The 72,089-nt window shown below is 36.7% G+C and overlaps 1 protein-coding gene and 3 long non-coding RNA genes across 5 annotated transcripts; all 4 read left to right on the top strand.

Moving 5' to 3' along the window:
* Positions 1-11,524: 11,524 nt before the first annotated feature.
* On the top strand, positions 11,525-14,457 carry LOC125493863 (uncharacterized). Its single transcript, XR_007270179.2, has 3 exons — positions 11,525-13,038; positions 13,143-13,243; positions 14,210-14,457. It is a non-coding gene; the product is annotated as an uncharacterized LOC125493863 (long non-coding RNA).
* Positions 14,458-22,955: 8,498 nt separating this feature from the next.
* Positions 22,956-67,134, top strand: LOC104903426 (uncharacterized). 2 transcript variants are annotated; one of them, XM_010691454.3, is made up of 19 exons: positions 22,959-23,474; positions 24,736-24,810; positions 32,700-32,850; positions 38,088-38,156; positions 38,252-38,424; positions 39,449-39,586; positions 43,815-43,940; positions 44,346-44,444; positions 45,320-45,440; positions 45,959-46,022; positions 50,975-51,029; positions 51,105-51,229; positions 52,606-52,679; positions 52,775-52,824; positions 58,214-58,300; positions 65,682-65,732; positions 65,817-65,900; positions 66,420-66,470; positions 66,622-67,134. In XM_010691454.3, exons 1-19 carry the CDS (start codon positions 23,148-23,150, stop codon positions 66,703-66,705), a joined length of 2,004 nt encoding a protein of 667 aa, XP_010689756.1. In that variant the 5' UTR covers positions 22,959-23,147; the 3' UTR covers positions 66,706-67,134. The 2 variants fall into 2 exon arrangements, 1 of the variants encoding a protein (XP_010689756.1); XR_007270177.2 differs by lacking the exons at positions 66,420-66,470; positions 66,622-67,134 and adding an exon at positions 64,582-64,736 and having other exon boundaries at positions 22,956-23,474; positions 65,817-65,899.
* LOC104907306 (uncharacterized) lies at positions 32,857-37,124 on the top strand. The gene is made up of 2 exons (XR_792000.4): positions 32,857-36,374; positions 36,610-37,124. It is a non-coding gene; the product is annotated as an uncharacterized LOC104907306 (long non-coding RNA).
* Positions 39,593-42,742, top strand: LOC130590073 (uncharacterized). Its single transcript, XR_008967665.1, has 2 exons — positions 39,593-42,191; positions 42,326-42,742. It is a non-coding gene; the product is annotated as an uncharacterized LOC130590073 (long non-coding RNA).
* Positions 67,135-72,089: the final 4,955 nt, after the last annotated feature.

The raw sequence follows: 72,089 nt of genomic DNA, 5'->3' as shown, positions 1-72,089 counted from the left end.
TTTCATCTTTCGATTGCTTGGAAGAAAGTTTCACTTCCGGCGATTTTTCCTTACATGCAGAGGATTCTTGACTTGAGACCTCTATTTCATTTTCGCTCTCATCATAGTCCACAAGAGGAGAAGTTTTCTCCTGTGGAATACTTTCGGTGCTTGAGCGCTTTGGTGCCTTGGAGATTAGGGTTTTTTTGAGAGTAGGTTAGAAGTTTCGGATGTGATGGAATTATTGAGAGCGAATAGTAAGTAATGATGGGATGGAGGGAAGTGTATATGATGGAGGCTTTTATGCATGTGAGAGGAGGGTTCATTTAATGTGGTGCTTTCCCTTTTTCTTAGACATTCAATTTTTCAAAAGGGCGTGTATATATTTTTCGAACCAATGCAACGTATGTAATGTGAATAAGGGAATAGAAATTAGAGAAATAAAAAGAAAATAAAATAAAAGAATAATTAAGAAAAATAAAAAGAAAGAAAAAAATGAAGAATATTTGAACTCATGCTTATGATACCTTCTAACTAAGTTGTACAAGTACTGTATAATTCTCAAAGTACTAGTGAGGACGCAAAGGGGAATATTATGAGACTAATGTGAGTTCTCAACCTTAACAAAGTTGTATGAATAAAATTCATGAAATTTGCAGGACACGCTTAGTAATGAATATTACTTAGGGAGAGAAGTATAAAGGCATTTTCAAATTAGCCTGATCATCCCTAGTTCTAAGAGAATCTTTTTAAATTTTTCTCTAGGAAGTGGTTTAGTCAAAATATCAGCTATTTGATTTTCAGTTGGAAAAAATTCAAGTTTGACTAGACCTTTTCCTACATTGTCTTTCAAAAAGTGATGACGAATATGAATATACTTGACCCTAGAGTGATGTACATGATCCTTGGAAATACATATTGCACTTGTATTATCAAAGTAGATAGGAACACACTTAAACTTAATTCCAAAATCTCTTACTTGTTGCTTAATCCAAAGGACCTGGGAACAGCATCCAGCAGCAGCTACATACTCTGCCTCTGCTATAGATAAGGCAACAGTATTTTGCTTCTTTGAGCTCCATGACACCAAGCTTGATCCTAGAATTGTATAATGCCAGATGTGCTCTTGCGGTTAACCAAGTCACTAGCGTAATCCGGATCCGAATAGCTTACTAGGTCAAACACATCATTACGAGGATAGAACAAACATAAGTCATCGCTTCCTTTCAGATACCTCAGAATTCTCTTAACCGCTGTTAAGTGAGATTCTTTGGGATTTGATTGGAACCGAGCACATAAACCAACACTGAATGAAATATCAGGTCTACTTGCAGTTAAATATAGTAATGAACCAATCATACCTCGATATTGCTTCTCGTTTACACACTTACCATTTGAATCTTCATCTAACCTTGTTCCTGTTCCTATGGGAGTGTGGTTGTTTTTGAATGTTCCAGTCCATATTTCTTCAGCAGTTCCTTGACATACTTTTGTTGATGGATCATTGTTCCTCTTTCAGTTTACTTAATTTGCAATCCCAAAAAGAAGTTCAACTCTCCCATCATGCTCATTTCGAATTCACTACTCATAAGATTAGCAAATTCCTTGCAAAGAAGATCATTAGTAGCACCAAAAATGATATCATCAACATAAATCTGGACTACTAATATGTCTGTTCCTTTTGATCGAAGGAACAAGGTTCTATCAACTTTACCTCTTATGAAATTTGACAACCTTTCATACCAAGATCTAGGAGCTTGTTTTAGCCCATAAAGACCTTTATCAAGCTTATAGACTTGACTTGGTAGTTCCGGATTTTCAAATCTAGGAGGTTGTTCCACATAGACGTCTTCATTTAAAAAACCATTTAGAAATGCACATTTGACGTCCATCTGGTACAACTTAAATCACATAAAGGCAGCAAAGGCAATCAAAATTCTAATTGCTTCTATTCTAGCAACAGGAGCAAAAGTTTCATCGACAATACCTTCTTGTTGATTGTACCCTTTAGCTACATGTCTGGCCTTGTTCCTTATGATTGTTCCATGCTCATCCAGCTTGTTCCTGAAGACCCTTTTCAGCGCAATTATCTTTTGGTTCTTAGGCTTGGTCTCAAGATGCCAGGCCTTGTTCTTATGGAACTCATTCAGTTCCTCTTGCATGGCATTAATCCAATCAGACTATGGACGGGCTTCATGATGATCTCGAGATTCTGTCATGGACATAAAGGCTTGGAAGGCACAGAAATTCCTGAGTTGGGATCTTGTCTGAATTCCCTTCTCAATGTCACTTATGATTAATTCCAAAGGCTAGGATTTCTGGTGTTTACAGGGCCTTGGTTCAGAACTCCTTGTTCTTGTTCCTTCAACTTGAGGTTCTTTTGTTGCTTCAATTTCAGGTTGTATTTATTCTACCTGTGTTCCTTCATCTGCCTGTTCCTCCTAAGGAATAGGATCAAGAACAGTCATCTCGTTCTCAAGAATATGCTTCTTATCAGTACTTGCAGGTGTTAGTTCCTCATCAAAGTAGGTTGACTCTTTAGTACGAGTCAATCCAATTTCAAAGTCATTTTCGTAACATGGTTCCAGCAAAGAGTTAGTTTCATCAAAAATGATATGGACGCTTTCCTCAACACACATTGTTCTTTAGTTGTAGACTCTATAAGCTTCACTATTTATAGTATATCCTATAAAAAATGCTTCATCTTCTTGCATCAAATTTTCCTAAGTTATCTTTTCCATTGTTGTGTGTAAAACATCTACATCCAAAGACTCGAAAATAAGAGATATTGTGTTTTCTTCCTTTTAGAAGCTCATAGGGGGTTTTCAAGGTAATGGGTCTGACCCTATTGATGATATAGCAAGTCGTGTTGATTGCCTCTACCCAAAAGTTCTTTGGAAGATTGCTAGCTATGAGCATTGTTCTAGCCATGTCCTCTAGAGTATAATTTTTCCTTTCAACCACGCCATTCTGTTGCGGGGTCCTAGGAGCAGAGAAACTGTGATCTAGTCCTTCATTACTGCAAAAATCATCAAACTTGGAGTTTTCAAACTCCTTACCATGGTCAGATCTTGAATGTTTCAATCTAAAACCACTTATCCTTTGAATTCTTTTAGCAAAGGTCACAAATTCATCATAAGTTTCATCTTTGCTATGAAGAAAAATAACCCAAGTATATCTTGAAAACTCATCAACCATAACAAGTACATATCTCTTACCTGATCTGCTTTGGATACGTACAGGGCCACATAAGTCCATGTGAATCAATTCCAGTGGACTTTGTACATTACTGTGATCGTACCAGACATATCCAAGGTGTAATGGTCGATAACGGAGCTACCAACCTTTGTCTCCTTAGTACCCTCAAGTGGCTCAGGTGTCCTCCTCCACAAGGAGAATCCTCCATAGGAACCATAGTTGCATATGATGGTTCAACACAGGAAATTATAGGTTTAACAACCACGATCTTGCGCATTGGGGCAGCCATACGAGAGGTCAATTTCATGATTGTTGATTGCGAAGCTCCTTTCACTCTGTTGTTAGGACGACCATGGCTCCACAAGAACCAAGCTATCATTTCAACATTGCACCAAAAGATGAAGATGATAACTCCACATTGGGTAATCACAGTCCCAGGAGATAATAGCAATGGGGGTGGCAATGCAAAAATCTCGCATACCTCATATATGTCACCTAAATCATGAGGAGAACGACAATAGTCACACGGAGACGCCACCCCTCAAACTGGTGAAATACTATTTCCACTGGTTTATTCCCAAGGAAGACCTCAATCAACCAAATTGGGTACCCGGTATGAAGGAAGTGAAGAGAATTGAAGAGAAGTTACATTGGCTCTTCAAAGAATCATGGGCAGTTCAGTGTGAAGGAGAAGAGAGTTCAGCACATAAAGTAGCTGCTATCCAATCCATCATGGAACCTATATATTCTTGGATGAGATCGATTATGAGACAAGAGATTCTCGCATGCTGGTGTGCAAGGCATGGGCATCAGTTAGATATTTCTTTAATGAATGACTGAAATTCTTGTTGAATTAGATTACGTACTTCGATTTCACCTACACTGTTTTCTTCAAAATCCTTGATGAATGACTGAAATTCTTGATGAATGAGATTGACTAACTTAGCCAATGACTTTATGCTTGAAACCAGTAGGAGGATTAAGCTGCCACTCAGCGAGTTCTTTTTGAAGTTTATTACTTGTTATTTTGCTTAGTGTCTTTTCAACATCGCCAAACAATAAATTTTATGATCAGTTTGTGAAAATTAAAGTTAATAATTCATATTTAATCAAACTACAACTGAATTAGTCTCTACACAATCTACTGGCCACACCACCGGAGCACCACTGCACCGAGACACCGAGCCACATATAGTCAAACAATGACTGAGAAATAGCTTGTATAGTTGGACTAGTTGCTAGTGTAATAGCCCTGTTTTTAAGAACGTTTATATTTAATGATAATTATATTTATTAAGCTAATTATGTTTCGGAAAATCTTATTTTATTTGAGTTGTAGAATGTAATTTTTTTGTTTGTCGTGTTGTAATGTATTTATTTGTTTAATTTTATGAAGTTATTATTATTAATATTACTATGCATTTTGAATTCTAGTTGAGTGGTATTTGTTCCAAAATAAAATATCTTTATATCTTATGTGGAAGGTAAACCCCAAACCCAACTTTTTCCTTGTCGGTTGATTTGAACCCAAACCCTCCTTATCTTCTCCAAAAGCAAACCCCAACTCCTGCGTTTCTCTCTCGCACATCTCTCAAACCCAAACCCCGTGAAAATCCTGAAACCTCCCAAGCAGCCAGCCGAATTTTATCTCCCTGCGTTCTACTGCCGGCGTCTCCTCAAGCTCGCCGGAGCTTCGCCGTGTTGTTCCCCCCCCCTTGCTGCTCGTCGGAGCCTCGTCGCGTGCCTGCTACAGCTCGCTGGTTTCTCTCTCTCTTCTCCTTTTCTGTAGCGTGAGGCGGTTGTGGTGTTGCGGTGTTGTTGCCGCTACCACCGCGCGTGCGCTGCAAGCTGTCGTGGCTCGACGCCACTAATCTCTTTCCTCTGCTGCTCGTCGGTGCTTCATCGTCGTGCCCTGAAGCTTCAAGCTTCGTCCCCTATTCCTCGCTGCTCGATTTGTCCTGCGTATGTCTCCTGCTCTTGAAGCAGAGGTAAAGACTAATTATTCTCTGTTTCCCTCTTTAAATTCTGATTTTCCTATTTGTTAATTAATCCCAAGTTGGTGTTGTGATTGTTGTTATTGCTCTGTTGTTTGTTGTCGTTGCCGCGCTGTTGTTACTGTTGTATTTAATAGGAGCATGGTTCTTATTCTGTTGTTGGTGGTGGAGGTGGTGATGTTGTTGCTGTGATGGTATAGTTGTGGCTGTTGGTGTGGTGATTGTATTGTTATGTTGTGGTTGTTGTGGTACTGTTGTTGTTCTTGATTAGGTGAAAATTGTGAGTTAAGTTTAGCTAGTTTTGTTTAATAGTTAGAATTCTCAGTATGATTTGAAGATTATGGAATTCAGATGGCTAGTTTAGATTTTTTCTATATTGAGAATTTGTGAGAATGGTTAGTAATTAGTCTTGTTATTATTTTGAGGTCAATATTGGAGGATTGTTATGGAATTCAAGAGTTGATGGAGTTGTGAAATTCTAAATCTTATATGTCGGAGCCATAATGGATCGCGTATGAGGTAACTTTTATGTTCAGTAAAATCATTTACTCATGCCCTTCTGTGTGTGAGTCTCTTTATTCTGTTTTTGATATTTAAGTTCGTACTATGGCCATAGTTATGAATGTGATGATGAAATGTCATTGATTGAATATGAATATGAAAACTGTTTTGCTGGCTTAGTTTATGAACTGAAAATAGAAAGTGGGCAAGGTATGGGTGGAGGATGGTTACTCTTTTGACCTGTAACGGTCGGCTACGCTCCATAACGAACCTTGGGGGTAGTATTGCTGGGTTAAGAGAGTGAGCTATGCCAGCGTTGTAACGAAATGAAAATGATTTGAGAAATAAAATTTTTATAACGGGCTGAAGTAAAGGTTACGAGTTTTCCACTCATTTTGGAATTGTGTTTGTTTTGTATTTTCTTCTCTGAATTTGCAGGTTTGATATACAGAGCTCGGAATTCGAAGTAGATCAAGATTAAGGTGCCATAGTGGTTTAAGGATTAAGCTTGTATTCTAGATAGTTGGTTTGAGAAAAGTTATTTATATTTCGTTGTATAATATTGGGAATATTAGTCGAGTTATTGGTGTAATTAAGGTTATTTTTCCGCTGCGATTTTATTCATTAGATTTAGTTTTAGTGGTTGTTAAGTGTGTTTCGCTAGCAGCTCGGAAGAGCGGGCGGTTACAGATGGTATCAGAGCAACCTTGCTACCGTATGCCTAGTTGGCTACCTAGTGAGGGTAAAATGTCTTTGGGATAGTTCGAAATCGATTTGGGATTATTAGTGGTTGAGAATTGATGATCATAAATTAGGAATGTTGAAGCCTGAATATATGATTGTTGCGCTTACGCGTGTGCTATATGATTTCATTTATGCAAAGGTATAATGTCTTGTGTTGTCTATTATGGTGTGTATTTCAAGAAAACTTATATGATTTGATTAAGTAAATAAATTTCAAACGAGATCTCTGCAAATGAGATGATTGAAATCCAATGCCAACAAGTTTGCCTCTTTAGTTCTTTGCTCGTTGATATTGCGAGTCAAGTCGAAGTAGAGATTTTCTTTGCTCCTTGCTTTCGCGAATTAAGTTGAAGTAGAGAGCCAAAGATGATGGTAGAATGGAGGCTGGACGCTTAATATCTTTGATGTTTGAGATTTTGGTTTTTCCGAGAAAAATTATTTGCAAGTTTCGAGGACGAAACTTTTGATAAGGGTGGTAGTATGTAATAGCCCTGTTTTTAAGAACGTTTATTTAATGATAATTATATTTATTAAGTTAACTATGTTTCGGAAATTCTTATTTTATTTGAGTTGTAGAATGTAATTTTTTTTGTTTGTCGTGTTGTAATGTATTTATTTGTTTAATTTTATGAAGTTATTATTATTAATATTACTATGCATTTTGAATTCTTGTTGAGTGGTATTTGTTCCAAAATAAAATATCTTTATATCTTATGTGGAAGGTAAACCCCAAACCCAACTTTTTCCTTGTCGGTTGATTTGAACCCAAACCCTCACTTATCTTCTCAAAAGCCAAACCCCAACTCCCTGCGTTTCTCTCTTCGCACATCTCTCAAACCCCAAACCCCCGTGAAAAATCCCGAAACCCCCAAAAGCCAGACCACCGAATTTTATCTCGCCTGCGTTCCTACCTCGCCGGCGTCTCCTCAAGCTCGCCGGAGCTTCGCCGTGCTGTTCCCCCCCCCTTGCTGCTCGTCGAAGCCTCGTCGCGTGCCTGCTACAGCTCGCTGGTTTCTCTCTCTCTTATCCTTTTCTGTAGCGTGAGGCGGTTGTGGTGTTGCGGTGTTGTTGCCGCTACCACCGCGCGTGCGCTGCAAGCTGTCGTGGCTCGACGCCACTAATCTCTTTCCTCTGCTGCTCGTCGGTGCTTCATCGTCGTGCCCTGAAGCTTCAAAGCTTCGTCCCCTATTCCTCACTGCTCGATTTGTCCCTGCCGTATGTCTTCCCTGCTCTTGAAGCAGAGGTAAAGACTAATTATTCTCTGTTTCCCTCTTTAAATTCTGATTTTCCTATTTGTTAATTAATCCCAAGTTGGTGTTGTGATTGTTGTTATTGCTCTGTTGTTTGTTGTCGTTGCCGCGCTGTTGTTACTGTTGTATTTAATAGGAGCATGGTTCTTATTCTGTTGTTGGTGGTGGAGGTGGTGATGTTGTTGCTGTGATGGTATAGTTGTGGCTGTTGGTGTGGTGATTGTATTGTTATGTTGTGGTTGTTGTGGTACTGTTGTTGTTCTTGATTAGGTGAAAGTTGGGAGTTAAGTTTAGCTAGTTTTGTTTAATAGTTAGAATTCTCAGTATGATTTGAAGATTATGGAATTCAGATGGTTAGTGTAGATAATTTCTATATTGAGAATTTGTGAGAATGGTTAGTAATTAGTCTTGTTATTATTTTGAGGTCAATATTGGATGATTGTTATGGAATTCAAGAGTTGATGGAGTTGTGAAATTCTCAAAGTCTTTATATGTCGGAGCTACATAATGGATCGCGTATGAGGTAACTTTTATGTTCAGTAAAATCATTTACTCATGCCCTTCTCTGTGTGAATCTCTTTATTCTGTTTTTTATATTTAAGTTCGTACTATGGCCATAGCTATGAATGTGATGATGAAATGTCATTGATTGAATATGAATACGAAAACTGTTTTGCTGGCTTAGTTTATGAACTGAAAATAGAAAGTGGGCAAGGTATGGGTGGAGGATGGTTACTCTTTTGACCTGTAACGGTCGGCTACACTCCATAACGAACCTTGGGGGTAGTATTGCTGGGCTCCATTACAAACCTTGGAGGCAGTGTTTGTCCTTTGTCCAAAGCCCGTACTTGTCACTGATTGTTTAAGAGAGTGAGCTATGCCAGCGTTGTAACGAAATGAAAATGATTTGAGAAATAAAATTTTTATAACGGGCTGAAGTAAAGGTTACGAGTTTTCCACTCATTTTGGAATTGTGTTTGTTTTGTATTTTCTTCTCTGAATTTGCAGGTTTGATATACAGAGCTCGGAATTCGAAGTAGATCAAGATTAAGGTGCCATAGTGGTTTAAGGATTAAGCTTGTATTCTAGATAGTTGGTTTGAGAATAGTTATTTATATTTCGTTGTATAATATTTGGGAATATTAGTCGAGTTATTGGTGTAATTAAGGTTATTTTTCCGCTGCGATTTTATTCATTATGATTTAGATTCTAGTTTATGGTTGTTAAGTGTGTTTCGCTAGCAGCTCGGAAGAGCGGGCGGTTACAACACGCTTCTATAAGAAAAAAGGACTAAGGCCTCAATATAGGCATGACATCATCTGCAGGGTTTTCGAGATGAAGCTTGATCAATTAGTAAGAGACTTGAAAGAGAATAACATTTTTGGTCGAGTAAAGGGTGGTAAGTACGTCTTCTCAAGTCAAACATATAATTAAAAAATTATTGAATTAAATTAGAATGTTTGACGTTTCATTTACTTTTTTATTATCACAGTTTTATACACGGTAGAGTTTCAAAAACGTGAACTGCCTTATGCTGATATACTATTGTTTTTGCATCAAGAAGATAAGTACCCTCAACATGCAAACATTGATAGGATTATTTCAGCTGAGTTGAATTGCCAGATCCTGAATTGTATCATATTATGAGCGAGCTAATGATGCATGGTCCTTGTGGTGCCGCTAATATTGATGCCCCTTGCATGGTAAATAAGGTATGCTCTAAACATTTCCCCAAAAGGTTTGTCGAAGAAACAAAGGTCGATGACGAAGGATATCCAGTTTATAGACAAAGAGATGGAGGATGTTCAGTAGAGAAATGTGGTGTTCAGCTTGATAATCGTTTTGGTGTTCCACATAACCCATATCTGCTTCATAAATACCGTGCTCATATCGACGTCGAATGGTGTAACCAGTCAAGATCAATTAAATACCTGTTTAAGTACATAAATATGGGTTATGATAGAGTCATTGTCGCGGCTTATCATAATAACTAGAATGCAGGAAAGCTACAACACATAGATGAGATCAAGATGTACTATGATTGTCGATACATATCTGCATATGAAGCAATATGGAGGATATTCAGTTTCATTATCCACAATCATACCCCGCCTGTGGAAAGATTGAGTTTCCATCTTCCTGGTGAGCTGTATATTGTATATAATGACCATACTGATCTTGAATCAATACTTGAAAAACCTAACATTTCTCAAAACCAGATTCTTATCATGGATGGAATGGAACATAAAATATGTTGAAGGTAAAAAACTTAGTTATGTAGAGTTTTTGACTAAGTTTGTGTTGAAACAAGATAAGAAAAGACTGAGATCCTATAGGCAAATGATTCGCAATGATCTTCCATGTAACTTCAGATTCTGGTGAGAAGTATTATCTTATAACATTGCTTAACCTTCTTAAAGGTGCCACTTGCTACGAAGACATTAGGACAGCTGATGGTGTTGTATATCCAACTTTAAAATAGGCTTGCTATGCTAAGGGGTTACTTGATGATGACAAGGAGTACATTGATGCAATAACAGAAGCAAGCTTCAAAGAATCAGGCAATTATGTAAGAAATATTTTTTCCATGTTACTCTTATCTGATAGCTTATCGAAGCCTGACGAAATATGGAAGAAGACTTGGCAACTATTGTCTGATGACATGTTCAGCTAACGTAGGATACATAAAAACCCAGGTAGTGTAAACCTACTATGTTTTATAAACATAGATTTTTGTATTATTCATGTAATATAAGTTAGTTTAATAATCTACTTTAACACAATATGCACCTTTGCAATTCACTGATGAACAAATACAAGCTTTTACGCTGGCTGAGATTGAATCTAAACTTCAAAGCAACGGTAGCAACCTTCGTAAATTCAGCAAAATCCCTTTTGCCAGATGAACTGGTCATTTTTGAATGACAAAATAAGCTTATCCTTGATGAGCTTTCTTATGATATAGCAGCGTTAACAACTGAGCAAGATAAGTTATTTTCAGGTTTAACTGATGAGCAACTAATGATTTATCATGAAATCATGGATGTCATCTCAAAATATTAATGCAACTTCAAAATACTTTAGAGTTGGAAAAACAAAAAAGCAAACCTTGTTTGTTATCTCTCTCCTTGTTCCCAGCACGTCATCACCCATCACCTAGATTACAGCTCCTTAATCTTTTTAATGTTTTCATCTTTTTTACCAACGATCTTCATCTCTACTCACAACTTATCTTATGTGAGACTGTGAGTCAACAACTTGCATTGTCATTCCCCATTTACAATTGATTTGCTTCATCTCAACCTCTATTTTTATCCCCATGACAACAGTTTGTCCATCTCACGCTTGATAATTTTTTTTTTATTTTCAATTTAGTTCTCTATCCCCATTTTTTCTATTTTTAGTTTAGTTCTTCGTGGCAATATCAATCATCAGATATAAGAGAAGGAGAAATATCCCCTTTTGTTGTTTTATTTAACTCTCTTTGATTCGCAATATATGCTAGGAGTTTCTCATGCGGATTGCGGAACTGCGTATTATACTTGCACTAGAGGAAAAAACCTTATGTCACTTAGTAATATATCCAATTTTTGTAAAACCGCATTCAAAAATCAACATAAAAAATGGGAGAGGAAGGTTGGAGGACAATCTAATGCGGTCCTCTTGTGGACCACATCAGATTAAAAAAACTGATGCGATTTTTTAAAATCTGATGCGGTTTGGTGGACCGCATCAGATTTTCTTATTTTTTCTAAAAATAAATCGGGTGGCCCAGTTTCTTGTGACCCATTTTCTTTGTGGCCTAGTTTTAAATAAATGTGTGGCCCATTTTTTTCCCAGCCTCACACCCTCTTCTCTCTCTCCTCTCTCCTCTCTCCTCTCTTTGTCCTCTGATCTTCCCAGCCACCACTCTCTCGCCTCATGAAACCCTAACTCGCTCTCTCAAACGTCCACTCTCATTTTCTTCGATCTTCGTCCCCTCTAAATTCCTTGTCACTAAATCCCTCATTTCTCATCCTCTCATTCAAGTGATCGGATTTTTCGCAGACCCAGCACAAAATGGACCAACATCAAACAGGATTAAGATTGCTCCGTCGCCGTCAAGGTTTTCAGCCATAGATTTCTCCCTTCTCGATTTCACTATGGTCTGATTTTGTCTCTCTTCTTCTCTAATTTCTTGCTTTGTGAGTTTTTGTAGTGTGAGAATCGAATTCTAGGGTTTATATTTCGTGTTTGAGTAATCATGAACTAATTAATTTGCTGAATTGCTTTGTTGGAGGCATTTTTTTATCTTAATTTAATGAAGTGATTATAAACTGATTAAAAATTCCGATCATGAACTGAGTAAAACATTCTTAAAAAAAAATGCTTTTTAAAAATCAATTCAAGTACTTCGACTTTGAAGAATGTTCAGTTTTGCAATTTTTTTGATTTTTTCGAATTAATGGAATTAGGGTACTTGAATTGATTTTTATGATATGATAGTATTGCCCTAGAATTCCAATTTAGGATGGTTGGGGTTTGTTGCTGGTGTTTGTTGACAATTTGAGGACTTTTTTTCTTCTTCTTAAAAGCTGAATTTTCTAGTTATATGTTTTATGAGCTCTATGCCTCTATCTTCTTCATTCAATCAAAGTTGTGGTCTTTAATTTTGTGGGATTAATTGGTAATTCCTATTTAGGTTGCCATAAAGAAAGGTATGCCGATTTTAAGTTCATGATACACATTTTTGTTCTATTTAATTTCTTACTCATTGAAATTTAATCATTTTTTTTCAAATGGTACTAGTTTGGTCATTAATTATTTTGATTCAATTTTTAATATACTAACTGTATTTTGAGGTTTTGAATTTGGTTAAATGAAGATTTTCATTGGCATGGATTTGTCGTTTAACAATATATAAATCTTACTGATCTTACGCTAAGGATTTTTAGCAAAAGGATACATGTATAACCTTTCTATTGCTAAAACTATTCATAACTCTTCAGTCTTTTCTCCAACCTTGTAACTTGTGTTTATGGTGTTGGTCTCTGTTTTTCGGTGTGCTTATGTGATTAGTGCCATTTGTTACGTGGTAAATTACGAAAATTAAGTTTCATTACCTTATTTTCAAGTGACAAAGGAATCCCTTAGGTTGCAGGTAGCTATTTAATGCTTAAATTGATTCATATGCTTACATCTAATCTTAATGGTAATTAGTTCTCTAACTCCTTATGCCCCCCCCCCCCAAAAAAAAAATGAGATTCCAGATGGTGAATCTGCTTATCACAAATCTGGAAGAAAGCAACAACCAACATTAGCATTGCTTGGCCATTTCTCAACATTGTGACCACTGCTCTTGAAAAGATGCGAAGTTTTAGTTACTTAACAAGGTAGGTGAAGGAACTTGGAGGATCTATGATCTGGTTCCTTATTCTTACTTACTCTCCCTTGATATATAATAAAGCTGTTTTATTTAATCTAATATATTTCCTAGATTCAAGACGTAAATGAGCTATCAAGATAAGAAAGAAATGGCATAATCAAAACCTTTACTGATAAGACTCGTGTTTCTTCATTAGACAATACAAACACAAGGTATGTTATTTTGGTTGAATGCGGTGCTTTTAGATATTGTGTTTCATTGAGTTCTTATTATTCTTGGTTTGCAGGTTTAAATTACATCTTATCTCAGTATATAGTTTGAACTGGTTAGGGGTATTGCTCTGCCTAATCTTTTTCTTCCTCTACCATTTTTGGATACAGGATCAACTTTTCTGTATAATGATGCTGTTTTTGGGATCTTTACCAACTAAAAAATTCATGCTCTTTTTCAGACGAAAAAAAGTCCTTGAATTTACTTATGTCGATGTGCCATATGAATTTTGCCAGGAAGAGTTTAAGCTTCTGTAAGAGCTATAGTAACTTAAGAACCTTCTTTCGACACACTTGTTAGGTGGGTTGGGTGTCAAGTAAGCTTCTTTGGTACTTAAATGATCACAGAGCCCTAAAGTTGCAGAGAAGAATTCAAGGAAATATATTTAGGCAATTTGGGATATTTTTAGCTATTGTGAAACCCATTTATGTAATAAGCTATGGTAGGGTCCATGTACTAACAATCATGTAAAACACAATGTATACGCTAATGCAAGATTGAATAGATTAACCAAACAGAAGAGAGTTATCTTAGTGTTTAAGGTTCTAAGTCTTAATGTAGAGGAATCGCTTCGGTAGTTATTTTCTAGGATGTGTAGTGTGTGGAAGTGGCAATTCCTTGACAAGGCTAGAATCTGTATTCCTCACCATATTTTCCCCTTTCTTAATATGGTCTGGGGTCTTTTTAACCCTATATTTATTGTTATTACCAACTTTAATCTTCCACTTCTCTGTCATCTTGTGCACTTTTTGGTTTATTTTTCAATCATAGTAATGATATGTAATTATAGGGGGAGAAGTTATTTCATGCTATTTTGTACATCAATCTTACTTGGCAACATTTATTTGTGATAACATAAGCTAATGTACAAAATTAAAGATTTCTTACCTTTCTTCATGTTTCTGCAGGCTGTATATAGCAATGGTAGAGATGTGTCAGATAGTTAGCGACTGAGATCAGCTGGTCACTTTATTACTTCTAAAGTGTAGAAGTTGAACATTATACTTTTTTTTTTGTAAAAGTTTACTGCTATGTCATACTTCATTTTTTTTGTAACAGAACGTTATTCTAAAGTGTAGAGGTTGAACTATTTCATGGAGCTCAAGATCTAAAGAAACTAGACTGTATGCAAAGATCAACAAGAAAGTTATTGGAATACTTATGTATATTAGAGTATAGTAGATACTAAAAATATGTAAATATTCTATGCTAATTATTTATGTGTATGCTTCAATTGAGCATAATATGCTTAATAAAATGATTATTGATATATATTATTATTTTTGTATTGATTAATAATGAAAAAATGCAAAAAAAAAAAAAAATTGGTTTTAGGGGTGGTCAACCGCTGTAGTTTTGACCCAAAACTGCAACAGTTAATCATTTACCGCTGTGATTTTGGGTCAAAACTGCAGCACAGTTAATAGATTAACTAACGCGGTTTTCCTTCAGAACCGCATTAGTAAATCATTTATTGATCCAGTTTTGGACCGGAACAGTAAATAAATGGGATCTGTTGTGAGCCCACCTGATGCGGACCAAAACCGCATCAGTAAACCCGATTTTGACCGCATCAGATAGGCTTTTTTCACTAGTGTTATTGATTAGTTGTTGACGCGAGCTGTTCTGTTCTTATTTAATTGTTTCTCCTCACCTATGTTTTTTTAATTCCTTTGCTTCGTTCTAGCTTGTGCTCATTGGGCTTGAATTATTCAGTTGCTTTCCTTTATTTATATAGAATGTTGAAATGTATCGTTTGAATTTGTGAATTTGGAAGTATTGATTTGAGTCATGATTTGAGGCGTTGATCATGGCCTTCCTTATTTAAAGAAATAGGGAAATCCGACCATAGGTCATCAGTTATCGCTACACATAGCCACAAACTATCTTCCACGCGGCAATATATTAAGTGTGAAGATGACATTTGGCAAATTAAATGAGGTTGTGATACTTAAGCAAAATGTACTTTGGTCTTGTTTGGCAAATTAGAGTTTAAAGTTTAGCTGTTAGAGTTTAGAGTTTGTTGTTAGAGTTTTAACTTTTTCTTTAGCAGATTTGACAACTTTTTTGATAAATGTGTTTGGAAACAATTAGCTGATTACTAAAATTTTATTGTCATTTGTTTGTATAAAATGACATTCATAGACATTTTAATACATAAGTGTAGTATTATCATTAGAGCCAAAAAAGTCATTGAACATACTTTTACCTAATCCTCTAAAGAAAAAGCTCATATTATGAGCTTTTTCATTTTGAGAGTTTTTATTCCAAAACTATATCTAAAACTCTCTTTTACCAAACACCCTTTTTACAGTTTTTGACTAGTCAAAACTCTAAAAGTGGTATAAAACCCTCTTTTTACTCCAAAACTCTGATTGCCAAAAAATGCTCTTTGATATATATCTATTACCCATTAAAAAGCCACAAGTCTGGTTACTGTTCTTAGGAACAGTGGATTGACTATTTTTCCCCTTCGAATCCGTGAAATCGGGCTGTCGTTACAAATGGTATCAGAGCAACCCTACGACCGTGCGCTGAGTTAGCCACATAGCGGGGCAAAAGATCGTTGGGAATGTGTGTTTGTTACTTGGGTAATTAGAGTTCATGTTTTGAGCTATAGAATAAAAATAAGAGTCTAGATTTATGTAAAACTTTGGGAATAAGAGTATGGAATTCAAAGTTGTAATATGAGGATATTTGAAATGTAACACCCCCAAATTACTCACTTTTAGATAAATAATATTTGAGTAATTTAGAAGTATTACCGCCACGTGACTAATACGCTTTCGGCAACCAACTACTAACTAACCAAAATAACTTGCAGCGGAAGACTTTAACCAAAAATAATAATACTTCTTTATTAATAAAAGTAAATATTATCTCAATACTCAAAATAAATGAAACACTCTAATCTAGGTGAAGATCCCCTTCCTAATATGCTCCCATGCACATCCAAAATTCACCTGCAAATCTGCTTACCAAAAAGGTAAATAGGGCAAAGCCAAATAGGAAAAAGAAAATACGTGTCAGTATAAAACTGAGTACGAAATGTACTAGATAAGTAACACATTTAGACCTGGCAATCGGACCAATCGGATCGGATTCGGACCGGACCAATTCAGATCGAACCGTTTTCGGATCAAGTTACATTCGGACTGGGATCGGACCGGATCGGACCGTTTCGGATTGGGTCATCGTTCGGACTATTATTTCGGATCGGAATCGGACCAGACCAATTCAGAACGGACCGTTTTCGGATCAAGTTACATTCGGACTGGGATCGGACCGGATCAGATCGTTTCGGATTGGGTCATCATTCGGACTATTATTTCAGATCGGAATCGGACTATGGTGGAATGAATGGAATACTTATGCCAACGATATTTTTTTATATAAGAAAACGGGTAAGTTTCGGGTATTTCGGATCAAAGCCTAATAGAAACCAATAATTTCGGATCGTTTTACCTTCGGTTCGGATCAGTTTTAGATCTGTTTCGGATCGGGTAAGATTATATCGGATCATTCGGATTTCGGATGAGTTTCGGATCAAGATTATTTCGGATCGGGATTCGGACCGGATCGGGACCGTTTCGGATTCGGATCAAGGTTCAGACCGTCTCGTTCGGACCCAGATCGGACCACGGATCGGATATTTCGGACCGGATTTTCGGATCAGGACTAACTTTGCCAGGTCTAAACACATTTGTTAGTTCGCAATAATTTTTCATTTCGAAAACTCCATCACCAATAATTCAAGAATAACTCTTTAAGAATAAACTATTTTCAAACACTTAATAATAATTCAAGAATAACATTTTAAGAACAAACTCTTTCCAAACACTTGAATATAATTCAAGAACAACCTTTTAAGAACAAACTCTTTCCAAACACTTGAATAGTAATTCAAGAATAACCTTTTAAGAATAAACTCTTTCCAAACAACTTGGATTAAAAATAATCCTGAAAACAATTCCTCTTCTTATCTCCCCTTCTATTTTGCTAAGTGTGCACACCCCCCAAGCTAGTCATCCCATCACGGAGCTATATCAAGGGGTAACTATAATTGCCAACAAGTGGACTTTGAATCTCTTGATATTAATCAAGCGGAAATAATAATAATATGACTTGTAAGTCATGAATAAACCTCCTTTCCTCATAAACAACTTTTTGAACATTCAAAGTTCATAAAAACCAATCAACCTTTCCTTGTAAAAATAATTTAATTTTCCAAAAAGGATAACAAAATTCTATATAAAAATGATTGATAAAATCATTCATTCTTTTCACTTTCAAGAGTGAATAATAAAACATTGTAACCATTTTAAACCAAATTTCTAACCAATAAAATCAATAAACAACTGTATCATATAAACCACATTTTAAAAAATCTAGCTACATAACGTACCTTGATCTTGCACAAAAAGTATACTAGTATCTCCACTTAGTCTTAATCTCTAATGATCTCCTAACAAACCAATAATAAAAATCTAATAAGTAACTTATCACATGAACCTAATCATGAATGTAAACATGAATAACCTACCTATCATGAGCATAATATTTTTGAGTAAGAAACATGGAAAATCTTTTTCTTTTCTTAACCCAAAGAAAATTAGAACTTGAATAAGAAATATAAAACTAGAACAGATAAGAAGAGAAAGAAGAACCTTGAAGTATGGATTCTCCAAAGTTTTTGTGTGGAAAAGATGGCTAAAGGTGTGGGTATTTATGGAGTAGAATAGGTAGTACTTAATTTTCAAAATTAAAGAGTTTGTAACCTTCACCATAAATTAGGAGATTAAACCAAGATTTGTAACCTTCATCATAAATTTGGAAAACAAAACTCCCCATTTACTTCACAATCCCGTCAAACATAATGGCCAAAAAAAAATTTTTTTTTTTTTGGTTTTTTTTGAATAATTTTGACTAGGATTTGAAACCAAAAGTTTAACAAATCCAATTTTGGCGCCATTGCACCAAAATAATTTAAAATGAGTGAAATTGCTAAAATACCCTTTGCTTAAAATATTTATTTTAGAAAATAAATATTTTAATTAATAAATAAATACTTGAGAATATGGGGTATTACATGAAATCTATTTGTTGGGAATATCGATAACTTTTTCATAGAAACTTAGTAAAGACTATCGGAGGCTGTAGTGCTTGATATATGGATACTTAAGGTAGATCTATGAGTTTATATTTTGATGTTTCGAGGACGAAATTTATTTTAAGGGTGGTAGAGTGTAATAGCCTGAATTTTTAAGCAGGTTCAAATATTTTGTTAGTTATATTAAGTCTTCATCAGGTTTTGGTCCTTTAAGTAGTTAGATTTGTCTCCAACGTCATACTAGGACAAAAGTGGATAAGAACCATCATTCTTAATGGTTAAGAAAGCTTGTGGATAAGCACTATCATTCTTAATGGTTAAGGAAGCTTGTTGATAAGCATTATCATTCTTAATGGTTAAGAAAGCTTTGAGAACCAATACATAAGTTAGAAAGTCCTTGAGAGCCTTAAACATTAAGATTGTGAAAATTATATGGAGATTGTTTTATCGGGTAACGATGAATTTCCAGCTAAAGAGCCTTTCGGGGATGAATCCGAGCTCAGAACCTAACCAAACTTGATATATGACATGCTTGGGATGTCTTAAGGTTAAAATGGTCATTTATTCCCATGAATTACGTGGATCAATAGGGTAAATTGCTTACATTGTAAAAACTGGCCAGCTGAAATATCAGTTCAGACCTATCCTCAAAGAATGCCTCTTATCAGGTGCTTAAGTGTCGATCTCTCAAAACCTTTTGTATGCATGAAAGACAACACCTAAGGCTAACACCTAAAGTAAGAATCACCCAGAAACTCCAAGAAACTGACCTCACCCAGAAGAGGTTTCCCTCCCTCATGGGTACCGACAGAATAGACTATAAAAGTTTATTCTGGGTTTTTGTCTCTTTTCTCTTATTTCTTCCTCTTGGACGCCCACTTTTCTTCACATATAACTCTTCTAGACATCCATGCAAAGTAGTTCAAGCTTTGGTTCCAATCTTTATACTCTAAACTCATATAGAAAACCTTGCTGAAAGATCACATAAGTTGCTGTAAGTTCAACAGATTACACCTCTTGTGTTTAAGCTTAGTTTTTCATATCTATAAGCTTGTTGAAACTAATCTTTAGCATTTTATATATTCAAAAGAAGCTGTAGGACTAGTTAATCAATTGGATTAAGGAGTTTCGTTGACTTAAGCATCTTTAGTGAAGGTACACACTTAGTTTGGTTTTAACCTAGAGATTTCCATACCTATAGTTAAGTGATTGTTTCTTTCTAGTGTAAAGCATGTTTATGAAATGAATTTACTTATGATGTGTCTTTTATTATGTCTATATTGAATATATAACAGGGATATAGCATGCTAAGGTTCATTAGAGATGTTTTATTTGACCTAAACAACACTTATACACTAAGTCATTACGATTATGCTTCTAAATGGAATGTGTTTAGTACATGGACTTGTGGAGTAATTGTGATGATTGAGGTGGAGTTGTTATGTTGATGTTGTTTTAGAGTTACTAGAGTCTAATTAGTTTCTTTAAGGAGAAGAATAATGAAGGGATTTTGCGTAGCTTGTTATGGGTGAGTTAGTATATGTTAGGATTATTCATGAGTTTGGTTTGAGAATGATTATAGATCACAGTCGTAAAGGAGCTCTAAATTGGGAATTAGTTATGATTATGATTTCTAGTTTAGATTAGTCTAAGTTTGGTTATTGATTATTGTTATTATTGGAGGATGATTTTGGAGTGAAGTATCATTCGGAATTATGATGGAAATTATGTTGTTGGAATTGGGATGCTAGTCGATGTAGCTAATGTCATTAAAGTTATTATGTTAAAAAAACTAGTTTCAAGTATGAAAACTCTAAATCTTCTCAACTATCAAAGTAAGGGTAATTGAAAGGAGTTGATAAGAGTTCTGAGTATTAAGAATGAGTTGATAAGAGTTGTGAGTATTGAGGATTAAAGTATGAATCCTTAAATATCTTATATTATAAATATGAAAGTGAGGCATGAACATGCACCTGAGTTAGGGCGGGTAGAGTCCCTAACTGTTGCCTTCCAGGAAGGACGAATTCTTGGCGTTATAGGACATGTCCGGTTAAGTCTTGCAAGCATAACAATAAAAGGTGGAATGACGACCCTCAATAGTTTGGAGACAGCTAGTACTGCGTGGTACCCCTCTCCATTTGCGTTCATGCCAAACGAGCTGATTTTGTGAACTATAGTAACCGAGTTGAATGTGATTATTTGTTATTATAACTATGTATTAGTTTTCAAAATACACCTAAACTTGTATTTTCTGTTGCACAGTGTGTACTCAGGTTTGCTGATAGTGTTGTCATTTTTGTGGCCTGTCACTTGGTGGGTGGCAGAGTCAAACTTTGTTGCAGGATTGTATTGGGAGCCAGAATCGAGCTGAGAGCAAAGTTATGATTCGAGTTGTGTACTATGGGATAAAGCCAGATATCTAAGCTTGTATATAGAATAGTTTATTTAGAATGACTTACAATATGGATTTTTGTCATGGAATTTGAGATTGAATGACTGTATTATTGAAGTCTTATATAAAGGATTTTGTTTTGTGCGTCAATAACCCACAGGTCCAGGATTGTTTTATAGGTTATGTTTCCGCTTCGAGTAAATATTTAATTCGAGGCTTATTAAGCATTGATTGTGATTAGTGAATCTTAAGTGTATTTAACTAGTAGCTCGGGAATTGGGCTGTTACACCTTTATTGTAAATTTTTCCAATATAATATATATATATATAGAGATATTAAGGAGAAAATTAGGGCGTTTAAGGAGCATGTCTAATATCCATTGTATTATATGATAAACTTCCGCCGTTCTTTTGAGGAAGATAGAGAGTGAATTTGAGACAATTTTTACAAAACGTAAACATTTCACTTAATAAATATAAGGGAGTAAGCACTTGTAGGAGAATATTATATTCATTTGAGTTTCTTTTTGGGAAAAAATGATGGTAATATGAAAGAAGGGGAGAATAGTGAGAAGGATGGAGAAAGGTATAGTATAGGGAAAATGAGCATATAAGAGTTGAGAAGAAGATCGATCTGAAGTTTAGAGGTTGAGGAAGAGAGGGAAAAAAAGAATATTAAAATGAAAAAGAAAGAGTCGAGTTTGGAGAGAAGAGTAGAGTTATTTGACCTTATTTATTATTGAATAAATATAATTCCATTCTTTCCTTTCTACTCGCTCTCTATTTTTAGGAAAAAATGGAATCAATGCAAAATAAAAATGAAAAAAATGACTCTTCTACTCCACTGTATAGATTTACTCTAAAGATTCCTCTCCTCACTCACCTTTCATGGGAATTTCTTACTCATTTAATCCTTCAATTCAAGAGAGATACGGAGAAGGAAGGAGAAGGTAATTCGTAGGTTGAAATATAATTCTATTCTAAACGCAATGCACATAAAAAACATTTAACCTTGAGAAAGTTTCATTATAGCTTAGAGACGTCAATAATTTTTTTTTGTGAGATTACCTTGCCTTTAGCTTAGGAGATTAATCTCGTTAATCTTAGAGGAGAATCTGTAATAGATAAGAAAATGACCCATATTGTGAAAAAGTGCCTGAGAAGAACCTTGTCTAGCTCACCTTCACAACCCTTACAAATAAAGTAAACATAAAGGTAGTAAAAAAAAAAGAAACATCATAATTTTCTTTTCTTTAATCTATTAAAAGCAAAGATTGCTCGGAAATCCTTGTTAATAGTATCCTGAGTCTATTTTCCTTGAAAAAAACAAAATGGTTTCCAGATAATTTTGTGATAGTAGTGTACAATATATAGATGAATTAGATATCTCCTGAAGTAGTTCCATGTATGCAAACGATGTTTCTAAACATTATACTTTTTGTAAGTGTTTTTCTCTGAGGGAACTCCAAGATTTTGGAGAAAGTTTGTAATGGTTGTGAGCTTTAGGTGGGATCTTGAACCTTTGTCTATAGTTAGCTAGCTGTCTTTTCTTCGTTGCTGTTTTTAGCTTGTAATTCTACTATTTTGGTTAGTCCAACTCCAAGATTACATTATCAAGATATTTTCGCCACGATAGTAACTATTAATCTCATTAATTAAATTTTGCTCTCTTGCTGCACAACAGGATGTTGATGTCCTACCCACTGGTGCTGCTAATGAGCCAAGCAATTAAGGTGCTCCATCACCCAGCTAAGAGGCCCTTCTGCTTGCTATTTTGCTCTACAACCTAATGCTCCCTATTAACAATGTGTCCTCTAAAGTTAATCACTGCCTAATATAAACTAATCTCTACTGCTGCTATGCATGATTTATTGATTGTAATAGATATATCAAATTAGAGAAGACACAAAACCTTAGGCAATTTTGTTACCCACAAACGGTTTGCACTAACAAAGCATATATGTAATATAATTTAATAGCCTTATTATCTTACCTACATTTTAAAGTTCTCAAATTAATTTCATTTAATTTTGTATAGAGCTATTCATAATAATTTTCGCGTTCTTGAGGGGCGTGCGTAATAGTGCGCAGACCAACAATTAGTATATATAGATACCGTTATGGGCTTTTTGACTAGGATGAAGTCTAGTGAACAAGAATAAAAAGTAAAGAAAAACAAAAACAAAAACAAAAACAAAAACAAAAGATCGCCTAGATCTTAAACCCAGTCGAGGGGTTTTATATTTCATCACCACCCAAAATTCCTAAAATCTTCCTTCTTTCCTCCCTCCATTTCTTCTTCTTTCTAGCTGCCGCTTGACAGCTGAAAGAGAAGAGAGAAAAAATGGTGTGTGGTCCACTCCTCCGTTCTTTATTCTCCGCTGCCACTAAAAACGCCACCATCAAAAGCAAACCCTACTTAAACCCTTGCACTTTTCCTCTCGTTCGATCTTTCTCCGCCGCATCCGCCGCCGCATCCGCCGGCGGAAACCTCGACCCGTCACTCGACCCTTCACGCCTTCGCAACGTCGCTGTGATTGCGCACGTCGACCATGGAAAAACTACACTTATGGACCGACTTCTCCGCCAATGCGGCGCTGATATCCCCCATGAACGCGCTATGGATTCTATCAGCCTTGAGCGCGAGCGAGGAATCACTATCGCTTCTAAGGTTCTTTCTCACAAACCTTTTTCGTATCTTTTTGACAGTTGTTTTTGATTCATTAACTTATAACAATTGTGAACTTATAGCTCAATGAAACATCACCTTCTTGTAGAAACACAAAACAAGTTATGCTCTTTTGGTCATCAATATCTCCAGCAAAATCACTATCACAATATCTCTTGAGCTTGAAATCATGTGAAGTATAGAATGCAACAACCCGTGATCCAATATGCCTTTTAAGTATCGGAGGATTCTCTTTGATGCTTGTCTGCTTTCAAATGAGAAGTCGATGGATTCTCTATAGAGCAACTAATTAGCTCGACAACAAATAAGGTGTCTGGTCGATTACTAGTTAAATGGATTAACCTTCCTACCAAGCTCTTGAGTACAGTTGGATTCACATTTTATCCATCAGGCTCATTCTTGGACATTCTTATCCTACATGCCATTTGGGTGCTCACTGGATTAACAATTAACATATTAAATTTCTTGAATACTCCTCCGGTATATGCTGTTGAATTTTTAGAGGAGGAAAGAGAGAAACTTGGAGAGGATTAAAAAGACTACATTTTTATATATTTTTCATACCATGATAGTTTTTAGAGTAGAGAGGAGATTGAATAAAATATGAAGAAGTTTTGCATTAAACTTTCTCAATTAATTTCAATATAATAAGTGCCTTTTATAGGCTTACAAAACACTACTAGTAACATGTCCACTACTTAACCCACTACTTTTATCCCACTAAATAGACCATTATGTAGACCACTACTTGTTAGCCCACTAACTAATTATTAGCAACTAGTCCTACCTATTAGAAAAACTATTTGACTAATTTTGGAGCATAATCCAACATATGCTTCTTATGAGCTGAAAATTCCATCGTCAAATTGTACCACTTTAATGCCCAGATAAAGGACATGGTTCACGTTCCATGTTTTTTCTGGTAATCTTTAGATATTTTAGTGTTACGTCCTGGAAATATAAGATCATCCATATAGATGCATTCATAATTTCATATAAAACATTAGTGCTTTCACATAAATTGATTACTCATGAATGCACCTTGAAAATCCATTGTTTTGTCTAGATGACTATTCCACTCTTTTGGTGCTTGTTTTAAATTGTAAATATTTTATCTTCATTGACCATATAAACCCGAGAATGCTCAATGTACACCTCTTCCTCTAATCCACTAAGAAAAGCGAATTTCCCATTCATTTTAGTAATCTTCCACTAAGAAACTTTTTTTTTTCTGATAATGCAGGTCACATCTGTTCCATGGAAGGAGAAGGATCTGAACATGGTTGACACGCCTGGACATGCAGACTTTGGTGGGGAGGTATGTATTTAATATTGTTTCAGTATACACATCTTTCATTTGTGAAAATTATGCTGAAAATATCATACTAGTTTAGCTCATTAAACCTAGATAAAGAAATCATTATGACGTACCATGAGGTCATAAATGAAAGGATTGTACTTACCATAAAAACACAATTGGGATGATTGTATGAAGCCTTCATTGTGTAATTTGGAAACTGCTTTGTAAGCGTCAATAAACAGATTGGGGGCAGGCGGGCTTGTGATGAATATTCTTTCTTAAGATGTATAACCTTCACTTTAGAGTATACACAATGGCTCGCTATTGGTGAATTGGATCAAATTAAGCTAGGTTACGAGAAATACTGAAATTGAATTTGGTGGTTGATTGTCAATTTCAATTGTGCTTTGATCTTAGCTTTGCTTATGGAAGCCTGTGTATGATTTTAAGTTCCTTCCTCTAGTTTACATTAATGTCTATGGTTTCGCTTGCCTCCCCGAAAGAGTAGAAGATTGATAGGCGTGTCGCACACCTAACAAAATTAAATAACCTAACTAAACCTCCTAACTATATCACAGAGAGAAAGTTGTTCTATGATTAGCTCTTAAACAGTGGTAACGCTAAAGGAAATTTAATATCAATAGTGGTTGAATAAACTATACTAATCAATATATAAATAGAAGAATCTATAGTTAAGTATCCCACTAGCATGAATTGATACAATCATAATTTCTACCCCAAACTAATCAATTAAATGTTCAAAAAAGTTCACCCTATAAATACCATAAACCTCTCCTGAATATCTATGGCTTTCTTAATAAGCACTCAAGTCTATTCCCGTGGAATCATGCAAATTAAAGACATTAAACGCGACATTCTAACTTCCTAACAATCTATTCTTCCTACTCACGTGGAGAATTTCATGTCCTTAATTGAAATACCCAAATCCGTCAAAACCCAACTCCCGTTGTGATTAAGACAATGGAATAATAACAATACTAATTATCCCTAATCTAGTATTGGAATATGCACAATCAATTAAGCAAGAATAATTCAATTAATATGAGAATTTAAAGAAATAATCATGAATTAAATCATACTAGGGTTCAACTTAACCATAGATAAAAGAACTACTCAAGCATAATTGAAATAAATAAACAAATTAGAGAACAAAGAGAAAAGAAGAAGAAAATAAGTACTTGAATTAATGGAAGAAAGGTAGAGTCTTGGAGAACAATGAAGATCTACAAGTTTCTCTCTCTAACTTCTCTCTAGAAACCCTAAAAAAGTGTGTACAATAGACTATCTTCCGTCATTGAACAAATAAAAGAGTATTTATAACTTCCTAAAATAATAAAATCGAGTTCGCGATACGCGTCATGGACCAGATCAACACAGACTAGTCAATAATGACATACACGGTTGACCTGTAACCATAAAATGTAATATACGAAAATAAGCTACTATCTTGAAGAAATTTGACTGACACGGACGTGTAAAAAATGACACGAATGCGTTGCCTTGTAATCCTCAGATTCCCCAAATCAACTTCGAACAGTTATAACTTTTGATACGGAGCTCCTTTTGGCGCATGCAATATATCGTTGGAAAGCTGTCATGTTTCGCACAAGTACATAAAGTCCTTTGCATCTTCTTCAATTCCAATCCGTTTTGAGCACATGATATATCGTGTTGATGGTAATACAAGTGCCTTAATCATCATGTCCTTAAAAAGGAGTCCAAAGTATCTGAAATTACATCAAAACACCAAACAACTCGTGAAAGCACCCTAGCTTATAAAAAGGGACCTAAATATGCATAAATGCAATGTAAAATGCTCTAATGTTACATGAAAATGCACCGTAATATGCAACTAAATTATGCTAGAATTTGTACTTATCAAAGATCACATGTCAAGTTGTTTAAAAAGAATATGTGAAGAGGGTGCTCACTACCCCTTTGACCTAGAAGTTAATATTTGCTGATTTTTGTGTTGTATGTGTTTGTAGTAACTGGAAATTAAACGATTAATAATAAAAAGAAGATGAAGATAGTAAAGGAAGGGAGAAGAGAGAAGAAGAATTTACAACAATTTCAAGCAATTTGAGTGTCCTTGCATCACTACAAAAGGGGAAAGACCAAACCACGAAGAAAGAATGATACCTTCCTTCCCCGCTGATTATTTTAAACATAGTTATTAGAGGTTGTTTCCCTCCTAAAAGTCCCCCTTAAACATCTATGTTGCATAAAACCGTATGGTGCTTTTGAAATGAAAATGTTTTTGGGAATCATTGACACATAAATGGTTAGGATTTCGGAAGCAGGAGGTTTCTGTGCTTCATAGCCGGAAAGTGGAAACATTAAACCTTAATTAACAAATGACTTAGTTGGAAATGTTACAAGGGTTTTATTGGGCATCAACTAATAGAAGCTGGCATGGAAAATTAGGTTCAACCACTTCGATTAGGATTCTGTAGGTTTTGGCTTTGATAAACTGTCACCTAAATGCTATATGGATCTGCTAAGAACTAATATTGTAGGGGAGAGGGTATTTTAGATATTATCTCTTTAGTTTACTTGGGGAATAAGTGGGGTAGTTTGCTAAGGGGAGTAGTATAAATATAGAGGAGTTAGAAGGGAAAAGGCATCTTGAAAATTGATAAGTTTAGTGAGAGAAATGATTACTTGGGAGAGCTCCAACCTCTCGAATGTTGGTTAGGTTGTGAATCGGTGTTTATCATCAATACAATCATATCTTAGTAGTTTTATCTTACAATATTCATAAGTAATTCTTCTTAATTCCTCTAAATCTGTTGTTATGCTGAGAAATTAGCTTAGAGTCATCTTGGTTCTTAGCAAATGGTATCTGAGCAGCACTATTCTGGAGATTAAGTGCCTGATTTTCGTGTTTACAAAAAAAAAAAAAAAAAAAAAAAAAAAATTCTGCCATGGAAGTTGCCAGTGCTCCTGGTCTGAAAATGAAGGAGATAGGAAAGGAAATCGCGAAAGAGGTGGAGGAAAACGTGAGAAGAAGTTTTGAGAAACTTCAAGAAGATTTGGTGAAGATAATCAATGAAGCGTTCTCTCCAATCCAACGAAATTGAAGTTACTTCGAGAGGAGCTTGAGGAGGAAGACAACCAGAAAATTCAGAGAGGGACGAAGAGGTGGTTACAAATCTGGAGAAGGTAAGATCAAGTGGTTGTCATAGAAAAGTTTTCGGTGACGAAAGAGATGAGATCCGGTCACCACACTTGTGGAAGAAACTTCTGGAGGGAGCAGGTTACAAGGCTAGTAGAAGGCGTGGTGATTTTTCGGGGGGTTATACTGGTGGATCGGGTGGTGCCATAAACAAATCTGGTTGTGTTGCAGCTGGAAGCACGTTAAGTGCACTAGGCTACGGATCCGGCCGAGGCTACAATCGCGGTGGTTTTGGTGGTTCCAGTCGAAGAAGGTTGTTTGAAAAGGAAAGAGAAGAGTCATTTGAACCTAGTGGTAACGGTGGAAGTGGGTCCGGTGGTGGTCCACTTGGAGGATATTTTGAGAGAGGAGGTGCCGGAGGAAGTGGTTCCGGTGGAGTTCCAGGCGTTGTCTTCGGTGGTTCGCCGGGTAGTAAATCTGGTAGTGGTTGTTTAGAGGTTCTGGGAGATATATGTGATAGTGGTTGTATGTTGGATGGTGGAAAAAAATGTTTTCACAGGTGGATCTGGTTGTGGTCTTAGTTATTTGGCCGGAAATTGGAAGTTTGGTGTTGGAACCGCCACTTGTGGTGGCCTGAAGAGGGAAGGAAGGAGTAGTCCTGAAGTGCAGATGTGGCTCAATGGATCGAGTGGTGGACCTGGAACATTTTCCGATGAGAAATCCACCGGTGATTCAGATCTCCTTGCCGGCAAAATGTTGGTGATGAAGATGGACGACATTCATGGAGGGGTTTATTGCAGAAGATTCCAGAACTTGAGCAGCAAAGAAGGATGAGTGAGGTCTGGGTTGGCTTAGAGAAGAAGCCATGGCTAGAAGGAGGTAGTAATGGCAATCTTGTAATTACTGAAAAAAGAGAGTCCATGGGCCAGCACCATTTCTAAATTCTCTCAGCCCAATCTTCCTGTCTCAAATATAAACCCACTGCTCACAGACCCACTTTCTTAACACCCAAATTTTCAGCCCTTATATCATTAAACTCATCCAGCATTTAATTGTTACACTAAATTCCTTTTCTGATTTCCACACTATCAGTTCCACTCTCACTTTGACTTCACAACCTCACGGCCTTCCACTTCCTTGTGACCACTTGATCACCACCCCAACTTTCTTCATCTCACCAGTTCCAAATTTCCTAAGTTCTTCCACAGCTTCACTCACTTCTCCACTCCATCTCTTTAAACCCAAAACCTTCAAGCCACAAGCCCATAACACCAGCAGCACACCATACCATTTCAGACACTCTTTCCTTCATCACTTCCAGGACTTTTTCTTTCTAGTGGAGGCACTCACTCGAGCCAGAGAACTTTATGAGGAGGAGCAGCAACACGAGCTAAAGCATAAACTAGGCTTGGGGACTGAAGGGCTGCAAGACACTGAATATACGAGTAAGGGCCAGAATTTAGTGATGATTACGACCCACCTTGAGGACAAGGTGGAAGTTTAGGGGGCCGGTAATGCTAAGAACTAATATTGTAGGGGAGAGGGTATTTTAGATATTATCTCTTTAGTTTACTTGGGGAATAAGTGGGGTAGTTTGCTAAGGGGAGTAGTATAAATATAGAGGAGTTAGAAGGGAAAAGGCATCTTGAAAATTGATAAGTTTAGTGAGAGAAATGATTACTTGGGAGAGCTCCAACCTCTCGAATGTTGGTTAGGTTGTAATCGGTGTTTATCATCAATACAATCATATCTTAGTAGTTTTATCTTACAATATTCATAAGTAATTCTTCTTAATTCCTCTAAATCTGTTGTTATGCTGAGAAATTAGCTTAGAGTCATCTTGGTTCTTAGCAAATGGTATCTGAGCAGCACTATTCTGGGAGATTAAGTGCCTGATTTTCGTGTTTACAAAAAAAAAAAAAAAAAAAAAAAAAAAATTCTGCCATGGAAGTTGCCAGTGCTCCTGGTCTGAAAATGAAGGAGATAGGAAAGGAAATCGCGAAAGAGGTGGAGGAAAACGTGAGAAGAAGTTTTGAGAAACTTCAAGAAGATTTGGTGAAGATAATCAATGAAGCGTTCTCTCCAATCCAACGAAAATTGAAGTTACTTCGAGAGGAGCTTGAGGAGGAAGACAACCAGAAAAATTCAGAGAGGGACGAAGAGGTGGTTACAAATCTGGAGAAGGTAAGATCAAGTGGTTGTCATAGAAAAGTTTTCGGTGACGAAAGAGATGGAGATCCGGTCACCACCACTTGTGGAAGAAACTTCTGGGAGGGAGCAGGTTACAAGGCTAGTAGAAGGCGTGGTGATTTTTCGGGGGGTTATACTGGTGGATCGGGTGGTGCCATAAACAAATCTGGTTGTGTTGCAGCTGGAAGCACGTTAAGTGCACTAGGCTACGGATCCGGCCGAGGCTACAATCGCGGTGGTTTTGGTGGTTCCAGTCGAAGAAGGTTGTTTGAAAAGGAAAGAGAAGAGTCATTTGAACCTAGTGGTAACGGTGGAAGTGGGTCCGGTGGTGGTCCACTTGGAGGATATTTTGAGAGAGGAGGTGCCGGAGGAAGTGGTTCCGGTGGAGTTCCAGGCGTTGTCTTCGGTGGTTCGCCGGGTAGTAAATCTGGTAGTGGTTGTTTAGAGGTTCTGGGAGATATATGTGATAGTGGTTGTATGTTGGATGGTGGAAAAAAATGTTTCACAGGTGGATCTGGTTGTGGTCTTAGTTATTTGGCCGGAAATTGGAAGTTTGGTGTTGGAACCGCCACTTGTGGTGGCCTGAAGAGGGAAGGAGGAGTAGTCCTGAAGTGCAGATGTGGCTCAAATGGATCGAGTGGTGGACCTGGAACATTTTCCGATGAGAAATCCACCGGTGATTCAGATCTCCTTGCCGGCAAAAATGTTGGTGATGAAGATGGACGACATTCATGGAGGGGTTTATTGCAGAAGATTCCAGAACTTGAGCAGCAAAGAAGGATGAGTGAGGTCTGGGTTGGCTTAGAGAAGAAGCCATGGCTAGAAGGAGGTAGTAATGGCAATCTTGTAATTACTGAAAAAAGAGAGTCCATGGGCCAGCCCATTTCTAAATTCTCTCAGCCCAATCTTCCTGTCTCAAATATAAACCCCACTGCTCACAGACCCACTTTCTTAACACCCAAAATTTTCAGCCCTTATATCATTAAACTCATCCAGCATTTAATTGTTACACTAAATTCTTTTTCTGATTTCCACACTATCAGTTCCACTCTCACTTTGACTTCACAACCTCACGGCCTTCCACTTCCTTGTGACCACTTGATCACCACCCCAACTTTCTTCATCTCACCAGTTCCAAATTTCCTAAGTTCTTCCACAGCTTCACTCACTTCTCCACTCATCTTTAAACCCAAAACCTTCAAGCCACAAGCCCATAACACCAGCAGCACCATACCATTTCAGACACTCTTTCCTTCATCACTTCCAGGACTTTTTCTTTCTAGTGGAGGCACTCACTCGAGCCAGAGAACTTTATGAGGAGGAGCAGCAACACGAGCTAAAGCATAAACTAGGCTTGGGGACTGAAGGGCTGCAAGACACTGAATATACGAGTAGAGGGCCAGAATTTAGTGATGATTACGACCCACCTTGAGGACAAGGTGGAAGTTTAGGGGGCCGGTAATGCTAAGAACTAATATTGTAGGGGAGAGGGTATTTTAGATATTATCTCTTTAGTTTACTTGGGGAATAAGTGGGGTAGTTTGCTAAGGGGAGTAGTATAAATATAGAGGAGTTAGAAGGGAAAAGGCATCTTGAAAATTGATAAGTTTAGTGAGAGAAATGATTACTTGGGAGAGCTCCAACCTCTCGAATGTTGGTTAGGTGTAATCGGTGTTTATCATCAATACAATCATATCTTAGTAGTTTTATCTTACAATATTCATAAGTAATTCTTCTTAATTCCTCTAAATCTGTTGTTATGCTGAGAAATTAGCTTAGAGTCATCTTGGTTCTTAGCAGGATCTTGATCGTCTTGATGGTTGTTATCTCGAGGAGTTGGCTGTAATGTGAAACTATGGTTTGTATTTTTAGTGGCTTTACAGATGGGCAACATATCTGTGTCGCATGCTTTCTTGCATTTCCTATGTCACTCTTTGTATTTTAACTAGGATTTAGGCTTGTAGACCACTTTCAACGTCTGTCCACTCCCTTGTATGGTTCTATTATGTTTGTATCATTGTATGTCTTTTCATCAAAGTTGGAGTGTACAATAGCATTTATAACTTTGTCTTACTTTGGACCTTTTTTTTTTTTGTACTCTCCTTTACTTCAAAGTTTCAATGAAGTTTGTAGTACTGTACAGTAGTTAGTTAAATGTTTGTATGTTATGACCTACTTTGCAATTGCATAGGTAAGGACGTAAGGTCCAAAATGATTTTCCTCAACTGCCGTATGGGGTAGGCTAATTATGTCCTAAGCCCCACTTCTTCTCGTTAGGTAAGAGATTCATTAGAGTTATTAGATGTTACAATATCATAGCTTGGCTTGTGTTTACTTCACTTTCCTTTTCATTTTAACTCTTTATTTTTTCTGGGAAGCATTATGTAGTAAGACATTACTTATGCTGTTAGGACATGGATTCCTAGGAATACTTTTAGCATGTCTGCTACATTCTGCTACATTGGCTTAGCTAATATTATGCTTGAATTGGTTTAGTAAGTGCTTTGTTTCTCAACTTCATCTTCTACTTTGTATTTAATCTCTAAATGACTGAAATTTTCCTTCTTTTAATGGATAGGTTGAGCGAGTTGTTGGCATGGTTGAGGGTGCAATTTTAGTTGTAGATGCTGGTGAAGGTCCACTTGCCCAAACAAAATTTGTTTTGGCAAAGGCTTTAAAGTATGGTTTGCACCCTATTTTGCTCTTGAACAAGGTAGATAAACCTTCAGGTGAGTTCTCTATCTAATATCTTAGACAAGCTTGTTTATATCTTGTAATAATTGTATACAAGCGAGAATCAACTTTATGCTTCTACTAGATTTATGTATTCTGGCCTTGCAATGTGCTATGCCATAAAAATTGTATCAAATTATGGAATTTTGGTTGTCAACTCATATCTTCCCATTCTTTGCAGTAGGAAACTTCTATTTTATTCTAGCGAGGTCATTGTTTATCAGTTGTCAAAGTTAAATTTCTTCCTCTTCTTTCATCTTGAAAACTTTGGTCTTATCTAGAGGTTTAGATGGCAGGACTCATGTAGTTGATCAAATCAAAAGGACCATCTGATGAGAAGATAATATATTTGTGTAAGGCTTTGTTATGCGAGGATGTCATAGACGATTCACCTAAAGAAGCAAACAATGAAAGCTTAATGGCCTTAAGTAGCGTGTATTTCATTTTCCTTTAATCTCCGGGGTGAAGAACACCTGCTTTTACTAACTTGAAGAGAGATTATGAAAGTTTTTGATACTTATTATTTAAAGTTTATGGGTGAACTTAGGACCAGGACTTGTGAATGAAAAGTAAGGTTGGGCTATTTTAACCTGCGAACTTAGGTGGTGAATGACTTCCAGTTGTCCACGAGGAACGTATGTGTAGCTAGCTACTAACATATATATTCGTGTACTTGGTTTTACTGTGTTTATTGGTTTTACGTGTTTTTCAATTTATGGTGCATGTTCAATGCTAAATTCCGGTTAAAAATTATGAATCATGTTAATTTTCTTGCAGATTTAAATGTGTTTTCAAAAAATCATACTTATTACCTCCATTAAGACTTATGAATCACACCTTTTGTCTTTATTTTCTTGCAGATATAAATGTGTTTTCAAAAAATCATACTTATTACCTCCATTAAGACTTATGAATCCACCTTTTGTGTGGACTTGTGATCTAATTGATGAATAAAGTACTTGTTGTCATATGATTTTGAATCGAGTATGTAAATATTACTCCATTCAGCTCCCTTGTGGTCTATCCTAGTTGAAGATAGACATTAATCATTAATTTGTACATAATACATTAATCTAGAAACTTCAATTATAATTGTCATGAATCATAAGAAACGATGAAGTCACAAGTGCTTGTTATAGGACAATAGGAATGCACTTCCCAGTAGCTAGCTCAAGAGGAGGAGAGTCCATTGTCCTATATAAACCACACCAACCTCCTATACGGTCGATGTGAGATCGTTTCCCCAGGATCAGTCCATAACATTCGTCCCCCCATAAGGACCAACGTGCTCGTTGGTCACAATTGGTTCTAGGCCACCACTATGAGGTTTGACTCTGATACCATTTGTTATAGGACAATATGAATGCACTTCCCAAAAGCTAGCTCAAGAGGAGGAGAGCCCATGTCCTATATAAACCACACACCAACCTCCCATACGGTCGATGTGGGATCCTTTCCCTGGGATCAGTCGATAATAGTGTTCCAAAATTTTTCATCTTTGACCCAAAAAAACTAATTAATACGAACACTGTTAAATGGAAGAGTTAGTGTTTGTTCTTTATTTTGTGATTTCAGTTTCAATGATGGAAATCATTACCTACTAAACATGAAGTGTTGATTTTCTTAATTATCTTGACACTCTTTAACATTATGCTTATGTGGTGCTGGCTGTTACCATGATTCCTGTAGTCAGTACAGTATTTTCGCTGGTTGACACATATCTAATGTAAGCTATCATTAAGCGCTTGGTCCTTAAGCACCTATTTGAACATTAAAGTATCTACGAGGACTCTTTTGTATGTCTTCTAGATAGGAATGGCAACGGTTCGAACTCGGGGCGGATCATGCATAATCCGAGTCCGACCCTACAAGAAGTCGGATTATAAATCCGACTCCGAATCCAGCTCTGACATCCGACTCCCAATCTCCGAATCCGATGTGACTTCCAGATACAAAGTCCGATTCGACCCGAGTCGGAGTTCCTTCCCCTTTTCGTCCACGGTGAACACTCCATTAAGGTGGGGTTTTTTCTTTGCATTTTTTAAAATAATCACATGACTAATTTTTAAATTAAACTTCCTAATTCGAACCAAATACATTGACCTTAAAGAAAAATAATATTTGTACTTAACAATAATAATCTTTTACACACAGCCAATACAAATCCAACAAAGTTCAATTATCTAATACTATTAAACTAATACAATTCATTCAAGTCTTCAATCCAAGTTTTCATCAAACATAAACCTACATAATATACAAAGCAACACTTAAGTATCATAAAGTCTACATCCAAATTAGTAATAGAAACAGAAAAAATTATGTGCTTAGAAAAAAAACAGAAAAAGAAAAAGTTAAACAAAACAGAAAATGAAAAAAAGAACAATGAAAGAATGGATACTGGAAAAAGAAAGGAACCAAAAAAAAAAGAGAAACAAGTCCAGAATCGTCATCAACTCATCAACATCATTATAATAACTTATCATTATCAACACCAATTGGATTTCTATTCATCAACATCAAACGAAAATCATCAAAACACGAAAAATATAAATTCTGAAAATGAAAAACTCGAAAATCCCAGAAAACAAAAAAATGGAGAATCAAAAAACGAAAAAAATCAATAAACACAAATATAAAAATTCAGAAGACATAAAGACACAAATTAGAAAAGGAAATATGAAAGCAAACCGAAAAGTCAGAACATGGGCAAAATATGATCCAGATTCCAAAACAACAATTTAAGAAATAAAAAATTATAAGATTTCAAAGGTGCGGATCGAAGTCTTATCATTTTTGATTTCTTAAATTGCTGTTTTGGAATCTGGAGCATATTTTGCCCATGTTCTGACTTTTCGGTTTGCTTCCATATTTTGCCCATGATCTGACTTCTTGTAGGGTCAGACTCGGATTGTACATAATCCGCCAAGAGTCTGACCCATTGCCATTCGTAACCGAGAGAAAGTCGATTGAGGATGTAGTAAATATTGAATGGGTCATTAGTAAGTGTGTTAAGCACGTTAGGTCGATCTTACACAAGATTGGAGATAGACCATGGAAGAAAAACTCGGCCGTTCCGTTATGGAACGGCCGCTTTGTAACGGATTTGAGAGTGGCCGTTCCGTTATATACCGTTATGTAACGTTTTTTTTTAATTCACAAGATTCTCGGCGTTACGCCGTTACAGAACGGTGTAACGCCGTTCTAGAACGTTATACAGGAGCAAAATGACCGTTCTTTTCAGATGGGGTCTAGGGAAGAAGAAGATGACAAATTTACTTGCGGTGGGAAGATTTTAGGCAGAAAAAGTAAGATTTTTGACATGAAATAAAGCAAAAATTATATATTTCGTATCTTGAATTTCACAAAAAATCCAACATAAACCAACAACAAAATTATCTATATAAACCCCTAACCTAAAATAGTAGAATACATAAAAATTGAAAACTAAACAAAGTAGTAGAGGAGAGTACCAGATTAAGAGCACAACACATAAACCAAATAATTTTCAAATACTCAGGTAACAACTAACCTCAATATTTTGTGCATTACTTTTGTTTTCTGATTTTTTTTTTTTGCAATTCTGCCATTTCTTTTGCTGTGATGCTTGGCGTTAGTTTTCTTGCCTGTTGGTACTTGGTTGTCTTCTTGTTTGTTGTTCCTTCTTTGTGAGTTTTTGTTGTGTGAAGAAAAGTAGAAGAGAAAGAATTTATTTTTGTGAGTTCTTGATGCTTGGCGTGAATTATGTTCACCAGATGAAGAAGCTGAATGAAGAAAGGTGCTTTTTTTGAAAAATAAAAAAGGCTGAGATGTGTAATTGTGTACTGTAGAAAGGAAGAAGAAGATGTTTTTTAAAAAAATAAAAAAGGCAGAGATGTATACTGTAGAAGATGATGATGTGTTATCATAAGTTATGTATTTGGATGACAAGTTGACAACTATGTGAAAGTTGTAGGGTAGGTCAGTAGGTGTACTTGTACCAGTGTGTAATGTTAGTCTTTGTTTTTTTTTTTGACCGGATATGTTAGTCTTTGTTAGATATTTATTAAAAATGAGTTTTTTATTTTTTTGTGAGTGGGCTTGTAATAAGATGCATTATTGGTGCATCAAATTTTCATAAACCAAGGTATAATATAATGATTTACCCAAAAAAAATACTTCTAAAGTTCATAAAAAAAAGGTACAATATAATACAATAATGTAATTACTTGTCCTCCTATAAAAATTGTAATAACTTGTGTTATGTTAATTTATTTATGATTTAGGCTAATGTATATTTTTTATTGATGCTAACATTAGTTAATATTAATACTATTATATGAACATATGTTGGCATATTATTGGTGCATCAAATTTTCATAAACCAAGGTATAATATAATGAAGGAGGAAAAGGTAAGCTATCTAAAACAGAAACACACATATTAAGTATTTTATTTTTCCACAATTAGTTGTTATATGAATTGTTGATTATTTTAATTCATTTATTAGTTAAATAATTATTAAATAATTATTAATGTGTGACAAGTATCCCAAATAGTGTATTTCAATCTAATATGGTACTATAAACAAAAAAAATGTAAAAACAAGCTTCAAAACCGACTTATGTGAATTTTTCCAATAAATTCACGCCGCGACGGCCGCGAAACGTTCTATTTGGCCGTTACGGGCCGTTCCCGCGAAAACGCGACCGTTACCGCGAACGCGACCGCGACCGCGTTTTTTTTCCATGAGATAGACCAAGATGTGATTCATAGGATATAGTGACGGTAATTTGAATGGAGAGGGGTAATTCGTATTAGTATTTGGGCATGTGGGAAAGATCATAGTAGGAAGAAGGGGGTAGCAGCTGGCAGCTAGAGGTGGTTTGGGCATGTGAGACTTTGGCTGGATGATAAACCAGTTAGGTTTGTAGAAGGTTCGGATGTCGGAAATTTTCAAAGTTGAGGGAGGCCAAAAATAACTTGGACAGAGGTAGAATCGATATGAAGAAATTAAGTGTATGGGAGCATTTAGTGTTTGATAGAAGAGAATGGAGGCATTTCATGTGAACAAACTGGGAGATAAATGCGACCCCATCTTATTGGGATCAAGGCTATGCCATTGCTGTTGTCAATCTAGATATATATTATTTTAAGAGTATTGCTTTTACTATCTTATTTGCATTCTCTACCATCTAGACCTTTTTTCTTGGTTATTTGTCGAGGCTTATGTGCTTCGATGATACTCATGCAGTGTCTGAAGAGAGATGTAATGAAGTGGAAAGCCTGGTATTTGATCTTTTCGCGAATCTTGGTGCTACAGGTTTGTAAGTGACATGAGAATGTCTGCTGGCTGATTCCTATTTTATTTTTTTCTCTGCATTTTACTGTATGATATAATTTTCCATGCTGCTTCAGAGGAACAGTTGGATTTTCCTGTTCTCTATGCCTCTGCTAAAGAAGGATGGGCATCATTAGAATACACCAAGAGTCCCCCTGAAGAAGCTAAGAATATGTCAGATTTGCTTGATACCATAATCAGACATGTTCCTCCCCCAACAGCAAGCCTTGATGCTCCTTTCCAGATGCTGGTTGGTATTTGTATTTGCATTTCTAGAAATGATTTTAGATTGTGCGACTGTATTTCTCACCTAAACACGAGAATGAAGAAGGTAGAGGGCTTAGAGAAATCATAGAAGTGAAGGGCTCATCTATGTCTTTGATGCTTGAAAGTGCTTAGTTGATTTTGATCTTATCTTTGACATCTGAATATATTGTGTCACTTGGAAATGGAACTTAAAAAGGGGATATGCACATTTTCAGAAGTTGCAAACGTGGGAATGCCGAATATTTATTTGTAAAAATTTACGAAAAACTTAAGTAGAAAGAAGCTAGTTGTGAAGATAATTACATTTTATATGATTTAGTTACAATTTTATCACCAAAAGAGAGGTGGGGGTAACCCAAAAGTGATTATGGCTAACTTGAGATTTGAAAGATGGAAGAACCTTGAAGGCTCCGTTTGGTAGAGCGTGAAACATTTTCCTGGAATTTTTTTTTACACTATTTTCAATTTTACACTTTTTGGTTTGTAAAGGATTGTAAAACCATTTTCCCTAGGTATATAAAGTTGTCTAACCAATGATGGAAAACCATTTTCCCTTCAAAATGAAGGGAAAATTATTTTCTTTCCTTTTCCTTATCTCTTGTAAACTCTTCTCACTACCTCCTTACTTTCTGTTTCATTTTTCATTTTCCATTCGTTTCATCATTTTTCTTACATGGAACCAAATGATGGAAAACTAATTTCCATTGTAAATTGTTTTCTATTGTAAATTGTTTTACATGAAATCATTTAGACTTAAAATGTTTTACACCCAACCAAACGGAGCCGAAACTCCTAAGGGTTTTTGCCCTACGTTAATGAATTTTTTTGGAAACAAAACATTCTGAAACTGGACAAAGAGCTCATGAAGCTTCCTTGCCATCAATGTGAAATATGGAACTGTTGTCTTTTGGGATGGATAGATTTATGTATGCTCAAGGTCTTGCTCTTTACTTAAGTTATACTTTTCTTAAAATCTTAAAAAGGATGTTTGACAGAGTCCTCCTTAGGTCTCGATGATGGAAAAGGACTCCTTTCTTGGGAGAATATTGACTGGTCGCATCTCATCTGGAGTAATCCGTATTGGCGACAAAGTGCATGGACTGCGTGGCACTGATACAGGAGTTCAAAAGATTGAAGAAGGGAAGGTTAGTTGGTAAAAGCTGTTATGTCTTTTAAGTATATGAATTGCACCTTGTATATTGTGTATTACATACGTATCTCTCACTGTCACATATTATGTGAAGAAGTGAGAACTTTTATGAAGAAATTATACATTGTAGCCTACAAGTTTCAATTTTTTTACATGTTGGCAGGGCAAAAAAATTATTATACAAAGTCACCCTTAAGTTCCTGATAGTCTACATAGTGGCCTTTAATACTGCACTTCACCCTTAAACAACCTAACCACCACCCTAACACCCAAAAACGCCCCTTTCTCTCTCATCTTTCCACCACTCATCTTTCCACCGCTCATCTTTCCACCGCTCATCTTTCTCTCTTCTCAACTTTCTGAATCAAATACAAGCGCGAATGATACAAGCTCAACTTGACACGAATTTGTTATTTGATTCTCATGACGGTGTCGGAGATTCCGCTGGTGCCGAACTCGATGAGACACTCGTTAGGTTCAGTGCGGCAGTTGAGAAAGAGCTCCAAAATGTTGAGATCTTGAAGAATGGCGAAATTGTAAGGATCGCAAGAGAAGTTGCCTAAAATTGCGACGGTTTTTTCCTTGGTTTAGGATATTGTGGGATTTTGGAACTAGGTAACTAATTGTTAGAGGTGCTCGTGTGATGCGTGGTGGTTTCTTGGGGTGTTTCGAGGGCAGTGGGAATGGTTTAGTGGGTGCTGTGGTGGTGGTTCGTGGTGGTTTCAATGGGAGAGGGGGTGGTTTGTGGGTGTTGTGGTGGTCGGGTTTTGAGTGGCAGAGGAGGTGATTTGTGGGGTTCGGCGGGTGTTCGAATGGTGGTAGCATTGGTTGATGTAGGGATGCTAAGGATGTTGGGCGGTGGTGGTGCTGCTGTGGTGGCTTAGCGTGGTTTAGAGAGAGAAAGGGGATGGGGAGAAGAGAGAAAAGGGAGGAGATAGGAGAGAGAAATGGCTAGAGTTTAATTGTTGAGCCACCTATTAATGAAATAAGGCCACTATGTAGAATTTTCCAAACTTAGGAGTCACTTTGTAATTTTGTATAATATTTTTTTTCCTTGCCACCATATAGAAAAGTTGAAACTTGAAGGTCACCATTTAAAATTTCCCAGTTTTCTATTGTGATTTGGTGCAAGTGACTAAAATCTTGGACAAGAATTAAGGTGTGAGATAGCAGATGGAAAGACCACTGGCTATAATGTTTAGATTCAGTGTCACCCTTGGGTATTGACTATTAGTCGAGAATTTGAAATGGACAAGTAGAGGATGACTTGGAATAGGAAAGTTTATTCTCTTTACTGGAAGATATTGGGACATGATTGCTAGTATTGAGCGTTATAGTATGGAAACGCAATCAAGAAATACTCTCCTTTCTTTGATGCAGATTGTAAGGGACATGATTAAGTGCTGCCATGGGGTTAGAACCCATATAGCTTAGAGTGTGAACTAGGGTCAGAACTATTAGAACAGCGCGACATGGAGCTCTACTTGTCAGAAGGGAAAAATTGGTTTGGATTCACCAACAATTTTCAAAAGGAGTAGCTTATAAACCATGTTTAGATCAACGCAATCAAAGGGACTAGCAAATAGGGATAGACATAAGGTGCGATTTGACCTTAAAAAACCCGAAGAAGATGATTAATTGGTTCTAACCAGATATGGATTTGAGGGTGAAGGTAGTATGATGACGGAATGCTATAAGAGCCTGTATGACAGCCTCTACTAATTTACCTCTATATGTGCAATGTTTGGACGATTAAAGCTTGCCCACATTTACCAAATTTTAGCATCTGAAATTTGATTAGTGCAGCCAAAAAAACTCTCAATTTTTGCCAAATTCCCATAATTAGTATGGTTAAAAGGCACTAACATGAGATCTAAATTTTTCCATAGTTTAGATGCTAATTAGTGGTTAAAATTTTCGATTCAATCCGTTTTAACAATAGTAATGTGGAAAAGCCATGTCATTTACAGGTGATATCATCTGCATGTTATAATAAAGAAATTGAAGAGAAAGAATGACATTAGAAAGGAGTTTTTGTTTTGAAGCCCTCGGAACATCCGTCATCATTGTTAGAAGACTTTTGATCACTGTATAGTACTATTGAAGAGGAAGAGGAATTTTTTTTGATCTTATTCTTGAATGTGGTTTGTGTTTGATGTTTGTTAAGCGCTTGATTTGGAGAGAAGAAGAGAGAAGAATGATCTTTAAAGTCTATTATGCATAATATTGAATGATCTGATACGGACGTGCAAGGGAGTATATATAGGGTAATAAGCCAAGCTCCTGGCGTTATCTTGGAGAATAAGGAATAATAGGTGGCACTGACTATCCTTTAGCGCGGTCTGCACTTTGCACTCTGCACTCTGCACTCTGCACTCTGCACAGGACAGTGACCTGACAAACTTTTTCTTTTAGCTTTGTTTAGGCGCCAGTTATGTAGCATTTAGCGATATACATCATGTTGGTTCAACAATTGGCCTTAAGATTCAGACAGGGAAATCTATTTCCTCATGTCTGAGATAAGATTGTTTTGATTCCCGAGCCTTTTCTTTCTTGTTCGTGGATTGTCTATCCTCATTTTCCCATCCCTCATCATTCAGGTATCAAACTCTCTCTCTGTTTTCATCCGAAGTATTTATTCTTTAATTTGTTCATCTGTACACCTTAATATCCGATTAACGCACTTATAGATTCTAATGGTCCCTGGAGCTTAGGGGAATATTTCATGTTGTAGGTGTGTGCATCATATTCATGCCACAAGGTAGTCCAAAACTCCAAACTGAGGGAAATGCTGTGAACCTACTAAAAAACCAGAAACTCCCTTCCATGATTCTTCAAATTAAGAGGTCCATAGAGAAGCAGTGTGCAGTGCTGATTTGGCAGGAAAATCTGATGGAGTTGGTTATTGTTCTGGCTTCGAGTGTTCGAGGCTTAGAGGGTTAAGTGGGGGAGGGGGTTTAGCTGCTTTGTTCTGTATCTGAAGTGCTAGGTCTGGTATGCTTTGTAAAACTAAGCTCTATTCCAGAATGGTTTGATTGGAATTGTAGGGTTGGCTTGGTATCATACTATCATTTGGATTTTCGGTTTTGAGCGTTTACTTCCATTCTTTTATAAATGAATATTTAGATATCAGATTGCACTTTATGTCTTATAGTTTGTGGTTGGTCTTTTTAATGTTGAGAGTTTCCACTGTGAGAGATTCAACCTTAAAACGATACACACACTTCTTTGAAAACTTAAAAATTGAAAACTTCAAACTCAAAATGATATCGAACAAAAGCAAGCCCTATGCTTTCCTGAGGAGAAAAAATGACAGTTGACACCATTGATTGGATGTGTTCCCATATTAATCCTAAGTTCGATCATTTATGAATAATCCCATGTTTCGGGACATTCTCCCCATAGAAGTTGGTCCAATTTAGGATGTTCAGAAAAGCCATCTATCATGCTCTAATTGGCAATGGTTAGTCTTGTGCAAGTAAAGGAGAGAGAGGAGAGAGAAAAATGACACTTCAGAGAGTTCAGACCTTCCAAGTAAGCAAAATATAACATCTGGTATAGGTAATAAGTCATTTGGACCAAAATGGCAAGGATGCTCACTTGGTTATCAATCAAATTTTGGATTATATAGGAAGACACCCCAAACTTAGAATTCATAATGTCAATATTTCCATTAGAAATCTATGTTATACATGGAATTAAACTCTTTCGTTGTGTTACAGAATGACTATTCTCTAAGGATTTTGGACTTGCCGTTCCATGAAATTTTGTTAGGGAACACCATAATAAAAATCACATATTTTTCCTGCATTATACGTTCCATAACACGAAGTCGCCGTGTCAGATTGTTTTTATCCCCGTTACATCCGTTCTTTTCTAACATTGGCCAAAAATATTTTAAGAATTAATTATATAGCATTGAAACATGATATTTTGATAAATTTGATAATATTATATTGTAATAATGCTTCATAAATTAAAACAATGCAAATAAGGTTAGGACATATTAATGTGAGTATTTTGAAAAAATTCATGCCGCGTCGGCTGTGATCCGTTCCATGCATCTGTTACAAGCCACTTATGTGACAACGCAAACGTCACCGCAATCGCGACTGCATCTGCGTTATCCTTGATATTATATCAAGTTCAGGTTGGAATCCAATATGAGGTAGATTCAAATTCATTATGAATCAGTTTAATGTGGATTTATTGTTTTCTTATAGGTTGTGAAATTGATGAAAAAGAAGGGCACAAGCATGGTTTCTGTTGACAGTGCTGGAGCTGGTGATATCGTTTGTATGGCAGGATTGGGAGCTCCGTCCATAGGGCATACTGTTGCAAATACGGAGGTCTGTCCATTTATGTAATCTAGTCTATAATATATCTCCCCCCCCCCCCCCCCCTACTCATAAAGGTACCTTAACCATTAAGAGAAAATTTACGTTGACTGCTCTGCAAAGTAAACAGATTTTTTTTCTTTCAGTTCCCCCCATAACCCATATCCCCTTCATTTCTGTGATGATTTTGCCTCTTATGTTTCGCGATGAGAAGCACATTTGGTTAGCTGAAATGTTTTGTTACAGGAGTGAGCATTTTTGCTTCATGATAAGCTTGAGATTTTCTCTTTTGTTCTCTTCCCTTTCAGTCGTTTATGTCCATCGTTGTGCGGTATTGATGTTGGATAAACGGTGACTCATTTTTTTTGCTATTGAGAAATTCTAAATCATGTACTTGACAGCATTTTTTGTTATCAGGTCATGACTGCACTTCCTACAGTTGAGTTAGATCCTCCAACCATTTCAATGACCTTTGGTGTGAATGACTCGCCATTGGCTGGTAAAGATGGTATTCATGTAAGCACATTTTTGTCTTACCTCTCAAATGACTTTGCAGCATTATATGAATCTGCTCTGCTGTATCCTCATCAACCATATCATTTCACAAAGTTGGATCATGAGTCTGTAATTCTTCAAAAAGCATAGGATCATTGATGCTAATTATCTGTTTTTTTGTAGGTTCCATCTACATATTGCTCACATAATTTACTTAATCTGCATATAAACATGTATTTAGGTTCCATCTGTTCTGCTGTAGCCTCATTACTCATATATGTATCCTGTGTCTTTCTCTTGCGCTGATATGGTGGTTTGTCGCCGGCTTAGTCTTTAGAAGTTGGTAGATTTAGATATGTCCGGCCTTTTAATGTTTTGTGTCGCTCGGATGTTCAATGTCAGGTTTTTGGGGTGCAAGGGGAACAACATTTTGTGGCAAGCTATGTTGTTGCTGTTTTATGGGTGATTTGGTTGACAAAGAATCCTGCGTTCCTTGCATGTCCTTTCTTAAAATTATATTGGAACAATTACATGAAAGCACCCTAGAATGAGGTTGTTATTCTTAAACTCACCACTTACAAATGTCATGTATTACAACCACCATAACTACTGTGATTCTAGTGAGGAGTGGAATTTAGAATCACACCTTCATTTAGGCGTGGTTTTGTAAATTTCCCTGTTTTCTTTCCCTTGATTTTGGTGGACTTATTGCCCTCCTTCCTTGCAATTTTTCTCCTAATCTGATAGATTTTTTGTACTACCTTAAAATAACTTTTGATCTTCATCATTAACTACTTAGAAATGTCATTTGTAGTTGGGAGTCCAGACAAATTTATTGCACTTAGATATCAAATAGTTTGCATACAAAATAATCACTTTATTTTGTTTTGATGTAGTTGACTGGTGGAAAAATTGGTGATCGATTATTGGCAGAGGCAGAAACAAATCTTGCTATAAATGTTATCCCTGGTTTATCAGAATCATTTGAAGTACAGGGAAGGGGCGAGCTCCAACTGGGTTAGTGTTTCTGTGTTCTATTTTTCTTTTCTGCCTTTTGTGTTTTCCAATGGATTTTTCTTTTTGCTGAAATCGCTAGGCAATATTCAGATGCTCATGATTTTCATCCTAGAACCCTCTTACGACCCTTGGCTCATAGATCTTCTTCTAGAAATTTTGGAAAGACTTTTATTTGCAATGTTGTGAACTCGTGATGTATTATTTCATATATTCATCTTCTGGCTCAAACAAGCAATAAAATCATAGGGGAATGGACTGAAAGTTGTAGCTGCTGGTAGGGGTAATTTTTTAAGGGCATGTTTTCATGACGAGAAATTACTAATCTGATTTTTATTTATATGATAGTACCTTACCTTGTCAAGATGTTTATGAAAAAAACGATATTTTTGATATTGTCATCATCATCAATTTGTCATTGTCATTGTCATTATTATTATTATTTTTATAATGTAGTATTTTGTTATAATTTATATTGTTACCATCTTTACTGATCTTTTCTATCTATGTTTTCAATACAGGCATCTTAATTGAGAATATGAGACGTGAAGGTTTTGAACTGTCTGTCTCACCACCCAAGGTCATGTGAGTTTTCTAGCATGGTAAATGGGTGTGCCTATGATTTGATTTTGTAGAAAATATGTTATTGCAAGATATCAAATTGATCTCATGCCTCTATTATGTCGCACTAGAAAACAATGTTCGAATAGGTTTAAGGCGCACTTAGTAGAGGGATTACTTTGTAGGAATACATATGCACATATAGCGGAATTTCAGAAAATAATTTCCTAACATCTACTACAGAAGCGCATACATAACATAAATATGAATCATATTATATGGAAAAGATTGTACAACCTCTGTAGCGTGTTTTCCACCGGATTGCAAGCGTCAGAGATCAAAGAACACCAATTCTTGTTCCTCTACTTAGTCCACTAGTACCAATTGAATTCCCACGTCTGCTAGAACAGAAGAGGATGAACAAATTTCACTCTCTTGCTTTTTAGAGAGGGTGGTCGTATTTTCTAAAGAAGAAGAATAGGGTTTCTCTCTTTATTTTCAGTTTGAATGTTACTGAACGCTCTACTCCACCCTATTATTATAACCTTTTATAATAGGAGAATAGGTTTAGTGAGAGACCTAGTCCAACCTAATATCCCCTCTTGTCCGGTTATCTTTCTTCAATTGGTTACTACAAAGTGTGATCTCATAGGATTAAGAATAGCTTAGTTGTAGGTCCAATCAATATTGTCCCCCTAACCATCATTTATTTTCTAGCAAGTAAATGTAATTACTGACGTAATCAATTATCTCTACAATAATTCCTATTATATTTAGTGATTGCCGAGAATGTCTTAGGACATATATTCCTTCACACTCAGCAGGCTGTCACGGTCCCAGCCTGGGATTCAGGTCATCTGGTGGCCTGGCCCACCTTGATTTGACCCAACTTGGACCGGCTAGTGACTGGGTCCACCCATATAGTGTAGTGAGACGATCTTATGTCTCGTTTTCCCAACCCAGTCCGCCTTTTAGCTTGCCTAGCCTACTGGGTGGCCACCTCTAACATTTAACTGATAGGGTCATTAAGCCTAGTCCCAAACCGCATGTTTGAGGCATGCACCTTGTCGGATTCTTTCAAATCCTAGTAATTGAAGATTGGATGTGTGTCAAATGATGTGAGTGTAGATTTGTAATTCTATTTTGGTTTATCCCATTGTACTGTATTCTTTTCTTATGAAATGCATATTCACACATAATTTTTCTCATTACCCATGTTGATAATTTTTCCTCAATTATTACTTTTTTTGGTACTTGTGTTTTCCACCGGATTGCAAGCGTCAGAGATCAAAGAACACCAATTCTTGTTCCTCTACTTAGTCCACTAGTACCAATTGAATTCCCACGTCTGCTAGAACAGAAGAGGATGAACAAATTTCACTCTCTTGCTTTTTAGAGAGGGTGGCCGTATTTTCTAAAGAAGAAGAATAGGGTTTCTCTCTTTATTTTCAGTTTGAATGTTACTGAACGCTCTACTCCACCCTATTATTATAACCTTTTATAATAAGGAGAATAGGTTTAGTGAGAGACCTAGTCCAACCTAATATCCCCTCTTGTCCGGTTATCTTTCTTCAATTGGTTACTACAAAGTGTGACCTCATAGGATTAAGAATAGCTTAGTTGTAGGTCCAATCAATATTGTCCCCCTAACCATCATTTATTTTCTAGCAAGTAAATGTAATTACTGACGTAATCAATTATCTCTACAATAATTCCTATTATATTTAGTGATTGCCGAGAATGTCTTAGGACATATATTCCTTCACACTCAGCAGGCTGTCACGGTCCCAGCCTGGGATTCAGGTCATCTGGTGGCCTGGCCCACCTTGATTTGACCCAACTTGGACCGGCTAGTGACTGGGTCCACCCATATAGTGTAGTGCGACGATCTTATGTCTCGTTTTCCCAACCCAGTCCGCCTTTTAGCTTGCCTAGCCTACTGGGTGGCCACCTCTAACATTTAACTGATAGGGTCATTAAGCCTAGTCCCAAACCGCATGTTTGAGGCATGCACCTTGTCGGATTCTTTCAAATCCTAGTAATTGAAGATTGGATGTGTGTCAAATGATGTGAGTGTAGATTTGTAATTCTATTTTGGTTTATCCCATTGTACTGTATTCTTTTCTTATGAAATGCATATTCACACATAATTTTTCTCATTACCCATGTTGATAATTTTTCCTCAATTATTACTTTTTGTACTTGTGTTTTCCACCGGATTGCAAGCGTCAGAGATCAAAGAACACCAATTCTTGTTCCTCTACTTAGTCCACTAGTACCAATTGAATTCCCACGTCTGCTAGAACAGAAGAGGATGAACAAATTTCACTCTCTTGCTTTTTAGAGAGGGTGGCCGTATTTTCTAAAGAAGAAGAATAGGGTTTCTCTCTTTATTTTCAGTTTGAATGTTACTGAACGCTCTACTCCACCCTATTATTATAACCTTTTATAATAAGGAGAATAGGTTTAGTGAGAGACCTAGTCCAACCTAATATCCCCTCTTGTCCGGTTATCTTTCTTCAATTGGTTACTACAAAGTGTGACCTCATAGGATTAAGAATAGCTTAGTTGTAGGTCCAATCAATATTGTCCCCCTAACCATCATTTATTTTCTAGCAAGTAAATGTAATTACTGACGTAATCAATTATCTCTACAATAATTCCTATTATATTTAGTGATTGCCGAGAATGTCTTAGGACATATATTCCTTCACACTCAGCAGGCTGTCACGGTCCCAGCCTGGGATTCAGGTCATCTGGTGGCCTGGCCCACCTTGATTTGACCCAACTTGGACCGGCTAGTGACTGGGTCCACCCATATAGTGTAGTGCGACGATCTTATGTCTCGTTTTCCCAACCCAGTCCGCCTTTTAGCTTGCCTAGCCTACTGGGTGGCCACCTCTAACATTTAACTGATAGGGTCATTAAGCCTAGTCCCAAACCGCATGTTTGAGGCATGCACCTTGTCGGATTCTTTCAAATCCTAGTAATTGAAGATTGGATGTGTGTCAAATGATGTGAGTGTAGATTTGTAATTCTATTTTGGTTTATCCCATTGTACTGTATTCTTTTCTTATGAAATGCATATTCACACATAATTTTTCTCATTACCCATGTTGATAATTTTTCCTCAATTATTACTTTTTTTTGGTACTTGTGTTTTCCACCGGATTGCAAGCGTCAGAGATCAAAGAACACCAATTCTTGTTCCTCTACTTAGTCCACTAGTACCAATTGAATTCCCACGTCTGCTAGAACAGAAGAGGATGAACAAATTTCACTCTCTTGCTTTTTAGAGAGGGTGGCCGTATTTTCTAAAGAAGAAGAATAGGGTTTCTCTCTTTATTTTCAGTTTGAATGTTACTGAACGCTCTACTCCACCCTATTATTATAACCTTTTATAATAAGGAGAATAGGTTTAGTGAGAGACCTAGTCCAACCTAATATCCCCTCTTGTCCGGTTATCTTTCTTCAATTGGTTACTACAAAGTGTGACCTCATAGGATTAAGAATAGCTTAGTTGTAGGTCCAATCAATATTGTCCCCCTAACCATCATTTATTTTCTAGCAAGTAAATGTAATTACTGACGTAATCAATTATCTCTACAATAATTCCTATTATATTTAGTGATTGCCGAGAATGTCTTAGGACATATATTCCTTCACACTCAGCAGGCTGTCACGGTCCCAGCCTGGGATTCAGGTCATCTGGTGGCCTGGCCCACCTTGATTTGACCCAACTTGGACCGGCTAGTGACTGGGTCCACCCATATAGTGTAGTGCGACGATCTTATGTCTCGTTTTCCCAACCCAGTCCGCCTTTTAGCTTGCCTAGCCTACTGGGTGGCCACCTCTAACATTTAACTGATAGGGTCATTAAGCCTAGTCCCAAACCGCATGTTTGAGGCATGCACCTTGTCGGATTCTTTCAAATCCTAGTAATTGAAGATTGGATGTGTGTCAAATGATGTGAGTGTAGATTTGTAATTCTATTTTGGTTTATCCCATTGTACTGTATTCTTTTCTTAGGAAATGCATATTCACATATAATTTTTCTCATTACCCATGTTGATAATTTTCCTCAATTATTACTTTTTGTGGTACTTGTGTAAACTCAACTTTAACATTTTTATAAGATGGATGGATTGTGGAATATATGTTGTTCCAGACGACCACTCCCATTTTTTAGTGCATTGGAAATTATGAAGCTCAGTTTGACCCTTTTAATTTAATTTATTTTAAATTTTTTAGTTGATACAGAGCTTTATCTCTTATTTATGTTGTACTCGTTTTGGAAATATATTTTCCAGCTTGACTTTTTTGTTTCACAAGTTCAAAGTTTGGCTGTTAATTCGAAGTATTATACTATCTTTGTAGAAATAATAAAAAGATGCCTCAATTTCTTTTGGAAGGAAATTCACACGATATGATAAGAATGTCTGAGTGTAAGAAATGATGTATGTATTCTTGTAATGAATTATTGGAATTCAAAACTGGAGGATTACTTAGGAAAAGTCAAAACTGGAGGATTACTTGGAAGTCAAAATATATTTGTCATTTTCTCTTCATTTTTTTTGCCTGAATTTTTCTTAAACATCGAATAATACTCAGTATGGAAATAAGAATCAGAAATGACAAAGAAGCTGCTAAGCAGATTCTTTAGAAACAATAATTTCTTGTACTTGGAAATAGGAAAATTTCAGGTAGATTGTGTGGAAATACTGCATAGTTTTGGATGATCACGGTGGATTGGGAAAATGTGTATTCTGATCATGAAATCAATTTACTGGAATTAACGGAAGTTCTGGCCTTATCTATTCTTGTGTCTCTACTCTATTGGCATTTTTGGTTGGGATAAGTCAACTTATTCTTTTACAGCCAATGATGATTAATATTTGTAACACCAATTTGATGCAAATTTTTGTTATCTTTGACCCTTGCAACATGGTGACCAAGTTCTTTGTCTTTTGACCTAGGTACAAATTTGAAAATCGTGAAAAACTTGAACCATTGGAGGAAGTGACTATAGAGGTAATGATTGAAGTTGTCTTCAGAAGAATGGTTCTTTATGGACTTGAAAGCTGCAATGCTAATTTCTTTTTTCAGGTCAATGAAGAGCATGTGGGTATCGTCATGGAGGCCTTGTCTCATAGGCGAGGTGAAGTTGCTGACATGGGACCTGTGCCTGGCCATGTTGGGAGGACGAGATTGTCAATGATATGTCCGTCGAGGTTTGTGACTCTTGATGTTATTGTCATTATCTCTTACAATAGGTCTCGCCTTTTGTTCTCTTGTAGGTATAACATTGGGAACTAACCTTTATGTTTATTAGGGAGTACAAAGTGATCCAGAACCGCAATTTCTGTCCCAAGTAGTGGTGGCTTTTTGCCGTTGTTTAATTTGTTACAACGTATTTTTATATATGGACAGAACCATGTTTTTTATCTTTTTTTTTTCCCGGGGGGGCGGGACAAAGGGCAGCTAATATCTGTAATCAACCCTTTGTCGTCAGGGGCCATAGATAGATAGTGGAATTTGACAGTATCACTTCGGGGGAGTCTTTAGGGGCACCATTTCAACAAATCACCCAGAAGTCATAGTATTTATTGCTCTTCAGCAGCCCAGACAAACTACTCCTAGGCATAAAGCAGGAAAGATATGTCTAATCTAGCTAAACACCTCTACTCCTATCTGTTTATTCTATTGTCTCTAGTATTTTTTTTTTTTTGACATAATAAAAAACCAAGCATCTTTTCTGGATACTCCCACTCTTCAAGATTGCGCTGATCTGTTTCCACTTCCCTTTTTATAGTGAAGTCCTTAACTGTTACTGTTAGTCCTGTAATAATGTTTTGAGTATTTCTATAACAAGAAAATAATGACTGGGATTAATCGTCTTATGGAATTTTATGTGATGCGGTTCTAGTCATAGCTTTGTTTTCAGTAAGATAATAAATCTTACTAACAGCAAAGCCTAGTAATGTGAAACTGTGTGAATATAAGAAATGCAAGTCACTGTTAGAAATTTTTTGTCGGGTGATATATTTATATCTATATTTCAGATAAAAGAAAGTGATGGTATTTACAAACTCTTAAGACTCTAGAGGGATGCATTAATGCATGTATGCTCAAACATGTTCTTTGATATGTGTATATAAAGGGAAGTCTTAAAAATGTAGCTATCACTTTGTGTAGGAAGTGCTGGTTTGTAGGTTCTTTTCCTAAAAAATTTACAATGTATCAATCAACAAGTGCTCACGTGATCTAAACTGGATAGGATGAACTGTAGGTTCTTTTACTAAAAGATGTACAATATTGCAATCTACAAGAGCACATGGATGTATATAGGATAAGCTGAACTGTAGGTTCTTTTACTAAAAAAATGTGCAGTATTTTGTACACTAGTGTTTGATGGCCAGTAAATTGTGCATGGACAACTTTTTTAGCTAGATGGCTATTTCAATGTTCTTTATTCCGATACTTGTTATTATCCTATAAAAGTTTTTGGGCCTTCACATGTGAGTTTTTTTTTCTTTCGTCCTTTTTGCTACTTGACTTTCCACACATTCAATTTGCGGATAATCTTAGCTTTTTGGCTACTTCTCAGGGGATTGGTTGGTTATAGAAGTGTGTTCTTTAGTGTCACACGTGGAACTGGATTCATGCACAGGGCGTTCCAGGGTACGTATATATTACTGGTTCTCTGCTATGCCTCTTGTTCATGCTGCTGTAAATTCTAGATTCTTTTGACATGTGTTGCCATTTGCATATGACAGCTTATGCGAAGTACCGAGGCCCCTTGGGGAATGTTAGGAAAGGAGTACTGGTAAATATTCTTTCCTTAATTACTTACAGACTCTCAACACTACTGCACTAATCATCGCCTCTTAGGATTGCATTTGCATAATTATCAATTTTCTCATTCTTTTGGTCAGCTTCAAAGATTTGATGTACTAGTTTTAGCGGTTTATAAAATCTCATGCTGTACAAATAACTCTCGTCATGAGAAGCTGATACTTATAATCATATCTGCTGGTGATGCACTAGCTGAACCAGAAGAATGAATTTTACTATTACTATAAGGTTGTCCTAATAATTCAAGTTTTAACTGCATGACCATATCGAAGAAGCCTGTTTAAGTTAGATAACAGCTTTCCACCTGTACCAAGGGTATACCAAATTATGCTTAACTAACTTTTTATTGTAATTAATAATTTTGTAAGATGAAGATCCCTTGCAAGTGGGGGAGAATTTGGGGTTCCCAATTTGTAAGGGGAAACACTGGGTGGAAGGAGGGGTTCCAAACTTCCAACCAACTAGGCCAACCTTGATGCTTATGTTAAACTAACTATAATGACTTGTATATGTATATACACACACACAAAGGCTATGAGAAGGAAAGATTAGGATATACAGAATTGTAACGAAACCCTAAGAAACAAATCAAACTACTAGCTAGCACTAAATCCTTTGAAATTACATTTAATCATGAGTTTTCACACTTCCCCTCAAGCTAGGTTGTACATGTCTAGTAGTTCTAGCTTGGAATTTAATTTTTCAATTGTCTTGATGGTATTCAATCCCGTAAGATTCAGTAAACCCCTTAGCTACGAATCTCGCTCTAAATATGCTGGTCAGCATCATATTGTATTCGAATGTAAAGATCCTTCTACAACCAACAGCGCGGTTCCCAGTAGGTGACTCAGATATCACCCATGTTCCATTGTTTTTCCAAGACACAGATTTCTTCCACAACAACCACCTGCAACGCTGGTATACTAAGTGCCTCCTGAATTATCTTGCACTATTACATTTGAACACTTCACATTAGAAGGGCCTACTTCTGATGTATTTTTTGTAAGATTTAAGAAACAACTAGATGAGTCTAGTGTGATCATCTGCAAATGATATAAACCACCTATGGCTAGTGCTACTTCAAATTCTAGATGGGCCAAGACCTCGCTGTGAATCATTGAAGAAGGACGGGATGATCTATATGGAATGGAATGGTAAGAATTGCGAACATGTTTTGAGAATTGACACACCTCACGTTGAAAGGATCTTAGATTATTATTTACAAACAAGGAAACACTTATTGGCAATATAACAAATATGTCCTAAACGATGATGCCACATCATAATTGCACCATCTTTATTGGAATTATCACAAGAGGCAAGACTCCTATCACACACTGCATTATGTGTTCGAATTCTGGGAAACTCTTTGACTTTGAGAAGAAAACGTCCAGAACTCATTTCAGCACCGCCAATCATCCTTCTCGAATCCAAATCCTGAAATTCACACGAATCTGAGAATATTTTAGCAACACAATTATGTTGTTGAGTGAGCTTGCTTATCAATTTAAAAATCAATTTGATAAAAATCGCGGTCCAAATTGGGCACATGAAGTACTAATTTTAAAGTCAGATCTCTGTCTCCTATAATGACAAAACCTGATCCTGCTAGCTTAGAAAGAGACCCATTAGCAATTTTTAGTAAGATAATTTCCTGATAAGAATGGTAGTTATGAAAAAGAGTTGTCTCTGGTCATGTGATCAAAATCCCCCAGTCTAGGTTCCAAGGGGGTATTTTCCTGAATTTACTAGCAAAGGCACTCCAACTATTACCTTTTCCTGTGCTATAGATCCTAGCTCAATGGGATACTGTCCAAATGGCACTTGGAGTAGGATTTTGCTGTGTAAGGATTTTCTGCAGTGCTTTCATTGTTCTTTGCTAAATGGATTGGCTTGGATGGAGTTTCATCAACTGTGACATGGTTTCATCGACTGCTCAGTAGGTTGCCATGGAAGCTGGGTTTCTACAAAAATCACGAAGGTGAATCTTTCTTATACTAGTTGTCTTTGTTGGGGCTAATTCCCAGAATAGCCAAAGCAGAGTTCTCACTTTTGGTTATAGTGGGCTCTCCAAGCATCATCATTTCCTACTTTCTTCTCGATATACCTTGAAAAACACATGTTGGATGTTTGGTAAAGGCTTCATCCCTAGTTTTTTTTTCCCTGGACCTCATCAAGATCTTGTTAAGTCCCATCAAGAATTTGAATATCCTCTTCTTCTCAACAATTTCTTTTTAGGTTTTTGCATCATCAGTGGACTTCCATTGATGTACTTCGTATACATCTAGTCGTTACCAATGACGGGAGAGGACTTTGTAATATTGATTAATCTCAAAAATTTTGAGAGGCATTCTCTTTGGTGAAATAAAAATCTTCTGCAGCTTCCCATATTTCATGTGTGGTAAAGTAAGAAACAGTCACCAATTTCGTTTGTCATGGAATTGACCAGTCATGACATGACCATATTATTTTCTTTCTTCCAGCTTTTAAATTTTGGATCCGCTGGTTTTGGAGAAGAGATCTCACCTGTGAAATTCATTTTTCCTCTTCCACATGTATGTTATGACAGATTTAGACCATTGGCGATAGTAATTCCAATTTAACTTATGACCAGTAACGGGACAAGGAATGTTTGGATTACCATGATTATCAAAAACATTTATTTCAGATGAGGATGAGTTGGGTTTTTCTGTCTTCATGTTGTGCTTGGAAGATGATGGATTTTAGAGATTGAAAGGTTTAGGAAAAATTGACAGGAACAATTCCGACTATGGGGGTTTCGCCATTTTCAGTCTCAACTTTTGGGGGGCTACTTTACAAAAATGGTCCTAGTAGGTCACCTGACCTTCCTAAACAGGTAAACCTTTGACACCACCACCCTTGCCACCCTCTTCCCTGCACTGCCACCCCTCCCCGAAACCCCTTATCCTCCCCTGTCCCGCCACCCCTCCCCTTCCCCGAAACCCCCTCCCTTCAAAGTTTAAACTTGTTCTTTGCTGATAGTAAAAAACGTGGCTTACTTGTTTGTGGAATTTGAATGTAGTGTCAAAGTTAAGTCATAGTAACAGAGCCTCAAACATGCATCAGAGCCCCATAAATATTTCTAACAAAGTCTTGTTTTAATGACGATAAATTTTCTATTTTACCTTAATTAGCTATATGGTATTCTATCAATTTTAATGTTCCTTCACGAATTGAATGGGAGAAGATCCGCGTTATATCATTGTTTAATTAGTAGCGACAGTTCGTTAGTGTTCAATATGAAGAATGTTTATTCTAGGTACTGGAAGAATGACCTATAAATTTAATTACGAAAAAATGATAGTAAAGAAAATTTTGAATTGGAAATTTGACTTTGGTTTCAAATTTCAACAGTAGTAATGATGCATAGTTGGAAGGGGATTCGGGGGTGGCAGGGGAGGAAGGAGGGAGGAGAGAGAAAGAGGAGAAAGAAGAAAACCAGTTTAAGAAATATAAAAAAATAACATGTTAAACATGTATATAGTTAACTCAGACCAATTTTGTAAAAAATGATGCATAGTTGGGACTGATCAGAAATAATCCTTAATTAGGACTAGAAACGGCAGAACGCTTATAGTTGGGACAGTTTGTGTCAATTTTTCATACCGTGTAGTTATTATGGGGAAAATATGATATTTTTCTTTCTTATTAAGTAAACATGACAAGTATATAAAGCAGAGAAAGAACCATTTAATCCCTGAAATAAAACAGTTGTGAGAAGCAGAGAAAGAACCATTTATTTCTGAAATAAAACAGCTGTGAGAAAGAAAGAATCAGCTAAGTGGGATATGACAGAATATTATTCAAATCCCGTTATTATAAGAAGCAAATCAAATTACATGCCAGCAATAAATCCCTGGAAATCACATTTGTAAATCATGAGTTATCACAGGAACTTTTTAAGGAAAGCGTCATGTCATGTCAATGTCCATGATAATGGAACTCCATTCCTTTATACGAAACTAGAATTTTTTGCACGCGATGCGTGCTTGAGTTTATTTCGAAATAGAAACTCGATTTCTTCGGCATAAGAGTCAAAATTTGAACATTAGACATACAAAGTATAATTGTTTTTAGTTGCAAAATTTGATTGGTTTAGTTTATGTCACTTAAGTCTCTCACCATTCTTTTTGTTTTTTTTTTTACTTTTCAAAGTTAAATTCTATTTTTTTATTGAACTTATTTATGATTTCTAATATTATAATTTTTTAGTTGATTTGGAATTAAGTAGAGTACTTCATAAATTGTAAAGAAAGTGGACACTTTGATTTCAAGTCAATTTTTTTAAAGGTTGTAGTTTGTAAGTGAATTTTTAAGTTTTTATAAAGTTTCCTCATTTTAGTAATTTGCAATTTTATGATTTTAGTTGACTTGTGAGTGATTGTTATAATTATATTTTTGGTATTTTTGTTTGAAGCCCCCTTTGATTTGTAAGTGAATTTGTAATTTAGAATGGGAAGAGGGGCAAAATAGGCATTTCAAAAGAGGACACCATTGCTCCCCCTTCCCTTATATAATAGAGATTATTCTTCACATTTTCTGTTACCACAGTGAAAATTTATGAAAAAAAGAGATGTTAGGAATGGAATAAATTACCATGGATGTTTGCATGAGACTACCCTCATGAAATTACACGTTATTATCATTACCACCATTGTTTACCAGTTATCTAATGGAATGGATTGTGATGGCTGAGCTCTTCGTCTTGTAATTTGATCATGGAACACATCATATAGGGGAAAATGCTCCAAGGTTTTAAAGTAAAATTTGAAGGGCTTCAAATTTAATTATTTAGGGCTTCAAAACTAATCGGCAGTTGTATTTGTTTCAATTCAGAAACCCTATCAAGCATTAAAAAATGGTCTCTAGATTAGCACGAATTCTCTAAGCATTTGATAGACGGCTGAAGAATAAAATATATGTTCACAAATTTAAAGCCAATAATTTTAGAAAGACTGAAATACAAGCTCATGTGTTTGCTATTACTCAGTTATTCATTAATGATTAAAAACAAAATGGAACTTTACCCTTCAGTATATCCCTGGCAAACTTAATGACAGAGAGCTGTTATCCTACATAAAGGATGAGAGTTCTTAAAAAGGAGCTATGAAGAGGCTCACTGCATTCTTTGGTCATTTATTTATTTTCAGATTCTTCTGAAAGTTTTGGAGTCATCTTATCTTGTTTAGCTTGCATTGGATTATGTGATAATGTATCCCTAAAAAACTTTGAGGGTAAAGGCTGTTCACTACCTGAAAGATACCGGGTTGCTTTTGTGTCTTGGAGGTAAAAAGCTATTGCAGGTTTTGATCCTAAATTAATTTTAATAATCTGTGCAGGTGTCCATGGGAAATGGAACTATAACAGCTCATGCGCTAATGAGTCTAGAAGCACGTGGAATCCTATTTGTGAATCCTGGGATGGAGGTTCGAAACTGCTATATAATTTTGTCTCCCGCTCAATTATTTTTCTTTTTCTGATTCAGAATTAACTAGCCACGTATGGCACAACCCATGTAAGGTTGAGGCCTTGGGGAAGATAGGGAATGCCAACCTATTACCTAGAAGGTAACCACCACAGTGGTCCATTTTGGGGGTGATCCAACCTCATGGTTAGGCGGTGGAGGCTCTACCATCACCCCCCCCCCCCCTCCCACCCCTCTCTCTTGAAATGAGTTGTGGTTCTTTACAATGCTTATTTTAAATTATTTCTTTAGATGGAAACGAAAATAAATAAATTTTGTTCACTTGCCCTCTTGAAACAAAGTTTGTTAAGATATCATTTGTTTGAGCTTGTTGCTTATTGTGGCTAAAATTAAAAGAAATGGTTCATGTCAGCACCTAGTGGTGGACCGACATTGGGTCTTAGGTGGCACATGTCCCACCAAAAAACATTATGTTTTTTTATGGTTGAACAATTTTCATAAGCGTTTAAAACAGATCTGCATGCATATTATTCACTCAAACGTTCTGTGCTGGTTGCTCCTTCCGTGCAACATTCATGCACTTTTGGTCCATTTAATGCTTGATTTATCTATTTGTTTCTCTTCTCTTTTCGTTTTTTTGTGCCCTTTTCTGTTCTTTCTCTTTCAATTATATATTTTTTTCTCTTAGGAATTTTTGCTGACAAGTTCATGAGTTTCTTTTTTCTTTTCTGTTCTTCTTCTTTCCAATTATATATAATAGAAATTTTGGGCGCATGTAGAAGTTTTGATGGACCCTCCATAATATAACTAAATTGCATTTTTATTTATTACATTCATAAGAATTGTACAACTATATTTGTGAGAGCACATATCTCTCACTTATCTCTTTAATAGAACTCTTGTTCTCCCTCTAAAATATTTTGTGGGAGCTCTTTTACTTAGCTCTCTTCATATAGTTTTTGTATACTATATTCTAGATTTTTCTACACATTTCTAATACTATTATATATTTCTACATCACATATCTTTGATTTTTCCACTTGATGCAAGATTTTTCTAGACTACATATTATATTTTTCATTAAACATCTAGATTTTTCTAGATTAACCTCTAATACTCCCCTTAATCTTGAAAAATATTGTCCTTTAATATTTTAAATTTGTTGATGCACTTGTCATCAACGACCCGACCAAGCACTAAAATTGTTTTTGTCAGTGCAAATATCACCAACTAACCTCAACTTTGCTTCTTCTTCACATCTTGTAAATCTTCGAGAGAGAGGTGGTAACTCATTGGAGTACCACCCCGAATTCTTGGGCAAATGCCCGGGTTCGAATCCTCATCCCAACAATACGTTGGGAATTGACTTCTGGGCTATTTAGCCTTGTATCCAACTACTAAGTTGATGTGCCATGCAAGCTAGGCCAACAGGAGTTGGTATTTGGACCAATTATGTTTCCTAATAATAAAAAAAACATCTTGAGATCTTCAACTCTTTGGGTTGGTACCATTGTTACCAACTTGCTCCTCCTAATCTTAACCTCTTCATAATTTTCTCAAAAAAAAGTTACTTGATTCTCATCTCCATTTTCTGTTTTTGTTTGAAATTATATTGGTACTCATGTTAACAACCTCCATCTTATCAATTTTTATGACTCATGTTATCAACTAGCTAGCTTACTAATACTCGGGTCACTGGCAGCTCAAATGCATATGTTGAGGTTCCAAAAGGCAGATGCTTCAGTTGGAGATCTATAGCCAGTTTTGGTTGTGAAACCAGTCGATCCAGTTTTTTTCAGAACCAAGAGTAGCAGTAAATCTCCTGTCAGATCAAGACCCACTAACACTATTTTAGTGCCACATATATCCTTCAAAAGAAAGTATCAAGAGTTAAAATCTGGAACCAGAACTGGCTTTAGGAAATTGGCTGTTCGATTCAGGATATATGGTCAAGGGATCTTATTGGTTGTGGATTTGTCTATTCACCCCTTGTAATGAAAATTAAGTGAACCTTGGAACTATTAAGACTTATGAGGATGTTGGGATTTGGGACTTCAATATGTAAGATATGAAGTGTAAGTGCTGCATATTTGTGCATAAAGCCTTACACTTTATTTGGGTAGCAACATAGGAGGGAAAGGAGAGGGGGGGGGGGATAAAGGAGGAAAGGGAAGGGGAAGATGGATTCCAATATCCCTCCGAATACATTAAATTGTTCCCTTTCTCTCCATATCCTATCCAAACAATGTGCTAAGCTTAGAATTTGCTTGATTTGTGCGTTATTAAAATTTTATAGTTAAAGTTATTAAAATGGCCCATTGAAATGGTAAACATAGGTAGTGAATTTGACTTACGTTTGGTTAGATATAGCATTTGAGGTCGACCCTACACTCGAAATCCACTCTGCAATGTCTTGTGACATTGATATGCAACGTGCATTTTTTTTTTAATTTACTTGACATTGTTCTCGTTGTGTACTTGTATAAATTACTTCCTTGCTCCATAAAATTGCATTATTTTCTATATTGGGAAGTTTTCATATAATTCTCACCAGAGTCTTATTTGGTAATAAGTTCTTTCTATCTTTCTCCTATCACATCAATCCCTCTTTTTATCTCTTCCTATATCTATTCATCACATGGGCTCCTTGATTTGTGTGCCACTCCCATATGGTGTATGGAATGGAAGTAGTATATTTGTGTTTTTTTTTTTAATTTCTATTAGTAAGATTGTGTATCATCTTTAATAAGAGCCCTTGATATCCAAAAGCAAATAAGATCCCTTAATCACCATGAGGCTTAGTGGCTTTCTACGGCAAACAAAAATCTTGCTCGTGTAGTTCCTGCCTTTCCTAGGATTGATAGAGAAAAAAAATGTATGAGTTCGTAATATATCAAAGGCAAATAAACCTTAATTTTGGATCAAAATATTAAAGGAACAACTTACTAAATTCAAAGCGTTGATAATTACAACTTTTCATTCATCTCAAGTTGATTATTCTGAGCCCATGGTGTGCACCACAGATATTCATTGAAAGGCTGATGATATGGGATGATGACTTAGAAGAAAGTTTATGGGGACCAAGGCAGATTCTTTTGATAGAATCTAGAATGGTGTATCGAAGTTTATAATTGGTGTTAGGGACAAAAATCAATCAATAGTCTGAAGAAGCTATGTTTCTTGATCGTGATTTTATTATGAGGGAACTAAAATTCATGTAAACAACTTGTCAAAAGATTATGTAGCTCAACCCACACTGTTTTTTAGGAAAAATTGACAAGAATGGTCCTAACTCCTAACAATGGGACTTCCACCTATTTTGGTCCCAACTTTTGATAAATCCACACAGGCCCAATATACCTCATTAAGTTCCATTTTTTTTCGTTAGTTAACCCACCCCCCCCAAGGGATTGTCCTGATTCTGGTTTTACACTATTTGGAATGGTTCACTCATTGAAAATTTTTATCTAGTGCCATTCAATCACATAATCCATTGACAGTTGCATATATGACTAGAATATGTTTTCCAATTGGAAGTGGTGCATATTGTGGTTGTTTTGGTGCTTGTGTAAGCCTTGCATGATCCATTTTTTTTCCTTAGTTAACTCCCCCTTAAGGGATTGTCATGATTCTGGTTTTACACTATTGGGAATGGTTCACTCATTGAAATTTTTTATCTAGGGGCATTTGATCACATAATCCATTGACAGTTGCTTATATGACTAGAATTTGTTTTCCAATTGGAAGTGGTGCATATTGTGGTTGTTTTGGTACTTGTGTAAGCCTTACATGGTCCCAGCAGAAGAGGTTGCTGTAGCATGTAATATGAGTCACGTGATCCATTTGCTCAGAGGGTGCTCATGAAAATTTCAGAAAGATATAGTGAGATTGAAACAAGAAAAATCCGAAATTTCCTAAAATTAAATCTTACATGGTAACTAAGGTGCAAATTTAGCAAAGCCCTCTATTAATATCATGAAATTACTTTCATATTAACCTCGAAATCTAAAAAAATTTATTACCAACAAAAAATCCTAATTTGCGAGTTAGTTGTGCTATCTTTCAAAATTAGGTGTTGGTCACTGCTTCGTCCACTTGTTCTTCTCCCTCTTTGCTTGTGCGTAATGACAATTTTACAATTTGGTATTGTTGAGACGTTTTTACAAATAGTTTGAAATTGTTTTCACTTTTCATAATGGGATTGTTGGATAGTAATTATCATATAGCCAAAATGTGGTTGAACAATTTCACCCTTGTATAGTTATACATTAGGGATTTAAAGGTATTTTGTCGGAAGAAATGTATTTTTTCTGAGCTTGAAGCTTCATTGATGGTGAGGAGAGGGTTTGAATTTTTGGGAGTTGTATAAGCTGCTAATCCAGTAAAAGGTCCTTTTGGTTCTTGACTTGCATGCAATTTTCGCTGCTGTTTCATTTAGGTGAGTATGAAGAGAGAGAGAGAGAGAAATGAGAGATGTAGATAGAGAGGGGCACTTGCAGATTGTGGTTAGCTATCTTCGGCACTATTAGGAAACAAAAGGAAGCAGTTAATGGTTGGGAGGAAAATTAACTGGTTAAGTGGATATTTGGATGATTAAAAGAAGAAAAAAGAAAATTTGACTCTTACAACCAATTACCGATAAATTGGGAGTATGATGTAAAAGATGAAGTGTAAAAGATGAAGTATAGTTGGGCTTGTTGTGGAATAATTAAAGTTGGGACTGAAAGTGGTGGAACGCCCAATTAGTTGGGACCGTTCTTGTCATATTCTCTTTTTTCTTATAAACATTGAACTAATATTAAAGAGCCCATGAGTTAAGTTAAAAGACAAAATAACCCTAACTTTCTTATATCTCTTATTTACTTTAGGAAACAAAATTAGTTTAAGATATTAATAAATACGTTTTTTTCACCTAGTACCCCTAGCTTTCATGAAATGGACCAGGTATCCTCGTTGTTTTGGAAATGCACCAGATGCCCTTGTCATGCATAAAATGCACCAAATACCCTTAATGACTAACGGTTTTAAGTTTTTGTTATCTTTATTTACCATCTTGCCATTGTTAATCCTAATCCTAACTCTTAAACCTCTAAATCTTAACCCTAGTCCCTATATCCCTAAGCCCTAAATCCAAACCCTGAAACCTAAATACTATCCTAACCCCCAAACCTTCCCCCACCACCCTAGTATCCCCCCTCCTCCCCCACCCCCTAAAGAAGCCCACCCTCCTGAAGCTCCCCCACCTGCATCGACCCTCCCGCAGCTCCCCCCACCCTTGTCAAATCCCCCCCCCCTCCCCCATTAGTAATACTAACAACCCGGTTCACGAATTCGGATATTAAAGATATACATGAATCTCGGAAAATGGGTGGGTTGAGGTGTAATCCGGGTGGGGGTGGGGAAATCGACGGGGGAGGGAAGATGCAGGGGGTGGGGCTGCTGCACGAGTGGGGAGGAGGTGGGGAGGTGCTTGGGTGGTGAGGTTAGAGTTTGAAGTTAGGGGGTTAAGGTTAGGTTATGGTTTGAAGTTAGAGGGTGGGTATTAGGGTAGGGTTAGAAGTAAGGTTTAGTTAGTTAATTGAGACAAGTTAAGGTTTAATTAACCCTAAAAGCTAACGGAAACTTAACACCGTTAGTCATTAAGGGTATTTTGTGCATCTTATGCAAATGACAAGGGCATCTAGTATATTTCCAAAACAACGAGGGTACCTCGTGCTTTTGGTGAAAACTTAGGATACCTAGTGAAAAAACCGCAATTAATATCTACTAACGAAACCTTATCCTTAATCAATATATTAAGTGATTGTTTGGTTTATCATAGGAAGTAGAAAATCCCATAAGTTCCTAATACACATGAATTTAATTCCTTCACTAAATTCATGTGAAATAGAAAGTGTTGTTTGATTTTTTTTCAAAGAAATAGGACTTCTCGTGTATTTTTACTTACTTAGGGGTGAAGATTCGGTAAGTTACTTCCCCCATTTTGTCAGAAGTAAAATTTCACTTCCCCCATTTTGTAAATATTGTCAACTAAACAAACCCATTTTACACTTTTTAGAAACCGGATATTCTCGTGATTTTCTTTGCCAGCCAAACGACCCCAAAGATAATCGACTGATTAACTAAGACAACTTTGGGTGCTCAAGGCGACGTAGCTAGTGAAACTAACATCAAATAAACTTATGACTAACAATCAACTTATGAGATCCAATCAAATATTGGTTTCTATTGTCAATCAATTTCTCAATAGATTTTGGTGGTTGCGTGCTTGCATATTAGCAGGAAGGGGCAGCTATCATGGGAGGTAAAGTGCAAGGAAGAACCTGATTGTTTTCTGAGATGTATAAATCTGGGAGGAATCTGGTTTTCTTTGAAAACATATAGCAAGAGACTTTCAAAAGTTGGAGGTCATTATCGGCGCTCAGCACTTCCACATGGTAATAGCTTATTGATCTATGGCTGACAAACTTCGATAATGGGACTCTTGCTCTTGCTATTACTCTGAATTGTAGAGAGATTAGGAGTAGCAATGTGAGAGGAAATGACTAGATGGTGGACAAGGTGTTTATTATATTTTAGTTATCGAACATTGGGTTATAGGTATTGATTTTACCCATTTAACCCATGGGTCAAGTGCAAACCAGAGACCTTACCCCCTTAATATTTTTTCACAAGGTATTATAATTGTGATGGGACCTATGTGGGTGTCTAAATTCTTTGATCCTTTGTTCCTTGGATGTGGTTTAAATTGGCAGCCTACAGAATTTGTAGCAAATTTCTCCCAGTAGGGATGAAAAATTATTGATAGTACGCAAATTATCTATTTCCTGCTTGTATGGAATCATACATTTAAGTTTCTGACATCGGCAGCGTGGGAACTTGAAAAAAGGATCCAGTGGATCTATATGGAGAGTTTGTTATATTCTCTTCTGTCAATTGCTGGGTTCTGCAGCTAGCTGAGGTCGACTGGCCATATGATGTTGATGGATCTTCCATTTACTCGCATCTCTATGGAGATCTAGTCCCTAGATATGGAGTCTCAAAGTTATCTATCTTTGGTGTAACTTATTTGTAGGGATTCATTTTTGTGCTCATATGAACAACACAAAATATATCGATTGAAGTGAAGTAGGAGTCTTACTGATACATGTTTCTTATGATCATTATGTCATTATGTTTTGTTGACTGTGGAACAGCTGAGAATATGGACGTTGGAAAGAAATGTTTTTATCTTGTAATCCAGCATGTTTTGTTTTGTGTTCCACCAACCTTTCCCATTATTGAAATCATCTTTTCTTCTCGCATTTTACTTCTTTTTCTACCTCTACTGGCTTGTGAATTCTTTTGACATGTTTTTTCTTTTTCCTAAATTTTCTTTGCAGGCATATGATGGTATGATCATTGGAGAACATTCTCGTGACACGGATCTTGATGTATGGGAAATTTATGAATCCTATGATAATTTTTGAGTATCTTTTTTGATCAATCTTATATTATGTTTGGATTTCATCTTATAGGTTAATCCTGTACGGGCAAAAGAGCTCAATAATATACGTGCTGCTTCTAAGGATGAAAATGTGAAGCTGTCTCCACCACGTCTTGTACGTAATCCTTAAACTGGTCTCATCTTCTCTATTTTTATCACTTGTGCCTACCAAAAGAAAGTACAAGGAGAGAGGAAACGAAATGTGGCATGCAGTTGGGAGATCTTGTATTTTTCAAACCAATTTAGATGTTCAGGCAGGTCGTTTAGAGTGACCAAGATGTTTCAATTGCGTGACTGCCACCTTGTAATTTGTGGTGCCTTGGGCTATTTACTTGAATCGACTTAAAAATTATTGTAATTTGCAATAGAGGATGGGAGGGAATGGACTTTGGGTGTTGCAACAGAGGAAGAAAATATACCAGCAAGTATAATCAGTCGTTTGAGTATATGTCGATTAGTTCTGCAGATGATTTTACAACACAACCCCCCCCCCCACCCCCCCCCCCCCCCCCCCCCCCCCCCCCCCCCCCCCCCCCCCCCCCCAAAACCAAAAGCTGAAAGTCCTAGAGCAGGTCTTCTTGCTTTATGATTGATGTTTGAATCTAGTATTAAAGTTCTATGTACTTCTGTACAGATAAATCTAGAAGAAGCAATTGGTTATGTGCAGTCTGATGAACTGATAGAGGTGAGCTGCATGTTTTGATTAGACATTTTTCTTTTTAAAAGGACATTAGATGTTTTTCTGCTATAAGTAACCATAGCTGACTTGATGGTTATGAACTTGAAACATTCTTTCCATTTGTCATCTGTGACTGATGCGAATGCTTACTGTGCAGGTTACCCCCAAGGCTATTCGATTAAGGAAAAGATATCTTGACGTAAACAAACGCAAAACAATGAGCAAAAAGCCTAAGGAATAAAGACTTGATAATTATCAGGGTATGAAGTTTTGTACCCTTGATGAACCATACTCGCATTTTGTGGGGGCAGGTTGCCTACAAAGGCGATTCAACAGAGGCTACTGAGAAGTAACGAGCTAAAAGCTCGAAGACCAAAGTTTCTGACCTGCTCTTGTATAATTTATATCAGGACTGAGGCATCTAGTTGTGAGGATGAGTTTAGTTTTTTGAGTTTAGGTTTATTTTCGGTGATTTACAAGCATATATTGGTGAAAAAGAAAAGGAAACAGGAGTAATACAAATTTTGTATTGAATTTTAAATCTACAGAAATAAATTTACAAACTGGTATATATGTGATGTAAAACAAAGATACGTGGAGAGCGAGTAATTTTTTTGGCCGTAAGCAGTTAGTTTGTTCAAGTTAAAACTTCTGATTTTCTTGTTTAAAAGTACTTGTCTCCACTTTTGATTTTTTGTCCTGAAACATGTCACAGTAATTCTTCCGTTATGATATTATTGCAACACACCCAATGGGCATATTTCTTAAGGAAAACAATATAATAAGAGGAGCAGTTTGTCTTGTGAGAGATCACTTACTTTTAATTTAAAATTAGGTACGGTTCAAGCTTAATACTAAGAAGAGAGTATGTCATCTTTTTTTTTTTTTTTTAATAATGTGACTAATTTAATCTATTTAAGGACCAGTGTAATTGATTCGATGACTAGTTTAATGGATTTGGTGACTAATTTAATCGATTTACTGACTAGTTTAATCCATGTAGTGAATAGTTTAACACGTTTCCTTAGACTATCGAGTTATTTTTTGAAGTTGTCTGTTGAAGTTCGAGAATCAAGAAAATAGAGAGAGGAGAAGAAAAGGAATACCTAGAATAGTGTTAGGTTAAGTTAAATGGAATGGGATTGTTAGAAAAATTCATTATTAGGTTCGTCTAATTTTGTGTTAAAATTAGATTGTCTATTCTGATAATTTGTGTAAGGAGAGTGATCCATTTGGACGATGATTTTTACAAAATGAAGCTAGAGAGTGCTTGGCCCTAGAAATTGCACGTTGGGGGCAAGAGTCATAATTTGAAATTGGGAAGGATAACTTCAGTTATCCAAGGACGTGTGAAATGTTCCTTTGGTCCACTATCATAACCGCATGTTGGAATAATTGAGAAGCAGTTGCAAGGAGGGTGTGACATGTCCTATATTCAAGGAAGGTTGGGCAATGGCTATAAGGATAATTTTTAGGGTTTTTTCACCAGGTAACCATGAGGTTTCACGAAATGCATCAAGTACCCTCGTCTTGAAAATACACCAGATGCCCTTGTGATTTGCATAAAATGCACCAGACGCCCTTGTGATTTGTATAAAATGCACCAAATACCCTTAATGACTAACGGTGTCAAGTTTCCACTAGTCATTAGGGTTAATTAACTTCTCTAATCCCTATAACCCTAATTAAATCCTAATTAAATCCTAATTAACTCTAATTAACTAACTAAACCCTAACTTCTAACCCTACCCTAATATTAACCCCCATGCATGCACCTAGTCACCCGCCCACCCAATTACCCCACCCCACGGCCTACTAGCCACCCTATCACTCACCACCACCACCACCACCACCCATCCTCGTAGCGCCCTCCCCCTACCCCGCATCACCGACGCCATCGAAATCCACCACTAAAACCATCGAATCCAACCTAGATCCACCGTGTGACCCAAATCAATTTCCAACATCTCAGCCACCCACCAACACCAGCACCACCACCAAATAACCCCAAATCAATCATAAAAAAAAGAGGTGCAGAAGAAATGTGATGGTGAATTGATCAAGACGTGGCGATCATGGGTTGGTGAAGGAGATCAAAAAGAGAGAGAAGTGTGGAGTGTGATTGAGGTTCCCAAATCGATAGTGAGAGATTGAGGAGAGAGAAAAAAGGGTGGTGGGTCGGTGAAGGAGATCGAGGAGAGAAAGAAGGGTGGTGAGAGAAGAAGATCGGCGAATTCAAGGGTGGTGGTGAAGGAGGTCACGGTGGTGGTGGTGTTGGTAGGTGAAGGAGATTGTGGTGGTGGCGGCAGTGTTGGTTGACTTTAGCGATATCTGGTCTTGGGGGATGGTTTTGGTTTTGGGTTGGCGACGTTTGTCGTCGACATCTGGGTATGGTGGTATTCGGTGGTATGTTGGTGTTTGACTTCGTGGTGGTAAGGTGGCAATGGTGGTGTGAAGTTGGTCTGTAATCCAAAGTTTCTTACTTTTTTTTTAATTGTTGCTTAATTATATGCATATTTTTTCAGTTTATTGAATTCATTAATGTTAGAGCAGAGTATAATTTTTTTACTTAAAGTTGGATTTGAATCTAGATAGGGATGAACTTTGAATATGAGTAAGCAAAATTGCATGAATTATAAACGGTTCGTCCATGGAGAAAAGGAAATAAAAGGGAAGGTCTTCCATAGAGGAAATGGAATTGAAGAAGAGGAAAGGGGAAGAGAAAAAAAAAGTTCATTAGATTTAGGCTTAATGACAAATGGAAACTTGACGTCATTAGTCATTAAGGGTATTTGGTGTTCATGTTATGCAAAACACAAGGGCATCTGGTGCGTTTCTGAAACAACGAGGGTATCTAGTGCATTTCATGAAACATCAGGGGTACCTGGTGAAAAACTGTATTTTGTATTATTAATGTATTGTATAAATAGGGGAGTGGTTATCTAATTTACTCTCTAGCTATAATTAACTCTCAGTACTCCTTAGCTAATATTCTCTTTCTCTCCAATAATATTTTGCAAAGCTCTTGTACTGATTTTATTGAAACACTTGTACCGACGTTGACATCATTATAGTGGATTGATGAACAAGAGTGTCACCGTGGTTTTTCCCATTCCTTGGGTTTTTCGTGCTAACAATTGTTTGCGTTCTTAATTCATTATTTATATTCCTATTATTCGCTATTTATTTCATATATAGTATATTGTTATTGTTGTTGGCTTCCCAATACCTTTTATATACTTAGTACAAAATCAGCATAAACAATTAGGCGCCCACCGTGGGGTCCTCAACAAGATCTCTATACATCGATCGTTACTTCTTTTTGTCTATTAGTTTGTCTGTGCCTTTTCTTTTTTTGTGTTTGCAATGTCGGGAGAATGGATAACCACTCATGAACATTGATGAAATCAATCGCGTCAAGGCTATTATGGTTGAATTGCAGAATAGCTATGTCGCGTCATGCATGGAGAATCAAAGCCTAAAATATGCTCAAAAGTCCAAGGGCCCAAGTTTCGCACCATAGAAGATGTCTCTAGAATCCCTGACCTGGATGGAGAAGCGTTCAAGACTCCAGTGGGCCACAACATCCCTACGCACGGTGATGATTCAGATAGAGACACTAACGCTGACCTCAATGGAGAGCAAGCTAATGCGCAGACGCGCTGTAGCGTAGACGTACCTATCCAACAACGCCTCTAGTAGTTAGAAGACATGATCGCCAGGATCCCCGGCGTCCCACGCCCTATGGAGAAAGCGACGCCGCATAGCTATGCAGACTCACCTTTTGGTGATGCCATTGCCATGATCAGGTCCCAAAGCGATTTTCAGTCCCTATCATGAAGCTGTATGACCGCAAAACATATTAGAATGACCATGTCGCTTAATATAAGCAGCGGATGCTCACAATCTCAATTCCTCGAAACATGCGTGAAGCATGCATGTGCAAAGGTTTCGGGTCAACGCTGACTGGACCAACTTTACAGTGGATTATCTACCTTGGCAACGACACTTTCTCTTCCTTTGCTCGATTGATTAATACTTTTAATTTACAGTTTGTTATCAGTCGTAAAACGGAAAAACAGATAGTGGGAATTAAATGAAGATGTATCTAGGAGGAGATGACACGAATTTTGGTTTTCTCTCTCAGCGTACGATAGACTCCTAGTTTAAACTACGCTGGCGCCATGGCAAGAGGGAGAGCTAAGAAGAGTGCTAAAAAAGGAAAGAATAAGGCTACTTGTCCATCTTCCTCGCCGGTGAGGAGAACAAAATAAGTTGACGAAGTAACGGGTGTTGTTGCGATACAAATCCCAAGTACTATCCCAGAGAAGGATATAATGGAGGAAACAGAGGTATAAGAGGTTTTAATGGTGGTTCAACCTCCGATGGAGGAGGAACGAGTGCACCAATCTATGGAGAAGGAAATCCTTTCGGATTGGCACGAGGTAATGGACAGTGGTGCAAAAGAACCTTCGACGGCGCGACGAATGCCTTGGGCTAATGATGTAGAGAGACGAGATGGCAATCAGGTAAGAGCTAAAACTCCTATTATTATTATTGAGTCTGAGGACATTCAAGAGGAGATTGAGTACTGGTCTTCTGCTGTGGTATGTTATGTATTGGGTGCAAACCCTCCTTTCAATGTGATGGATGGTTTTTTTCGACGGATTTGGGGATACCCAGGGATTGAAAAAACAGTAATGGTAGGGAAGGGTATGTTCATTGTGAGATTTGCCTCTGTTGAGTCTTGTCTGAAGGTTACTACTGAAGGATTTCAGTTTTTTGATCAAAAACCGTTGATAACACGAATTTGGGAACCTGATATGTTGCTTGAAAAAGCTAGTATACAGAATGTTCCTGTCCGGATTAAGATGCCTGGACTAGCATTTGTAAGATATGCCTGGACTGGGGTGAGAAGAGACTATTTAAGATTGTTGGGTTGGTTGGCCATGCTGTTCAAATGGATAAGGCTACAAAAACAAAAGATAGACTGCAATATGCGAGGGTAATGGTGGAAATCTAGTTACAGTACAAACTTCCTGATGTAATTAACTTCTACAATGAACATGGGTGTGTGGTGTAACAAAGGATTAAATACGAGTGGAGGCGGCTAACCATTTGTAAGATATGTAATGGGATAGGCCATGGGGAAGATAAGTGTAGAAAGGTGTGCAAAAGAAGAGATGGGTGCAAAAGAAGCAAGTTGTGGTTGATAGTGAAGGATTCCAGGCTCCAGCTGGTAGGTAATGGTGCAGCTACTGTTGCTAAGATGCCTGAGGTGCCAGTGCATAACTCTTTTAATGCACTGCTAGAAGATGCATACACTAGCAAAGAGGATGATATGGGGACCATGGATGTGGATGGGGGTATTGTAAACAATGTCGTTATTGGGCAACAATCAGAGGAGGAGTTAGTGGATAAGGGGCAGAGGCTGACAACCCCTAAACCAAATGGATAACATTCTATGATGGAATGTAAGGGGATTGAATAGCAAAGCCAAGCAGATTGAAGTGAGGAATTATATTAATTCTCACAATATTAAGTTGTTCAGTCACCTTGAGACTAGGGTGAAAACCTCTAATTTGGGTAAAGTCTATCTAAACTTGTGCCCAGGTTGGTGTTTTA

The sequence above is a fragment of the Beta vulgaris genome, chromosome 9 (assembly GCF_026745355.1).
Source record: "Beta vulgaris subsp. vulgaris cultivar EL10 chromosome 9, EL10.2, whole genome shotgun sequence".
Taxonomy (NCBI): domain Eukaryota; kingdom Viridiplantae; phylum Streptophyta; class Magnoliopsida; order Caryophyllales; family Amaranthaceae; genus Beta; species Beta vulgaris.
This window is presented reverse-complemented; position numbering and strand designations above follow the sequence as displayed.

Bases quoted from the DNA above. Each gene is read 5' to 3' on its own strand.
- LOC104903426 (XM_010691454.3), top strand. From the start codon at position 23,148: ATGGTGTGTGGTCCACTCCTCCGTTCTTTATTCTCCGCTGCCACTAAA. The intron at 32,851-38,087 runs GTGAGTTCTCTA...ATACTCATGCAG, and splicing joins CAAGGTAGATAAACCTTCAG to TGTCTGAAGAGAGATGTAAT. The intron at 52,825-58,213 runs GTAAATATTCTT...TAATCTGTGCAG, and splicing joins ATGTTAGGAAAGGAGTACTG to GTGTCCATGGGAAATGGAAC.